At 44.0% G+C, this 70,800-nt stretch overlaps 4 protein-coding genes and 1 long non-coding RNA gene across 8 annotated transcripts in view; 4 read left to right on the plus strand and 1 right to left on the minus strand.

Moving 5' to 3' along the window:
• The first annotated feature begins 16,623 nt into the window (after positions 1–16,623).
• Positions 16,624–25,294, plus strand: xpc (xeroderma pigmentosum, complementation group C). 2 transcript variants are annotated; one of them, XM_071371363.1, is made up of 14 exons: positions 16,624–17,067; positions 19,614–19,880; positions 20,032–20,122; positions 20,294–20,378; positions 20,558–20,715; positions 20,911–21,031; positions 21,298–21,387; positions 21,477–22,277; positions 22,356–22,516; positions 22,792–22,873; positions 23,031–23,162; positions 23,300–23,469; positions 23,575–23,666; positions 23,920–25,294. In XM_071371363.1, the coding sequence occupies exons 1-14, from the start codon at positions 16,965–16,967 to the stop codon at positions 24,252–24,254; spliced, it is 2,688 nt and encodes an 895-aa protein (XP_071227464.1). In that variant the 5' UTR covers positions 16,624–16,964; the 3' UTR covers positions 24,255–25,294. The 2 variants fall into 2 exon arrangements, with proteins under 2 accessions (XP_071227464.1, XP_071227465.1); XM_071371364.1 differs by having other exon boundaries at positions 23,575–23,678; positions 23,922–24,086.
• A 4,425-nt stretch (positions 25,295–29,719) lies between these two features.
• LOC139557047 (E3 ubiquitin-protein ligase ARIH2-like) lies at positions 29,720–39,367 on the plus strand. Its single transcript, XM_071371365.1, has 15 exons — positions 29,720–29,852; positions 31,110–31,545; positions 31,929–31,996; positions 32,114–32,186; positions 32,376–32,517; positions 32,802–32,923; positions 33,754–33,863; positions 34,009–34,126; positions 34,248–34,298; positions 34,457–34,478; positions 34,646–34,797; positions 36,625–36,768; positions 37,012–37,080; positions 38,538–38,654; positions 38,871–39,367. Exons 2-15 carry the CDS (start codon positions 31,291–31,293, stop codon positions 38,940–38,942), a joined length of 1,515 nt encoding a protein of 504 aa, XP_071227466.1. The 5' UTR covers positions 29,720–29,852; positions 31,110–31,290; the 3' UTR covers positions 38,943–39,367.
• Positions 39,368–41,048: 1,681 nt separating this feature from the next.
• On the plus strand, positions 41,049–52,736 carry LOC139557048 (inosine-5'-monophosphate dehydrogenase 2-like). Of its 3 annotated transcripts, XM_071371369.1 has the most exons (15): positions 41,049–41,166; positions 42,965–43,013; positions 43,161–43,243; positions 43,315–43,416; positions 44,033–44,107; positions 44,593–44,799; positions 44,954–45,041; positions 45,172–45,371; positions 45,831–45,921; positions 46,139–46,234; positions 50,558–50,701; positions 51,304–51,448; positions 51,753–51,896; positions 52,023–52,106; positions 52,418–52,736. In XM_071371369.1, exons 4-15 carry the CDS (start codon positions 43,348–43,350, stop codon positions 52,437–52,439), a joined length of 1,365 nt encoding a protein of 454 aa, XP_071227470.1. In that variant the 5' UTR covers positions 41,049–41,166; positions 42,965–43,013; positions 43,161–43,243; positions 43,315–43,347; the 3' UTR covers positions 52,440–52,736. The 3 variants fall into 3 exon arrangements, with proteins under 3 accessions (XP_071227470.1, XP_071227468.1, XP_071227467.1); XM_071371367.1 differs by lacking the exon at positions 43,161–43,243 and having other exon boundaries at positions 41,050–41,166; XM_071371366.1 differs by lacking the exon at positions 43,161–43,243 and having other exon boundaries at positions 41,054–41,502.
• LOC139557049 (uncharacterized) lies at positions 52,420–56,805 on the minus strand. Its single transcript, XR_011671325.1, has 2 exons — positions 56,422–56,805; positions 52,420–53,491 (listed from the first exon to the last, which is right to left on the minus strand). It is a non-coding gene; the product is annotated as an uncharacterized lncRNA (long non-coding RNA).
• Positions 56,806–65,588: 8,783 nt separating this feature from the next.
• LOC139557050 (DALR anticodon-binding domain-containing protein 3-like) overlaps positions 65,589–70,800 on the plus strand; it is a 16,283-nt gene continuing 11,071 nt past the window's right edge. The window contains exons 1-5 of the mRNA XM_071371370.1: positions 65,589–65,985; positions 67,111–67,415; positions 67,605–67,912; positions 68,535–68,593; positions 68,893–68,994. Of these exons, the coding sequence (XP_071227471.1) occupies positions 65,755–65,985; positions 67,111–67,415; positions 67,605–67,912; positions 68,535–68,593; positions 68,893–68,994 (1,005 nt within the window). The 5' untranslated portion in view covers positions 65,589–65,754. The remainder of the gene's footprint in view (positions 65,986–67,110; positions 67,416–67,604; positions 67,913–68,534; positions 68,594–68,892; positions 68,995–70,800) is intronic.

Consider the following 70,800-nt stretch of genomic DNA (forward strand, 5'->3'; position numbering starts at 1 on the left):
GGGGTGTGTGTGTTTGTGTGTGAGGGTGGGTGTGTGTGTTTCTGTGTAAGTTTAACCATCTGAATCATTATTGACTCTGAATGTGATGGAAATGCAGTGGGGAAAGTGACTAAATGTTCTTGCTTGAACTTCACATTTTGTGCTTGAGTGAGCGTGTCTGTTCAGTGGTCTGGGAAGCAGGAACGAGTCGGTGTGTGTGTGTGTGTGTGTGTGTGTGTGTGTGTGTGTGTGTGTGTGTGTGTGTGTGTGTGTGTGTGTGTGTGTGTGTGTGTGTGTGTGTGTGTGTGTGTGTGTGTGTGTGTGTGTGTGTGTGTGTGTGTGTGTCTGCGTTTCTGGTGGGAGGGAAGATGAACTGTCAATGGGAGGTGATGCTGACATCCTGCTATTTGGACCAAGCATCAGGGGCACAGTAAGTGAACTGAACGGGGAGTACACACACACACACACACACACACACTGCTTCACCCTGCTTCACCCTGCTCCACCCCCCCCCCCCCCCTCCCTTCAGTGTGGGATGGCACCAGCGGTGTGGCAGTTGTCACCCCCCCCCCCCCCCCCCCACACACACACAGAGGTGTAGACATTCACAACTCTCTCCAACTGTACCAGTGGGGTCCTCCTCTCATTATCCCCCTCTGTGTGCAAACACATTCCAGTAGCCGCTGACCCGCGCTCGCCGGGTTACCATAGCGACCACTGCCTCTCCATAGCGACCGTTACTTCCCTAAAGCACACACAGCTCGGGGCCTCGTCTCCAGGTGACCTGTTTAGCCTCTCCTTCTCCACTCCTCCACTAACTACCTCTGTCGTTCACACTCTCTTCTCTCCCTTTCTTTTCACACCCTCTCTGTCTATTATTTGCCCTATTCATCTGTGGTTGGTGAGGTCCACGGATTTTCAAATTTCCTCAATCTGTGGTTTTACAACACCTTAAACAAAATAGCAATTGGAAATCAACTCTCTCCAATTGGTTGCTGTGAACTAATTCCATTCACAATCAAAACAATTTTTATTACACAACTGCACTACAGATAATGGGGTCTGATCTGATGATGAGATCAGATGTTCATCCACACTCAGGCTCCAGCATTTCCCGGGAGCCTCTCGTCTCACAGCCGAACAAGGCTTCGGGTCTCTGGGTGGTCACAGGTAGAGAAAGGCCTTGTAATGTACACCTCATTAGGCACTCTCCCCTTTTCTTTCTCCCTATTCACCAACAAACTAGAACGGTCCAAACACACCAAGACAGTCGTGAAGAGGGTAGGACAAAGCCTATTCCCCCTCAGGAAATTAAAAAGATTTGGCATGGGTCCTCAGATCCTCAAAAGGTTTGACAGCTGCAACATCGAGAGAATCCTGACCCGGTTGCATCACTGCCTGGTATGGCAACTGCTTGGCCTCCGACCGCAAGGCACTACAGAGGGTTGTGCGTACGGCCCAGTACATCACTGGGGCTAAGCTGCCTGCCATCCAGGACCTCTACACCAGGCGGTGTCAGAGGAAGGCCCTAAAAATTGTCAAAGACCCCAGCCACCCCAGTCATAGACTGTTCTCTCTACTACCGCATGGCAAGCGGTACCGGACTGCCAAGTCTAGAACAAAAAAGGCTTCTCAACAGTTTTTACCCCCAAGCCATGACTCCTGAACAGGTAATAAAATGGCTACCCGGACTATTTACAGTGTGTGCCCCCCCAACCCCTCTTTTACGCTATCATATATGCATAGTCACTTTAAATATACATTCATCTACATACTACCTCAATTGGCCAAACCAACCAGTGCCGCCGCACATTGGCTAACTGGGCTATCTGCATTGTGTCCCGCCACCAACCACCCGCCAACCCCTGTTTTACGCTACTGCTACTCTCTGTTTATCATATATGCATAGTCACTTTAACTATACATTCGTGTACATACTACGTCAATCAGCCCGACTAACCGGTGCCTGTATGTAGCCTCGCTACTGTTATAGCATCGCTACTGTTATTTTTCACTGTCTTTTTACTGTTGTTTTTATTTCTTTACCTACCTATTGTTCACCTAATACCTTTTTTGCACTGTTGGTTAGAACCTGTAAGTACGCATTTCACTGTAAGGTTGTATTCGGCGCATGTGACAAATAAACTTTGATTTGATTTATTCATCACCATTGAAATGATCCCTGTCGTTCATTCTACCCCATAGCCGCCTGCCCATTCCCATTCCATTGCTGATAGGCCCTTGGAATTGAGAGATCTGCAGTCAAATTCATATTCTTTCCTTTCCATCCTTTTTTTGTTGTTGAGGTCAGCGCTCGCTGTTGGTGTGAGAGACTGATTGTAGCCTTTACAAAAATAAAACGCACCCCACCCTTCCTCCCCCCTCTGACAGGACTGTCAGTCTCCTGGTGTGGTCTGACCTTTCTCCTGAAAGACTAACTGAGGAGAACAGAGAGGGAGAGAGAATGTGTATGTAAATGAATGAATTATAACGTACTGCGACGGAAGGCATTCGACGTGTGTGGGTGTGTGCGCGCGCGCCCGTGTGTATGTCAGAAAGTGAATGTGGATTGTTTATGGTGACTGGGGATGGGGGTGATGGTAAATAAAGATATAAACTGCATTCCATCTCCCTGCTGTAGCCATGACAACCTCACAGCAGGAATAGCTGTCTGTCTTACTGTGCTGACATGACTTTAGAGGGGAGCACTGTTCAACCCCCCCCCTTCCTCCCCCTTACACACACACACACACACACACACACACACACACACACACACACACACACACACACACACACACACACACACACACACACACACACACACACACACACACACACACACACAAAATCACGCATGTACCCATGCACACACACAATCCTACACCCCTGAGAGCACAGCTTTTTTCGGTCTTAAGACTGGCCATAAGACTGATAAAACTAGAGTGGGCTGGGGAGGTGGGGGAGTGGAGTAGGGACTTGCCTTCGCCTCAGAGGGACCCTGGTCTTTTAAAATAAACTCTAACCTGGATATAAATACATATCTCCTCAGTCTTCACTGTCAGCAGCCCAAAGCAGAGGCAGATTGTGACCAAGCACAGACTCTCTCTCTTAGGCCCTGTATCCATTCTCTTCCACAGGAAACAGGAAGTCCCAGGCTGCGTCCCAAATGGCACCCTGTTCCCTAACTAGTGCAAGTAGTGCACTGTAAAGGGAATAGGGTGCCATTTGGGATTACACCCATTCAAGCCAGAAAAAAAACAGCGCTTGGAATTGATTTTTGTCTGGATACGGTGGATCAAACACAACTTTCAAAATGATTAGCATTTCATTCAGCTCCAAAACACCCTGAGGAGAACCGGCGTCAATAAAACACCTTGAGAAATGATATGAACGGAGAAAATAGATTGTGGAATTAGAGTTGTAGGCTAGTGTGTGTGTGTGTGTGTGTGTGCGCGCGCTTGTGTGTGTGTGTAATAGTGTACGAGAGGGGGGTTCTCTGTCAGAGGTCTTCTGTCACACTTGGTAATGATCAAAGTGCTCTTCTGGACCCCTACTGAGCATACTCTCACTCAGTCATCTGGAGTAGAACTGCTCGTCCATGCAGCTCAACACATTTATACCACAACACACACCTCCTTCTCTACTACTCTACACAGGTACGGTTGTCCTACAGTTGCTGGTGCTTCTGCTAAAGATAAACTGTGATCTTTCACTTTACAAAATCTGATGTTCCAAGTGTGGGTTGATCGTGAGCGTTCGTTGTGGCGCCAGTACATGTGTGTAGGCCTGTTTGTGAGAGGCCAGCCACAGCGTTTAGGAGACTGTGTGGGTATGACAATGGGTTGTGTAGGCTGTGTGTGTGTGTGTGTGTGTGTGTGTGTGTGTGTGTGTGTGTGTGTGTGTGTGTGTGTGTGTGTGTGTGTGTGTGTGTGTGTGTGTGTGTGTGTGTGTGTGTGTGTGTGTGTGTGTGTGTGTGTGTGTGTGTGTGTGTGTGTGTGTGTGTGTTATATGTACTACATGTGTGTGTGGATACGTGTGTGTATCTGTGTGCTATTCAGTCAGTACTCTGCTGCTGATTCGGGAGTTCCAGAAGCCCCCGTTGGGTTGGAGGTACAGAGCCGGGCAGGAGGGAGCCACGGATGGGTAATGGCCCGCCTTTGTGTTACAAATCCCGGGGGAATCCGGCGCCCATTGTGGCTCCCCGCTCGTGTGCCAAGCAGAGAGCTGAGAGGGGATTTGTAATAGAAGCTCTGCACAGTAGACGAGATGACTCGCATGTTTTAAAAAAACTCTGTTTCTGTTTTTGTTTCCCTAGTTCAGCATTTCCCAAACTCGGTCCTTGCCCCGGTCATCTGAATTGTTCAAAAGTTTTTAAAACAATTCTAATCAATGCAACAGTTGGACAATGGATGAAGCTACTCCAAGCTTTTTAAATGTTTTATAATCCATCAGATTATGGACTAAATTATAGAACAGAAAACATTTTAATGGCACGGACAAACAATGAATGGAGTTCAGGGATTTAGGTGGGAATTCAGGTATTAAATGTATTGTATAATGTCCCTTTTTTTCAGGTTATTATTTATACATTTTTTATTGAAGAAAATGATACGTTTCTCTTTGCATAAATACACCAGTTGTATTTGCATATATGACTAAATTAACATAAAGGGGTGGAACAGGGCTAGAACCACCAAACACCTGCTCTGTCTACCCTACCTGCACTCACCTGCTCTGTTTACCCTACCTGCACTCACCTGCTCTGTCTACCCTACCTGCACTCACCTGCTCCGTCTACCCTACCTGCACTCACCTGCTCTGTCTACCCTACCTGCACTCACCTGCTCTGTCTACCCTACCTGCACTCACCTGCTCCGTCTACCCTACCTGCACTCACCTGCTCCGTCTACCCTACCTGCACTCACCTGCTCTGTTTACCCTACCTGCACTCACCTGCTCTGTCTACCCTACCTGCACTCACCTGCTCTGTTTACCCTACCTGCACTCACCTGCTCTGTCTACCCTAACTGCACTCACCTGCTCTGTTTACCCTACCTGCACTCACCTGCTCTGTCTACCATACCTGCACTCACCTGCTCTGTCTACCATACCTGCACTCACCTGCTCTGTCTACCCTACCTGCACTCACCTGCTCTGTCTACCCTACCTGCACTCACCTGCTTTGTCTACCCTACCTGCACTCACCTGCTCTGTTACCCTACTTGCACTCACTTGCTCTGTTTACCCTACCTGCACTCACCTGCTCTGTCTACCCTACCTGCACTCACCTGCTTTGTATACCCTACCTGCACTCACCTGCTCTGTCTACCCTACCTGCACTCACCTGCTCTGTTTACCCTACCTGCACTCACCTGCTCTGTCTACCCTACCTGCACTCACCTGCTCTGTCTACCCTACCTGCACTCACCTGCTCTGTCACCCTACCTGCACTCACCTGCTCTGTTTACCCTACCTGCACTCACCTGCTCTGTCTACCCTACCTGCACTCACCTGCTCTGTCTACCCTACCTGCACTCACCTGCTCTGTTTACCCTACCTGCACTCACCTGCTTTGTATACCCTACCTGCACTCACCTGCTCTGTTTACCCTACCTGCACTCACCTGCTCTGTTTACCCTACCTGCACTCACCTGCTCTGTTTACCCTACCTGCACTCACCTGCTCTGTTTACCCTACCTGCACTCACCTGCTCTGTCTACCCTACCTGCACTCACCTGATCTGTCTACCCTACCTGCACTCACCTGCTCTGTCTACCATACCTGCACTCACCTGCTCTGTCTACTGTTACTGTGAGTGCAAGTAGGGTAAACTGTTACCCTACCTGCACTCACTTGCTCTGTTTACCCTACCTGCACTCACCTGCTCTGTTTACCCTACTTGCACTCACCTGTGCTGTCTAGACTGCCTCATTAACTACTGTTGTTATCACGATCTCTTGCATAATTCAGCAAGTGTGACAACAGCATGATGCCCTCGGATTAGAAATCAACACGCTTGGCTCTAGATTATGCCAATCTAAACATACTTTACATTGTTTGCAAGATCAGACACAATATCATGATAATCACAGTGTTCATTCTCGGAAGTTGCTTTCATTTCTGCGCGTCTAATTTGTAAACATTTCCACTGTATTCAATTGTTGCTTTTTTTAATTCCACAAAAAAAACACCCATCAAAATAAAGTTCTTTCTTCTCTTTCGTTGTGATGTAAGTGTCGATGGAGTGGTAAGGCAAAAGTAGCCGACTGTAGATTGAAGTCGTCAGTAAAGTCAGGGGAGGTACATGTGCACAGACAGCAAATCGGACATCTTCTGCTCTTTCTAGGAAACGCAACAACGGCAGGCATGGAATGAAGTGTATGCTATCGAAATTCCACTTCTCCCACACGAAGCTGAACATGTCCAAATAATGAATATCCTGATGATAATGAAATTAGATACCAGCTCAAGCTCTTTTTAACATTTACAGTGCCTTCAGACAATATTCATACCCCTTGACTTATTTCACATTTTGTTGTGCTGCAGCCTGAATTCAACATAGATTAAATATACTGTATGCTTTGTCTCACCCATCTACACACAATACCCCATAATGACAAAGTGAGGACATGTTTTTAGACATGTTTGCAAATTTCTTGAAAATGAAATACAGAAATATCTCATTTACATAAGTATTTACACCCCCGAGTCACTACTTTGGAGAAGCACCTTTGGCAGAGATAACAGCTGTGAGTCTTTCTGGGTAAGTCTTTAAGAGCTTTCCACACCTGGATTGTGCAACATTTGCCCATTATTCTTTTACAAAATTCTTCAAGCTCTGTCATATTGGTTGTTGATCATTGCTAGACAACCATTTTTAGGTCTTTCCAAATATTTTCAAGTAAATGTAGGTCAAAACTGTAACTAGGCCACTCAGGAACATTCACTGTCTTCTTGGTAAGCAACTCCAGTGTAGATTTGGCCTTGTGTTATAGGTTATTTTCCTGTGGAAAGGTGAATTAATCTCCCAGTTTCTGGTGGAAAGCAAACTGAACCAGGTTTGCCACTAGGATTTTGCCTGTGCTTAGCTCCATTCCGTTTCTTTTTTATCCTGAATAACTCCTCAGTCCTTAACGATTACAAGCATACCCATAACATGATGCAACCACCACTATGCTTGAAAATATGGAGAGTGGTACTCAGTGATGTGTTGTGTTGGATTTGCACCAAACATAACATACCACAACACTTTTGTATTCAGGACAAAAACAGTGAATTGCTTTGCCACATTTTTTGCAGTATTACTTTAGTGCCTTGTTGCAAACAGGATGCATGTTTTGGAATATTTTGAATCTGTACAGGCTTTCTTCTTTTCCCTCTGTCGATTAGGTTAATATTGTGGAGTAACTACAATGTTGTTGATCCATCCTCAGTTTTCTCCTACCAACACTGTAACTGTTTAAAAGTCACCATTTGCCTCATGTTGAAATCCCTGAACTGTTTCCTTCCTCTCTAGCAACTGAGTTAGGCATGACGCCTGTATCTTTGTCGTGACTGTGTGTATTGATACACCATCCAATGTGTAATTAATAACTGCACCATGCTCAAAGAGATATTCAATGTCTGCAAATGTTTGCCATCTACCAGTAGGTGCCCTTCTTTGCGAGGCACTGAAAAACCTACCAGGTCTTTGCGGTTGAATCTGTGTTTGAAATTTACTGCTCGACTGAATACTTATGTAAATAAGGTATTTCTGTATTTTATTTCTGTTAACCTTGTTTTCGCTTTGTCATTATGGGGTTTTGTGTGTAGATTGATGAGATTTTTGCATTTATTTTTTATCCATTTGAGAAAAAGGCTGTAACCTAACAAAATGTGGAAAAAGTCAAAGGGTCTGAATACTTTCCGAATGCACTGTATATTAGTGTTTTATTTTTTTCATGAATTAAAAAAAAGTTTTTAAAAACATTCTTCCACTTTGACATTACAGGGTAGTGTGTGTGGATCGTTGACAAAGAAGAACAATTAAATCAATTTTAATCACACTTTGTACCACAGCAAAAAGTCAAGGTGTGTGAATACCTTCTGAAGGCACTGTAATTGTATGTCTGGGGTTCAGCGATTCAAAAATCTGGTTAAACACTATTATTGCACACAGAGTGAGTCCATGCAACTTATTATGTGACTTGTTAGGCACATTTTTACTCCTGAACTCATTTAGGCTTGCCATAACAAAGGGTTTCATACTTATTGACTCAAGACATTTCAGCTTTTTATTCTTTAATTAATTTATAAAAATAAAAAAAACATAATTCCACTTTGACATTATGGAATATTGTGTGTAGGCCAGTGACAAACAAATCTAAATTGTATCCATTATAAATTCAGGCTGTAACTTTAAAAAAGGTGGAAAAAGTCAAGGGGTGTGAATACTTTCTGAAGGCACTGTAAAAGACTTGTTTTTTATATTCTTGATGGTTTTCTCAAAATATAACCAGGTAGTGAGTGCATAGGCTACTGCAATGAGAACATATAGGTGTTTTTGCAGCCTAATGGATATGCTCTGTTGTTTGCCATTACTTCATGCCCTTGTACTCATGATCATTTATGATTGTGCAACATGGAATTGTAACAGATGTGATTAAATGGAGTCCACAAAGATTCTTACTGTACGGTCATAAATTGCATGTAAGTATCTCTATAGCCTGCATTGCATTTCTTTCATTCTTAACCTTCATGTTGCTTTTGTCAGTAACCATGTAAAGAACAGAATTTGATTCAATTACATGAAGGACAAACACTAACTGTACAGAAAAGTATTAGACTATACATATACAGTACCAGTCAAAAGTTTGGACACACCTACTCATTCAAGGATTTTTCTTTATTTGTACTATTTTCTACATTGTAGAATAATAGTGAAGACATCAAAACCACGAAATAACACATATGGAATCATGCAGTAACCAGAAAAGTGTTAAACAATTCAAAATATATTTTAGATTTTAGATTCTTCAAAGTAGACACCATTTGCCTTGATGACAGCTTTGCACACGCTTGGCATTCTCTCAACCAACTTCATCTGGAATGCTTTTCCAAAAGTCTTGAAGGAGTTCCCGCATATGCTTTGCACTTGTTGGCTGCTTTTCCTTCACTCTACTGTCCAACTCATCCCAAACCATCTCAATTGGGTTGAGGTCGGGTGATTGTGAAGGCCAGGTCATCTGATGCAGCACACCATCACTCTCCTTCTTGGTCAAATAGCCCTTACACAGCCTGGAGGTGTTTTGGGTCATTGTCCTGTTGAAAAACAAATGATAGTCCCACAAAGCACAAACCAGATGGGATGGCGTATCGCTGCAGAATGCTGTGGTAGCCATGCTGGTTAAGTGTGCCTTGAAGCAAGAGTATGAAAGAGTTGTCGCAGGAGTAAAATGAAAGCATCAATCCAGCGAGATTTAAGTGACAAGTGGATTTTGCCCCTCAAACACAGGAAATATTTGGCTGAAAAAGACAGATCCTCAGGTGGGCAGGGCATGGCGTTGCTACCTAGAGAGCCAGGAGTTCAGGTGTGAGACTGGGGGAGCAGGTGGCAACTTCCAGTACAGGATGAATGGGCTATTGCCCTCTTCAGGAAAGAACATCACATTCCTTCTCTCGCTGACTCAGGCAAGCAATTCTGCAAACTGCTATAGATGGGCACGCTACCAATGCTTTACAGAGCCTTTGATTCCCATGCCATGTCTATGAGGGCAGATTATAATACAGCCTTTTGATGGAGTCTGATCAGCTCCCATGAATAACAATTACTGACAGACTGTTAGGAATACCCACGTTGGTCTTGTTTTATCACAACCACTTCAGACGAAATGCTCGTGGCTCTTCCTAGAGTCATGTAATCGATTTAGGAGTATCGATGTATTTTTGTTGTTACATTATCGCAGGATGTCTATACTGTCTCAGACCTCAACATGTGCAAAGGCACAACATGAAGCCTCGGGCAGTAGGTGACATCATTTGACATTTGCCCAAAATGGCCACGGTGAGCCAATGCACGGAGAAGAAGCCTGTGGCTGCATGGCTGCTGTGTTTCGGGCTTGCTTCCTGAGAGTGTCCCCCCCTTCCTCTGCCCTGCGTGATGTGGGCACAGATGAAGGAGAAGTGTTGCTCCGAGAAACAGGGGAGCAGGGAGACACACAGGAATGCAGCTCCAGTGGAGCCTCAAGGAGAGGAGGAGGGGGGGGGCAATTAATTTTGGGCTTCTTTTTTTCCCCACTTTCTCCTTCAGTCTCAGGCTACAGTTCTGTTGTTAAGACAACCAGAAGGAATGGCTGGCAACTGGTTGGTTTGTAACGCCTGTCTGTCCTCAAAAAGGGCTAGAGTAACAGGACACCACCACACATTCAAACACACAAACAAACAGGGGTACATTACACACACACACACACACACCCCTCATCATGGACACGCTAACTGTTTCTGTCAATCTCACTACTTTATCATGCCTAGAAAGAAAGTGCTTTTTGGGGGTATTTGAATGAGTGAAAATAGCTATTCAGCTGCTATGACCCTTTATTAACACGCGTAGGGCTTCACAAAGCCCCTCGAATGGAGGCGGTCTTGTGCTCAGGTATGATGTCCCCTTTCATTCTCCGTGCTCGCCACCCATTGGCTCCCCGGCGCTGGTGGGCTTTTGTTCTCCTCCTCCCAACTCTCCCTCTCTCTGTCTGAGCGAGTGAATGGAAATACGCACAGATGTGTGGCGCTGTTCAAACTTCGCCTGCGTCGTCGCGCAACTGCCCAGTTAGACTGTATGTGTTGTCCTCTAACTGGGACGGTGGTTGAAAGATGCGATAGCCTATCCACCTGCTGATGCAACTCTAGCCGGCGGTCTATTGCAGTGGTTCACCGGTGACCAGTCCAAGGGTAGTAGGCGTTCTCCAGGCGCAGACTGCGGCGGGGAAAGCAGCGGTTCTTTTCAGGATGGGAAACTCGGATCTCCAGCGTACTGGCATGGATGATGCAGCTCAGTGAGCCCATATTCCCTTCACTGCCGTATCTAATCTCAAATGCGGTCTAACAATTCCAGTGGCTGAAGGACTTTTTTTTAGATGAAGGTTAGGGTATGAGGTCTGCCGTTTATCACTATATTTTACCTGTTTTCAACTGCTCGTCATGGCTATGGAAATCTCTGCCGGTAGGCTATGACTAATTTGTTCAGGATTAATTTTATAATTCTATATAGCCTACCATTTAGGCATATTTACACACACGTTGAGTTATAAAAGCTGAACTGATGTGTGATGTTGCTGATCTTGAAAATAAATACATTTTGTCGTTTGTTTCGTAAATAATTCTGAGCATGTGTATGGGATTCAATGACCATAGTCGATATTTATTTTATTTAAAGACCAATATCATGATGATTCCACTTTGATTTCATAATCCTCATAAGAGCCTAATTGTTGATCTGGTTCAATGGTGAATGAATGCCATTGCATTTTCTCTTGAGAAAGTGAGCTGAGGGTAACGGGAACACAAGAGGCACTCACAGACAGCGAGTTGAAACATTTCACTTGCAAACGGCAAGACATCTCCGAGAACGCGACGACGGAGGACAGGACAACAGGTGCCTCTGCTCACCTCGGCGGACACAGAACTGGCATTACGCAGCGGGGTCACAGTGAGAGTAGACGCCGTTTCCTCTTACCTGCTGTGAAAATGGGAAGGGTTAGTCATGTTTGTGCTGTTGATGAAAATATTGAAAATGGTGGTAAAGCAAGGAGTGGGGGAAAACTCTGAGCCCGCTCTGAGGTGGATCCATCCACACCTGTACCTTTCCTTACCCCTAGGGGCAACGCTGCTCCATACTTGCTAGAGTAGTGTAGTTATGACACCACTCCAGTATGAGTGTAAATAGTTAATGTAGCCTATGTGTAAGTTATGAGTATGGGTAGCTTATAGTCTGCTCGGAGTGCCCACTGCACTGTATGGCTTTTTATTCCTATCTGACTGCGTTGAGGGTTCATATAGGGATGGAAGCCATGCAGTGCGCTGGGCTCATATCACGCTGGACCACAGAAGAGGACCACGGAGACAATCCCCCACTGTTCATCCCCCCTCTCCCCATGATCCTAGTGATCTGTCTCCCACTGCAGCGAGACTGTCTGGAGCTTGTGGCTCTCTTATCAGTTCACAGACAGCTCCCTGAAGCGTTATAATACATCGAGGCTCCAGCACCACCCAGATGTATGTCCACAACAAGATACCTACCTACCTGTTACCTTTCCCCATGCCGTCAATGTTTCTATATCCCCCCTACGCAGCTTGTTCTGGTCTAATCTCGCATGTTGATTTTGAAAGATCATTTGGGTTTGGGCATGGTACAACCACAACAATTTGAGTCACTGATACTTTTTGTAAATAAATTACATTTTTTTTAAAGACTAAAACATGTCATAGTGTGAGATAGAGAGAGAGGGTGAAATGAGGAGAGGGTGGTGCATATAGTTGTATATAACAAGTGTCAAGAGTGATGCCCCTTCATATGCCCTCACACACACACACATATATATATATATATATATATATACGTTCTGTACCATCACTCATTCTTATATCTTTATGTACATATTCTTCATCCCTTTACACTTGTGTGTATAAGGTAGCTGTTGTGAAATTGATAGGTTAGATTACTCGTAGGTTATTACTGCACGGTCGGAACTAGAAGCACAAGCATTTCGCTACACTCGCATTAACATCTGCTAACCATGTGTATGTGACAAATAAAATTTGATTTGATATATGCTGGGAGTCAACCAGTTTATCTGGCCTTTGGATGTTCCTGTTGCAGACCATAGAACAAAAAAAACCTTCCTGCCACATTGTACAATACTGCCACCCTGAGTAAAGCACAGTGCACTGCATTTTACACTCAGTTTTTCTCATCAGCGTTCCTTAAATAACCCCTACATATTACAATGGAGTGCACTAGGGGGCCGATTCATTTTTAGGAAATGTACACCTTTCCTACGCATTTTAGGAAATATACGCCTTTTTTTACACACTCCTTTCCTATCCAATTCTCAGTAGGTGGTATTCAGACTTAACATATGGAGGCACATACAGTTGAAGTCGGAAGTTTACATACACCTTAGCCAAATACATTTAAACTCAGTTTTTCTAAATTCTTGACATTCAATCCTAGTAAAAACTCCCTGTTTTAGGTCAGTTAGGATCACCACTTTATTTTAATAATGTGAAATGTCAGAATAATCGTAGAGAGAATAAGTTATTTCAGCTTTAATTTCTTTCATCACATTCCCAGTGAGTCAGAAGTTTACATACACTCAATTAGTATTTGGTAGCATTGCCTTTAAATTGTTTAACTTGGGTCAAACGTTTCGGGTAGCCTTCCACAAGCTTCCCACAATAAGTTGGGTGAATGTTGGCCCATTCCTCCTGAAAGAGCTGGTGTAACTGAGTCATGTTTGTAGGCCTCCTTGCTCGCACGTGCTTTTTCAGTTCTGCCCACAAATTTTCTATGGGATTGAAGTCAGGGCTTTGTGATGGCCACTCCAATACCTTGACTTTGTTATCCTTAAGCCATTTTGCCACAACTTTGGAAGTATGCGTGGGGTCATTGTCCATTTGGAAGACCCATTTGCGACCAATTTTTAAATTCCTGATGTCTTGAGATGTTGCTTCAATATATCCACATCATTTTCCTCCCTCATGATGCCATCTATTTTGTGAAGTGCACCAGTCCCTCTTGCAGCAAAGCACCCCAACACCATGATGCTGCCACCCCTGTGCTTCACGGTTGGGTTGGTGTTCTTTGGCTTGCAAGCCTCCCCCTTTTTCCTCCAAACATAACGATGGTCATTATGGCAAAAAAGTTATATCTTTGTTTCATCAGACCAGAGGACATTTCTCCAAAAAGTATGATCTTTGTCCCCATGTGCAGTTGCAAGCCGTAGTCTGGCTTTTTTATGGCGGTTTTGGAGCAGTGGCTTCTTCCTTGCTGAGCGGCCTTTCAGGTTATGTCCATATAGGACTCGTTTTACTGTGGATATAGATACTTTTGTACCTGTTTCCTCCAGCATCTTCACAAGGTCCTTTGCTGTTGTTCTGGGATTGATTTGCACTTTTCGCACCAAAGTACGTTCATCTCTAGCAGACAGAACGCGTCTCCTTCCTGAGCGGTATGACGGCTGTGTGGTCCCATGGTGTTTATACTTGCGTACTATTGTTCGTACAGATGAACGTGGTACCTTCAGGATGAACCAGACTTGTGGAGGTCTACAATTTTTTTCTGAGGTCTTGGCTGATTTCTTTTGATTTTCCCATGATGTCAAGCAAAGAGGCACTGAGTTTGAAGGTAGCCCTTGAAATACATCCACAGGTACACCTCCAATTGACCCAAATTATGTCAATTAGCCTATCAGAAGCTTCTAAAGCCATGACATAATTTTCTAGAATTTTCCAAGCTGTTTGAAGGCACAGTCAACTTGACGTATTTGACTTATACAGTGAATTATAGGTGAAATAATCTGTCTGTAAACAATTGTTGGAAAAAGTAGATGTCCTAACCGAATTGCCAAAACTATAGTTTGTTAACAAGAAATTTGTGGAGTGGTTGAAAAACGAGTTTTAATGACTCCAACCTAAGTGTATGTAAACTTCCGACTTCAACTGTAACACGATTTGCGTGCGTGGCTCAGTTGCGTGCACTAAATAAATGTAATCAGAGAGGAAGAGGCAAAGCGAGAAGGATAACTGGGCCCAAAATCTGTCTTCTCCAGCAGGTGGCGTTTTATAAATATATTTTTTTACTCACCACGTCTTTTTTTCAATAATCATGTTTCCATCCACAGTTTTCATGAAAGTAAAGTCATACCAGATAAACAAAAATCACGACAGGATGTTTCTGTACACCTTGTTGTCAGGAACAAGTTAGTTTGGTGGGAACACCACTAGAGGGAAAATGGCATATTTTCTTTATGTAGATATAAGGATATTTGCATGAATTGGATGGAAACCTAGCTAGTGTAGAGAATTTGGTCAACAAGAAACGCAATGGCTTTTTTGTTACTCGAGGCTTATTTGATCGAATATAAGTTTTATAATGCTTAGGTTGTTAACTGATTATAAGTAGGACACGTGACATCTCGCCATCTTTGAGAAAAAAACCCACTTTATATCGGAGAATGGTCCCACCTGATCTTGCCTCCTCCTGGCTGCCTTATTCTCATTGTTAAAGCGTCCACTTGAATATATGGTCTATATAATGGATAATCTGTGATTTAATTCAACCCCAGAAAACACACTCCCTGGATGGCCTACCAATTTGATCAGGGCGTTTTTGTTCAATTTGTTTTAATGTTCATTTATCTAAAGCAATCCCTTCAAATACGGTGTACCTTTAATTTGAGTTTGATCGGCGCAAGACTTGAATGTAGACTATGGAGAACGCGTTCAGAGTCTAGAAAGACACCCATGAAAATACAGTATGCATATTTGTCTCTGTTTCAGTACCCATGGGTTCTGGGGTAGATTTAAAAACACTGACTTTACACATTTATGTTTAGGGAATAATCATGAATCTTACTTCAAGGAAAAATATGGCCTTTAAGCACAAACTAAAAAAAGGTGGTTTAATTGATTCTGAAAGTTGACACGTCCAGTTCATCAATGATAACATTGGAAGTAGTAGTGAAGCCTACAATACAACTTTACTATGGAGAATAGTATACAATAATATGATATAATAAATATACCCTAATTGCCAGTTATCCAATTTGGCTTGCATCTCCAAATTGAATCCCTATAAGTTATAAGGCCATACAGGCACAGCATTTCATACTTCACTGTGGGAAAGGGCAGGCCCGTGCACAAACCTTTCAGGGGACAGGTGCGCAAAATGATCAAATATCTTGAAATTCACAATACTTTTGTCATTTAGCAGACACTCTTATCCAGAGCAATTTACAGTAGTGAGTGCATATATTATCATACTGGTCCCCCATGTGAATTGAACCCACAACCCTGGCATTGCAAGCGCCATGCTTGACCAATTGAGCTACACGGACCTTCTGTAACCATACCAAATGTAATATATACTAATTTGAGTGTCCTGGATTTACATTTACTATGTTACGTCTGGTCTATGAGACCCGGCTGCCACTCGCTCCACCTTATTCATGGTTTCCTCAGTTTAAAGGTGGTGGAAATATTAAGGAATTAGTTCAAGGTCAGAATACATTATATCTGTAGCCACAACTCAATTTCTTTAATCACCATCTCAAACGTATACCTTGCTGGCATACTTAAGTTTTTTAATTGAACTTTTATTTAGTCAGTTAAGTCAGTTAAGATCAAATTGTTATTTATAATGACGGCCTACCCCAGCCCAATTGTCGACGCTGTGCCAATTGTGCACCGCCCTATGGGACTCCCAATCACGGCCGGATGTGCTACAGCCTGGATTCGAACCAGGGACTGTAGTGACTCCTCTTGCACTGAGATGCAGTACCGTTGCCCCACTCGGGAGCCCAAATTAAAGGTCGGAATAAGCAGAAAGGTGCATAAAAAGGGAAAAAGTTCCAGGGAATAAAGCGCCTTACTCAGGACTGAATTTCCCCCTAGGTGAACGGGAAAATAATAGGTCTACCTACACACATCTGGAACTTTTGTAGCCTGCAGGCCATCCCTGTTGCTCTCTCGAGAGCGCCAACGATTGGGGAGTACTGATGGCGGGTACAGCGCGGAAGTGGATGCGGATGTGACGTTTTCGGACACCCCTTCATAACACTCTATCACCGCAGGATGTATTATGAAAGGCTCCGTAAAGTTGTGTTGAATAACCACGGTTTCTCCGCCAAATTACACAACCCAAGGTGTGCATGGTAAACTCAGTCATTCACGATTCTGTCTGTAACACTATTTAAAAAGTACACAATTACATTTGGAACGAAGCGAGCATGGCCAAGCGTAAAGAGTCTGCAGACACAGCAGTGAAGACAGACACAAAGAAACCGAAGAAGGTTGCAAAAGGCAAAGCTGGAGAACTAAGAGCCAAAAAAGGTAAATCTAGCCAACTAGTTACAACACCCAGCTAACAACCAGCACTGAGCAAATACTTATAGGAAACACCCGTTGAAGATGTTCTACCTTGCCATTTAGCTAATTTAGGCTACATTGTGACAACATTACATTATCAACGTTTATATACAGGATTCTTTTTTATTTATGTATTTTTTATACGCTATATATAATAGGGGGTACAACAATACCGATTATACAAAGTTAAGACATACACGTCACTGTTTTAAAACGCTTTCTTATTTGAAGAATGTACTATAGAATGATCATGTACTGCTCCATATCCTTCTAAATAAACAAGAGCGTTTTTTTATTAGTACATTGACATTTCTGAATATGACATTTTGCCATTAGCACAATTAACTGTTACATTTTAAGAGGTAAAATTGTTTTTCTTGATCCTTAATAATACATGGATAATTCTGAAGGAGACCTCTGGCCTTATTAACAATTAGGAATTTGTGCGCTGATAACCCAAACTTTTTGCAACAGATATTATTGACAAATGTATTTCAGTAAGTTCAAATCCCTTTGAAAAAAATCACACAGACCTATTATTGTTCTGAGCGAGCAAAGGTTACAGTTGGCACAACTCTTTGCCTTGTCATCCAATTTGTCTTGCCTCCAAATGTTAACCCTGCAAGTTATAAGACCATACAGGCACAGCATTTCATAATTCATATCTCTAAATTCATAACATTTGGAATGCCTCTGTAGCGAAAATTAGCTATTTTTCCAAGGAAGGGTATCTCAAGAAGGTGAGGTCTGGTTACATCTCTAAACAGCATGAGAGTCCCAGATGAATAGCGTGAGACTATGGCGAACTGTAGGTGTAACGAGGGATATGGTAAAGAGAGAACAATTATTCATAATTGAATAACAACCATTCTGCATTACGATGTTGCAGTTGCAGCTCATATCATAACTTCTGCTTCAAATCTGTCACTGATGCGTTTCAATGGGCCAGCATCTGTCAGATTCGTGTTTATTACAGATTGTGTGCAGGTGCATCGTCTTGCATGGTTACCACTGCAGATCCACTGCAGTACTTAATGCAGCTGGTGGCCACACCAGATACTGACTGTTACTTTTGATTTTGATCCCCCCTTTGTTCAGGGACACATTATTACATTTCTGTAAGTCACATGTCTGTGGAACTTGTTCAGTTTATGTCTCAGTTGTTGAATCTTGTTATGTTCATACAAATATTTACACATGTTAAGTTTGCTGAAAATAAATGCAGTTGACAGTGAGAGGACGTTTCTTTTTTTGCTGAGTTTATTTATAAACATGAATATGAAAATAATTGATTTGGCTAATTTTTCTCTAATGTAACCAATCACAGCCTTCCTTTTACTTGTATCATTGCACATCCTGCAAATCTCCAGCAGAAGGCAACCATTTTGAATCCATTTTCACATTCACTCTGGTAATGCTTACAAATTGGATCATAACCCTAAAAGTAGAAGAGATCAAGTGGTGGAAAAAGTACACAATTGTCATACTTGAGTGAAACTATAGATACATTTTTTATAGAAAATGACTCAAGTAAAAGTGAAAGTCACCCTTTAAAATACTACTTGAGTAAAAGTATTTGGGTTTTAAATATACTTAAGAATAAAAAGTCAAAGTATAAATCATTTCAAATTCCTTATATTAAGCAAACCAAAAGGTGCTATTTTCTTGTTTTTTAAAGACATACTTTACAAACGAAGCATTTGTGTTTAGTGAGTCTGCCAGGTTAGAGGCAGTAGGGATGACCAGGGATGTTCTCTTGATAAGTGAGTGAATTGGACAATTTTCCTGTCCTTCTAAGCATTCAAAATGTAACGAGTACATTTGGGTGTCAGGGAAAATGTATGGAGTAAAAAGTACATTCTTTTCTTTAGAAATTTAGTGGGGTAAAAGTTGTCAAACTTAGTAAAAGTACAGATACCAAGAAAAACACTTAAGTAGTACTTTAAAGTATTTTCACTTAAATAATTTACACCACTGCAGAGATCCCACCAAACTTTGATATGCCCATAGAGTATATAATGTTCAACAATATATAGAAAAATTTGCCAAAATAGATTTTATACATTTCCAATATTCATGTTTATATTTTTCTATATTAGAAAAATTTGCCAAATTTGATTTTTTATATTTCCAATATTCATGCTTATATTTTTCTATATTCATAAATTAATTAAAAAAAATAAATAAATTGAAATCAAAATACTTATATTACAGAGCAAGCAAAGCTAAATATGACACCAATGTTTGCTACGTAGTACCTAAAGATGAAACACTATGGAGTCTTAAGGCCAAAATGTCATAAATATGCTCAATTATGCCTTTAGATACAAATGTCAACAGTCCTTCCTCTGAAGCACTATTTTATGGATTACATTTCGTGAAAATCCCCCAAATCGTGGTCTTTTTTTGGTCTGGGTTTCGTGAGGAGTCACTCATCAGTGGATTATTCAAAGTCTTTCTCTACACTTTCATCATCTTATCATGACCCATCTTTCTTTCTACCCTATCAGAGAATGGAGAGGAAACGGAGAAGGTTCCGAGAAAAGCCAAGCACAAATCCCATCTCTCTAAACCTATAGTAGGGGACACAACCGAAAACCACACCAGCAAATACTTCCAGGACAAGACTCCAGTGAAGGAGGAGCCTGCTGATATGAGTCCTGAGAGTGATATCATCCCTCCTTTTATCAGAGCCAGAAAAGACACAGTAAAGCCTGTGAAAAAAGAAGAAGAAGATGAGGACAGCGAGGAGGATGAAGACTGGGAGGAAGTGGAAGGTGATAAAGGAATGAACGCTAGTTTTGATTGTATTGTACAATGTTTGTAGAATATATCTGTGTAGATTAATGTTCTGTTTTGTATACCTATGATGGCTCTGGTCCTTGCTCTGTGTGTGTCACTATGTGATATTGCTTTCTGAGCCCTTAGGTCCAGTGGAACCAGAAGAGCCAGCCCTGCCCTCACAGCCCGTGGAGATAGAGATTGAGACCCCAGACATCATCCACAAAAGGCAGAAAAGGTTAGAGATAGTGGCAAGATGGCATGTGGTCTGTGTCTTTGTGTGTACTCCTTTGGAAAAGCAAGTGCTGCATCCTAGATGACACAGTCAGACTGTAGGAGAATTAGCTCGTTTTAGTCCAAGATGGAAATATGAACCATCCATCAATTTACCATGACAACCTGACTCCAGGGAGAAGAGGAAGGCGGAGTTTGAGACCTATTTGCGACGCATGATGAACCGCTTCAACAAAGACGTGGTGGAGGACACACACAAGGTGAGCACACACACACACGTGTACCGTAAGGACCTCCACATGGCTTAGCTCACAGACTGTCATGATACTGCTGATGGGGGAATCACAGAATGGCTGTGGTCCATTTTTTCCGCCCTAACATGTTCTCTTCTCATTCGAACCCTTGTTACGATACCGATGTATAAACATCTCTCCCATAGGTCCACCTCATGTGTCTTTTAGCCAACGGGATGTTCCGGAACCGGTTGTGTAGTACACCGGACCTGCTGGCCATCAGCCTGTCTCTGCTGCCCACCCACTTTGCCATGGTGGCCAAGGAACGCATTGACACCAACTACGTCTCTGGCCTGCTCAAGTGGTGAGGAGGGCCTTCGATTTGTATTTGTGTGCGTGTGACTTTAACTGTGTGAATCTTTTCTTCTTCTGCTTATTCCTTGTAGCATGCTGAACTATGTTTACCCTTCTTGACACCTGACTAATTCAATCATCCCTGGCTATGTTGTTAAGTTTACGTCTTGTTCTTTGTAATTGATCCGGGTTGATTTTTGTCCAGGTTTGGGGCGACGTTCACGCTTAACCCGGAGCTTCCCTGTGAGGAGAGGCCCGACCCACAGGGCCTGCTGGAGAGGAGGCTGGGAAGCCTCACCGCTAGAGACCACCAGGAAATGACACATGTTTGTTCATGTTCCTCTGTTGCACCAAAAAAATAATTTGCAAATGGATTATGTTTTTGAGAGACGGCCACATTTTCCATAAAGTTTTAAATCAACGGTTAAAAAGTTCGGGCTCTTATGGTATGACATGTTCTCTCTAGAGAGAAATTGGGCCTAACTCAGTTTGCATTGATGGTACTTAACCGAAGCCTGTTTTAAATCAAGTGTTTCCGTTGTCTTACCTGCATGACGTAACCTTGACCTCTGTCCCCTGTGTTTTCCTCCAGCTGTTCCTATTGATGCTGAGGTCGTTACAGCTCTTCTGTCGACTGGTGCTCTCTCTGCAGCCCCTGTCACTGAAGCCCCCGTCAGCCAAGGTCCAGCATTGGCTTTGCGTGTACACACTTTTAAGGAGAAGTTCACGGGCTCTGTGTGTGTCCTTACCTGGTCCAACTCTCTTTTTCAGAGTAAGGCCAAGAACTCAGGCAGCCCGCCGAGGAAGAGTCCATCGCAAAAGAAACCTCCAGAAGAGAGCCCCTCAGAGCCCAAGGTATCCACAGGGTCCAAGAGACCGGCAGGGGGGAAGGCCGAGAGAGGAGGGAAGAAGGCAAAAAAGAAAGAGGCAGGGGAGACGGGAAAGGCTGTGTCGGTGGGACAGAAACCCAAGAACTCCAAGCGCCGGAGCATAGCCTCGAAGGTGAGCTACAAAGAGGAGAGTAGTGAAGGGGAGGGGCCAAGTGATGGGGAGGAGTTCCAGCTGACCAATGAGGAAGACAGTGAGGACTCTGAGGGAGGAGCCAGAGCCAAGAAAGTAAAAGGAGGTAAGAGCAAGGGCAAGAGTACAGCTCCACAGAAAACAAGTAGTGGAGGCAAGAAGAAAGTGAAGAGTGAAGAGGAGGATGACGATTGGGAGGGAAACGAAGAGGAGGGGGAGGAAGAGCAGGGGATGAAGCGGGGCAAGAGGAAGGAGGGGAAGGGTGCAGACGAGTGGCTGGAGGTGTACCTGGAGAAGACTGGGTGCTGGGTCTGTGTGGAAGTGCTGCAGGGCGTGGGGCAGCCTCAACTGTGCTCCAAGCAGGCCACCCATCCCATGACCTACGTGGTAGCCGTGGACGGGGACGGTCACCTGAAGGATCTGGGCAGCAAGTACGACCCCACCTGGATGACCTCCACCAGAAAGCGCCGGGTGGACGAGGAGTGGTGGGAGGTGACGCTAGAGCCATTCCTCGGCCCCGAATCCGAGAGGGACGTCCAGGAGGATAAAGAGGTGAGAATGAGATGCAAATTTACACGCCTTCATTTGTACAGCTTCTCATTTACACACTCCCCTCTCTCTGTGCTCTAGCTCCAGTTGAAGTTGCTGGACAAGCCATTGCCCACGTCGATAGCAGAGTTCAAAAACCACCCGCTGTACGCCCTGAAGAGACATCTACTGAAATATGAAGCTCTCTACCCCTCCACAGCAGCCATCCTCGGGTACTGCAGGGGAGAGCCTGTCTATTCCAGGTAAGCAGCACACATAACCGGGATATTACACATTTGAGATTTTTCATAACTGATTTTGAATGCAAAGAAGCAGATAGAGAGGGCTGTTTAAAAGTATCATTTTGTTTCGAAGTAGAGTTCATGGAAATGTTGCTCTTTTTTGGGGGCGGGTCATGTAAATGCGTTACTATGGTATGCACACTCATTGTTTGGTATCCAAAACAAATGTATCTTCTTTGATTGTGAAAAGCCATGAGAAATACAGTAGTACTTATTTGCATCTGGGGTCTCCACAGGGACTGTATTCACACGCTACACTCCCGAGACACCTGGCTGAAGGAGGCGCGCACCGTCCGTCTAGGAGAGGAGCCCTGCAAGGTGAGCAGGGTCGTGTTCTTTAGGGCACACCGTAGCAAAACTCACTTACACACACTTTCTCTCACACTCACTCTCTCTCTCTCACAGACAAGCTCTCTCTCTCTCACACACACACTCTCTCTCCCATACACCTTCTCTCAACCTCTCTCTCTCTCAGATGGTGAGAGGGTTTTCCAATCGCTCTCGGAAAGTCAGGGTGGCGTCAGAGCAGAAGGACAAAGATGACCTGGCTCTGTTTGGTGAATGGCAGACAGAGGAGTACCAGCCCCCAGTAGCTGTGGATGGCAGGGTATGATTACTTTCTAGTGTGTGTGTGTGTGTGTGTGTGTGTGTGTGTGTGTGTGTGTGTGTGTGTGTGTGCGCGCATGCACATGTATGTTGCATTTTTATAAACAATTGAGTTAAGTATATGTTTGTTTTCTCCAGGTGCCTCGTAACGACTTCGGCAACGTTTACCTGTTCAAGCCCTGCATGCAGCCAGTTGGCTGTGTCCACCTGCGTCTGCCTAACCTCCAGAGAGTGGCTAAGAAGCTGGACATGGACTGTGCCGCTGCTGTCACTGGCTTTGACTTTCACGGTGGCTACTCTCATGCTGTGTAGGTTTTCCGTTGTGTGTGTGTGCGCCGATGTATGGTTGTGTAATTGTTTGTGATATGTGTGCTGGTTGTTACGTAGTTTGTTTCTGTGTGTTTCTTTTCTAGAACGGACGGCTACATTGTGTGTGAGGAGCATGAGGAGATCCTGAGAGCAGCCTGGGTGGAAGACCGAGAGATCCAGAGACAAAAGGAGAAAGAGGGGAGTTGTGGTGTGTCTCAATGTGTTTGTGAAAAGCCTCTGTTTTGTCATTTCGCTCAAAGAACATCTTTTTTCAACTGCCACTGTGTATTGTACAGTTGTATTGAATTTAATAAATACGTATTTCCTGCAATTACTCATGTCTTTATGGAGAAGGTTTGTTTTTAACTACGGTGTATTACAGGCATTATCTTGTTTGTTAGGTTAGTGCTTCTCATATTTTGTTCACATATGTCTTGTGTGTGTTTTCCAGAAGCGGGAAAAGAGGGCAGTGGCTAACTGGACTCTGCTGGTGAAGAGCCTGCTGATCAGGGAGAGACTACAGCGTCGCTATGGGAAGAAAGGCCCAACCCCCGTAGGAGGCCTGGACCAACTGAAGAGCCAGGATAGGGAAGGGGTAGAGGGTCTATCGTCTGAAGAGGAAGGGGAAGGTGGGCCGAACACGGCTTCTGCCGCACTGGCACAGGCCTGGCCCCAGAACAGACAGGGGGAGCAGGACAGTGGCACGGGGGGATCCTCCAAAACTACATCCAAACGGCAGAAAAAGGGCCAGGAAAAGCACCTTTTCCCCTTTGAGAAAGTATGAGATCATCCAATCCAACTCTCTCTGGCGCCCATCCAGTCGTGTTCTTCATGTCGCCAGAACAGATCAGAAGTAGGTCAGGCCGACAGGCATCTGTTCCTGGTTCCTGCTGTGCTACAGGAGATGTAGGTCATTGTAATCCATGTGGACCAAAACAACAAAGCAGCCTGGTGTTGGTGTGGCACACGGGCATGCCTGAAGTGTCCCCACTCGCGCCAGCAAATAGCCCGCTTTTCGCGTGGCGCCCGACTGGTAAGACGCTTGAGAATTGCTGTTACGCTGCTAGCAAGGCAGAGGTCCTGGGTTTGAGCCTCTGTGTAAACCCGACTCGGGAGGAAGTGGTACTCTCTAAGCTAGCAGCGTGACCACCTTTACACTGCAACAGACTCTAACCTGCACCGCTGCAGTTGTTTCACACTCTCATATCTCTTATCGCTCTTGTCTCTCTAAACACTCATATCTCTACGTGTGTGTGTGTGTGTGTGTGCGTGTGCGTGCGTGCGTGCTTGGGAGCTCAGTTGTCTGTCTCTACTGTGTATTAATAGACTGTTTTTTTTTATCCAAAGTATTTTTCTAAGAATTGTTATAAAAATGTAAAAAATGTATCCGAATTGTTGTTATATTACAGCGTTGATGTGATGTTAAAAGAATGGAAATAAATAGCAGATATTTTGGGACTCGTTAGTTTGATCCAAATAGTAGTGTTGACTCAGGCATTTGTATCATCCTCAAGCTGCCCAAACTACAAACTCAGACATTCACAACAAGATCAGTTTCATCATCACAATGTCTCATAGCAACGGTATGTTTTATCCTTGAGGCAATGGAGCCAATCACTGATTGTCAGAGACAAGGAGGGAGTTATTTTACGCTGGCTTGGGTTGAACCGGGCAATGGCCCATCATGTCATCGGGTGAAAGCGGGGAGGGAGGAGAGCTCTTCTCAAATCGCACGGTAATCTGCACCGCTCGGTCATGTTGTCAGCATGGTGCATTGTCTAGAAACATCTCTTTTTACATCAAATAAATGTTTGAAATGTCAAACTCGTTTTCATTTTCATTTGTTCTATGAGATAATATCACAACGAACCTTTATTGTGCGTTATTACATAAATGCTTCAAAATTCACAAAATGTGACAGCTGAAGAAGACTACCACAGACCTTATTTTCAGCGTTTATTCTAAACAAAAACTCCATTCGTTTGGGTTTGTTCAACGAACCATGGCGGAGTTTGCGCCTACAAAAGATGTCATTACTATTGCTTTCTATTACTACATCTGCTTAATTACGTCACTTTTGTTTTGAGCCGACTTCGCAGTCGGACAGAGTGGGGCTATTGGCTCACGCCCGGTTCCAAATCGAATGCAGTCAACTTTCACCCGGTGCAAATCACGCCTACACGGGAGCCCGGGCGAGATTAATTGAACCCCCTCAAGGATTACTGCAGGTCAGAGATTCCCAACACGAGCCAAGTTCCAGTGTCTGTGACGCCCGCCGTTTGCTGCAATGCACACCCAGAGGAGAGCGTGGTGAAACGAGCCACAATGTCCTGATGAGTTTTGATGCGGTCTTTACCCGACAAAGTCAAGTTAGGATATGTCAGTTATCTGTGCGAGCTTTTGTCCTGAACCCATTAGGGTGCTTTAGGTGCCAAGCTTATCGTCATGTTGCAGCAGTATGTAGGAGGGAGATTCCTAGATGTGAGAAGTGTGCAGGAGGACATGAGATAAAGGAATGTGTAGTATAGGTGGAAAAAGTGGTGCTTGAGATCAGAACTGTCCGGTGAGAGAAAGGCAGGTTGCCAGCATCAGAGTAGGACAGAGGGTGTAGTATGCTGAGGCAGGGAAGAGAGTAGTAGAGGAAGATGGGTCCAGGGGGAGGGATCCTAAGAAGAACCCTGTGAGTGGGATGAGGCCAATAAAGAGTGATAAGAATAACGTGCTTCAATAAGGTTGGCTTCTTAGCCTACTGCAGAAATGGAACGTAAATCACTGAAAATAGATGTGGTGGCAGCTGCAGAGAATTACTTGGGTGTACAAAATTTTACTGCAGAAGAGTTAGGTGTGTTTGAATGATAGTGTCCCGTCCTCCCAGGCTGTCGGCCTTGTGTAAGAACAGATAGGTGGGGTGCGTCACCTGAGTAGGTTGAGTCTCCTGTCCGGGTTGGCGCCCCCCTCGGGTATGTGTCGTGGGGGAGAACTCCGTGGGCTATACTCGGCCTTGTCTCAGGGTAGTAAGTTGGTGGTTGAAGATATTTCTAGTGGTGTGGGGGCTGTGCTTTGGCAAAGTGGGTGGGGTTATATCCTGCCTGGTTGGGCCTGTCTGGGGGTATAGTCGGACGGGGCCTGCCGACCCCTGTCTCAGCCTCTAGTAATTATGCTGCAATAGTTTATGTTTCGGGGGGCTAGGGTCAGTCTGTTGTATCTGGAGTATTTCTCCTGTCTTATCCGGTGTCCTGTGTGAATTTTAAGTATGGTCCCTCTAATTCTCTTTCTCTCTTTGTCTTCTCTTGGAGGACCTGAACCCTAGGACCATGCCTCAGGCCCCTGGCCTGATGACTCCTTGCTGTCCCCAGTCCACCTGGTCGTGCTGCTGCTCCAGTTTGAACTGTTCTGCCTGTTGCTATGGAACCCTGACCTGTTCACCGGACGTGCTACCTTGTCCCAGACCTGCTGTTTTCGACTCTCTCTCTATACCGCACCTGCTGTCTCTAACTCTGAATGGTTGGCTATGAAAAGCCAACTGATATTTACTCCTGAGGTGCTGACCTGTTGCACCCTCTACAACCACTGTGATTATTATTATCTGACCCTGCTGGTCATCTATGAAAGTTTGAACATCTTGGCCATGTTCTCTTATTATCTCCACCCGGCACAGCCAGAAGAGGACTGTCCACCCCTCAGGTTCCTCTAGGTTTTTTTCTAGGTTCCTGCCTTTCTAGGGAGTTTTTCCTAGCCACCGTGCTTCTACATCTGCATTGCTTGCTGTTTGGGGTTTTAGGCTGGGTTTCTGTATAGCACTGTGTGACATCGGCTGATGTAAAAAGGGCTTTATAAATACATTTGATTGATAGGGCCAAGTAGTCGAATAGTGGTGAGGTTTTAATGGGTGTGGGGTTAGATGGTAGGGCAATTTTTTTCTTCCCCTTTCCCGCGTCCTTTTCCCTTCCCTTTTGTGTCACAAAGTGTAATGAATTCATCCTCCACAACAGTAGACGGTAAACACAGGGTGATCAGCTTCTATCTCCAGGCAATCAGACGGTTAAATAGCCATAACCTTAGAGGCTGCTGCCCTATATACATAGTCATGGAATCACTGGTCACTTTAATAATGGAACACTAGTCATTTTAATAATGTTTACATACTGTACTGCTTTACTCATTTCATATGTATATACTGTATTTTGGTCATTGCCACTTTGACTTTGCTCATCCTAATATTTATATACAGTACCAGTCAAAAGTTTGGACACCTACTTATTCCAGGGTTTTTGTTTATTTTGACTATTTTCTACATTGTAGAATAATAGTAAAGACATCAAAACTATGAAATAACACATGGAATCATGTAGTAGCCAAAAAAGTGTTACAAAAACTTAATTATATTTTATATTTGAGATTCTTCAAAGTAGCCACCCTTTGCCTTCATAACAGCTTTGCACACGCGTGGCATTCTCTCAACCAGCTTCACCTGGAATGCTTTTCCAACAGTCTTGAAGGAGTTCCCATATGCTGAGCACTTGTTGGCTGCTTTTCCTTCACTCTGCGGTCCAACTCATCACAAACCATCTCAATTGAGTTGAGGTCGGGTAATTGTGGAGGCCAGGTCATGTGACGCAGCTCTCCTTCTTGTTCAAATAGCCCTTACACCGCCTGGAGGTGTGTTGGGAAATTGTTTTGTTGAAAAACAAATGATAGTTCCACAAAGCGCAAACCAGATGGAATGGCAAATCATATTTCTCTTTGCTTATTTGAGCTGTTCTTGCCATAATATGGACTTGGTCTTTTATGAAATAGGGCTATCTTCTGTATACCAACCATACATTGTCACAACACAACTGATTGGCTCAAATGCATTCAGAAGGAAAAAAATTCCACAAATTAACTTTAACAAGGCACACCTGTTAATTGAAATGCATTCCAGGTGACTACCTCATGAAGCTGGTTGAGAGAATGCCAAGAGTGTGCAAAGCTGTCATCAAGGCAAAGGGTGGCTACTTTGAAGAATCTGAAATATAAAACATATTTTGATTTGTTTAACACTTTTTTTGGTTCCTACATGATTCCATGTGTGTTATTTCATAATTTTGATGTCTTCACTCTTATTCTACAATGTAGAAAATAGTAAAAATAAAGAAAAATCCTTGAATGAGTAGGTGTTTCACAACTTTTGACTGGTACTGTATTTCTTAATTACATTTTACTTTAGATGTGTCTTTATTGTTGTGAATTGTTAGATACTACTGCACTTTGGAGCTAGGAACACAAGCATTTCACTACACCCGCAATAACATTGCTAAATATGTGTATGTGACCAAAAGAAGAGAAATAGGCAGAATATGGAGGCCGTAACCGGCCTCACACTCCAGTACAGTAGGTGGCGGTGTATGCAACGTTCAGTTGGTTGCAATCCGGCAATACAAATTGTAAGAGGAAGAACACGATCCAAGGACAGACAGTCACTGAGCCATAGCCAAGAATGCACCCTCGGGATTACACATGCATCAGAGCTATAAATATATTCCCAGCCACTCAGAGAAAATAGTCACGGGAGAGTGTTGTTGATTTCTTCCATAAATTCTTTAAACCCGACTGATCTTATGTCATTGTTTAACACTTGTAGGCTATGTATTTTTCCATTTCATTACTTTTGTTCATGTACTGTTGATGCAGTGTCTGGCCAGAGCCAGTTCTTAAAACCTTGATTCATTGTGTCTCTGGATTCCTACTAATTGTTAGAAGAATTTCTTGGTATTAGAGATGGGCAAATAATTAAAATGTAGATTATTTGTAAATTCCCTAGAAACTTCTATTACACTGGGCAGATTCGATTATGCTAAAACGCGGGGCACCGGTCAATGGCCCGTGATGTGAACGGGCAAAAGTGGTGAGGGAGGAGCGCCTTTCTCAAATGAACAGTAATCTGCGGCGCTCGGTCATGTTGTCAACCTGGCAGCATGGTGTATTGTCCAGAAACGTATATTTTCCATAAAAGATATGCTTGAATTTTCATTGGGAAGGTAGATAAAGCGTTTTTTGCATGTGAAAATACAGAATCCTACTCATTACACAGTAGGTTATGAACGGGGCACATGGCTCATGCGCCCGGTTCCAAAACGAATGCGATCAACTTTAACCCGGTGTAAAACATGTCTAACCCGGTGCCCGAGCCTGATTAATCGACTCCCCTTGGTTTGGGTCCCCGCCTTGAATAATATAACTGTCCAATGGGTGTCATCAATGGAGACACGGAAGTGACGCAATTTTTGAATATTAATTTACTTTCTGTCTTCCACTTAACTGGCGAGTTTTTCAGAATTGGTCCTGGTACTTAAAACCACTTTTGGCTTCATTTACAAGGCGACACAACTCGGCCTGGAAGGTAAGTAAAGACTTCAGTACTTGGTGGGAAGGGTTATTCCAACGATAAGTTAAGTTAGTTTGTTAACGATCCACAGACGGCCTTGTTTACATGCCAATCCCCGGGTTAGCGTGTGTGAGATGCGGCGGCTAGGGGGATCAGTGACTCGTTATCAGTTGTGGTGAATTCCGGGGTGGAACAATGGCACCGCTGTTTTTCTACGTTGCCAATGTCTAGGATAGCGTATTTCATTGATTATTAAAATAATTATTTGTTGAACTGCTATTGTGTGTTAACCTCTACTTTATTGCTAGCTATGTTGTTAACTAACGTTAGCTCTCCGAACGTTAACGCTGGGAAATTGGCTTTGCAAACCCAACTACGAGCCAGTCATGTTTGTGTATTCGGCCAGAACCCACTTCATTTGATGTATTACACTGTAAACACCGAACTACGTCTATGATATCTTGTATGCATAAGTGCCTATTTATAGCATGGAGGGAATGCAAACAAGCGTCTAGCACTGGGAGCCAGGTCGATATTGCAAGTCACATATCAAACCCCTGGCTGCCTACTGCGGTGATCCATGGCTTTATGTTCAATATTCATGCCACAAAGTCCATCACAAACCGTAGAACAGGAGCAGACATCCGAACTAGACCGACAATCGCCACACCGCCCACTACGTGGAGATATTTTGGGGGGGAATGCAAGAAGTCACTATAGGTGGCTGAAAATTCACGTTTTTCTTATTAGGACTAGATAGTATGTCACGCGGCTGCTCCTATGCCTACTGTCCTACCGCCTTGTCAGTAGGGGAAAACATCGTCATGTAATCCTTTAAACCGCTGCATTAAGCCGCTTCCCGTGCTTTGTATCCCACACGTGTTATCATATTGTTTGTCATATGTACAACTAGAAGAAAGGAAAGTCCCAGGGGTAATAGGAGATATTTGTGCTTTCCCGGTCTTTCTGAACACTTGGTTGGACAAGTTTTGGTGTATCTCTGATCAGTGAATTGCACAAGTGGCTGGGTATTTGGAGACTCTTCTGTCTTGTGCAGAGAGAGACCTTGACTTTATGGAGCACTGTAGTTCCATTGACCTGAGTTCAGGCGAATGAACATCACACCATGTCCCTGGCCCGTTCTTCTTTATCATACAACTTGTCCATATAAATATCCACAAACTCACCATTGTCAAGTTTGTTTTCCTTGCGCTGAACCATTTTATTTTCCCCCCCTCCCGCTTATCCTCAAGTTCTTTTGTCTCCTTTCAGAGCATCCACCTCGACGGTTCCTCATGAAAGACGGGGAGTGTAGCTTCTTCTGCTTCTTCCGCTGCTGCTGAGAGGTGTTGGGCTAGTTTGTGGAGCAGTTTTCTCTGGGAGCTGTAGTTCCCCAGGTGGTTCCGACAGCCAGAGAGCCAGTCCCAGAGAGTGAGGGCGTCTCTGCCGGTGAATGTCTGTGGACATGAACAGCCAGGCCTACGACAGCAATGAGGATGACCTCGGGGTCAACTCTGAGGATGATGACGGGGGTGACGACGACGACCAGGGGGACATAGCCGACTACTATGACGGCGTGGCAGGAGACATGGAGCAGCAGGGGGCCGACTCGTTCGACCCAGAGGAGTACCAGTTCACCTGCCTCACCTACAGGGAGAGCCAGAAGGTGCTCTGCGACGAGGTCAATAGTATCGCCGCCATCCTGAAGGTTTGTGTTGGGCTAGTCTTAGGGGTAATTGAGGTGGTTAATGGTAAAATCTACATCTAGGGTCAATTACCATACCCTAAATCTTAACCGTAACTAGTAGGGGTGTGAAAATATCTGAGTTGGGATAGGGGCCAAGCATTCATTCTCATGGGGGGATGTGTGTTAACCTAAATTGAATGGTGAACCGTAATATCAGACCATATCTGTGGCACGGTCATATGATATCTAGTTATGAGGTGCCTATTGTTCCAGTCTCAGTAGTTATCAGTTTAAAGAAGTAATCAATGAAAGTACTTAAGGAGAAGGGTCTGCTGCTTCCTCCTGAGAACAGCTGTATTCATAAGCTTGATCCTCCTCATGCTCTCTGTCCTCTCTTTGGACAGGTTTTACCTGCTGTAGCCAAACTGGTCCTTGTGCACTTTCACTGGCAAGTGTCACAAATACTGGACAGGTAAACTCTAGTTCAGTCCTACTCACTCGTATTTTCATACACTATGCAAATATTCTGATAAATAGGTTCGAATATGATTTCTGGTGCCCTGGTTTTGCCTTTTTTTTTTTTTTTTAGATACAAGTCAAGCTCATCTCAGTTGCTGTCTGATGCCCAGGTCCAGCCCAGCAGCACCTGCAGATCAGTTCCTGTAAGTACTAAGAGTACTCTCTTTCTATGGAGTGTTTGTAATGTATTTGGGTGAAGTTCAAAGTGGTGTCTGGAAAGGTACATGGACTCTATGTTCTAGTTGTGTAGGTGGGCTGAACTGTCACTGACCAGATTTGGCCCTTGGGCCACCATTTGACTATCATGTGTGTTGATTTCTTTCGGTCCCCAGGCGCCTCAGTCCCTCCAGTGTGGGGTGTGTCTGCAGCTGGTTCGGAGGGACACCTTGCTCGCGCTGCCGTGTCAGCACTCCTTCTGCAAAGGATGCTGGGAGCAGCATTGCACTGTACTCGTCAAAGATGGGGTGGGAGTGGGTAAGCAGTGCTGCTAGGGCTGATGCGACCTGTCAGTGTGTTCAGAAGTCAGCAGCTTGTTTCTTTGTAGATAGTGACATGATGGGCTTTGAAGATGAACCCCGGTGAGAGAATTGATAGCCTTGCAATCATATTCCGATGTCTGTGTACCTTGGATATTTTCATATTAAATTTGTCTCGTATTTGAAATCCATGTGTTTCTCCAGGATTTATTTTTATTTTTTGTGCTCAGGATGTATGCATGAGATTAAAATATTTTAAATGGCCTGTCTTTCTGTGTGCAGGTATCTCCTGTATGGCTCAGGACTGTTCCCTCCAAATGCCAGAAGACTTTGTCCTCCCACTGCTGCCTGGTGAGGAGCTGAAGGACAAATATAGACGCTACCTCTTCAGGGACTATGTGGAGGTACGAGTCTCAGCCTGTCCTTCTGGTGGTCTGTCTGGCTGCTTGTCGGCGCTCTTTCTATTGGTCTGTCCCTCTTTGCCTTTCTGTTTCTCCCTGCTGCTTTTGTTCTTGAACAGCAAATGGTGAAAAATTGCACTGCCAGCATACTGTTAATAAAAGGAAACTATCGTCCTCTTAATTTCGGTCTTTCAGCCAGTGTGTGCTTATTTGTCAGGACCTGTCTAGCTATTGAAGGTCTCTGTAGCTGTCGGTAAGGCCCGGTCTCTTGGCTGGTTTACAGTGGGTCTAACTACATATCTGTAGACAGTGACGTCATGAAAAAATATAAACGCAAAGTTTGCATGATTTCAGCAGCCTGGATGGTCCAAATGGCATACCTGCTCTATTTTAATATCAATCAACCATCTGTTAAAATATTGTTTTTAGGAGATGTCAGTCCAGCAAGCCAGGCAACCAAAATGAGCTACCGAGCAGTATTTTGGTTTGCTAGCTTGTTAACATTTTGACTGTAGCTGACTTTTGCTCATTAAAGTGAACGCGTTACAAAATCATTATGTACAAGGCAATGGGGTGATAAAAACAGCCTGTTTACATTTGTGAATGTGACAATTAAAGCAGTGCATTCTTTGAGAGAAATGTAGAACTCCTAGAAGCTGTCAAAGGTGAGCCTTTTTCAAGTCTCTGCGACAAGGAAACCGACAGGCGCATCAGAGGTCTTCTGAGTCCGACTGAGCATAAATTAAGTTTAGTTCTGACCCAGGACACTTGGCGCATTTGAGTGGTCCACAGACATGTCGATAGACGGGACTAAACAATCCTCCTCTCTTCAGAGCCACTTCCAGTTGCAGCTGTGTCCAGGGGCAGACTGCCCCATCGTCATCCAAGTGCAGGAGCCACGGGCCCGCAGAGTACAGTGCAGCCGCTGCAATGAGGTCTTCTGGTAAGACAGGCGCCAGCATATACAACTCTTATACACAGATCAGTACACAAGTTGTTAGATTCATGTGTATCATGTCAGATAAACATACGGTCATATCACTTGACTCCCTGCGGATGCCCTCAACTATTTCTCTCTACTGTCTCAGTTTCAAATGCCGGGCCATGTACCACGCCCCAACAGACTGCCCGACTGTCCGAAGGTGGCTGACCAAATGTGCAGACGATTCCGAGACGGCCAACTACATCAGTGCGCACACTAAAGATGTGAGACGCGCCACACCTCGCGCACACACAATGAAATTAGGTGTGGTTTTCCAATATTCTCCTTTACTTTTGTCTGTAATGTCGAATGGCTTTTTAATATATTTTTCTATTTTTTCCCTAGTGTCCCAAGTGCAATATCTGCATTGAGAAGAATGGAGGCTGCAATCACATGGTGAGTGTTAATGGAATCGGCGTCATCTGAGTTGTGCCGACGATCAGCACATTGTTGTTTGCGTTAGTTTTCTTTACATCTCTGGAGCTTTTCTGTGAATGTCTACTTTCACTACAGGTTCTTTTTAAGTGTCTGACATTGTGTTTCCTCTGTTTCAGCTATGCTCCAAGTGCAAACACGGTGTGTAGCTCAGTTATGTTTTCTTACAGCTTAACACCAAATGCGCCTTTTTACCCATCAATTTCCCCCCCAACGTTCTGCTGATTTAACGGGCTCAAGCCGTATGCAACCCATTTGACATTGAGCTCGCCTTGTTTTTCCCGTTAATGTCATCTGTATGTGTGTAGACTTCTGCTGGATGTGTCTGGGGGACTGGAAGACCCATGGCAGTGAGTACTATGAGTGCAGTCGCTATAAGGAGAACCCAGACATCGTCAACCAGAGCCAGCAGGCACAGGCCAGAGAGGCCCTCAAGAAATACCTCTTCTACTTTGAGAGGGTGAGATGAATATGAAACACTAACACGCTACCATCACTGATGGGTACATAACTTCTGCTCGCACTTGAGTATTGTATGGAAATCAGTGAACCTTTCTGAAGTAAGCTGTGCGTCACGTGACTAGGTGACATGAAAAACATCCATCAAACACCTACAGTGGGGAGAACAAGTATTTGATACACTGCTGATTTTGCAGGTTTTCCTACTTACAAAGCATGTAGAGGTCTGTAATTTTTATCATAGGTACACTTCAACTGTGAGACGGAATCTAAAACAAAAATCCAGAAAATCACATTGTATGATTTTTAAGTAATTAACTTGCATGACATAAGTATTTGATACATCAGAAAAGCAGAACTTAATATTTGGTACCGAAACCTTTGTTTGCAATTACAGAGATCATACGTTTCCTGTAGTTCTTGACCAGGTTTGCACACACTGCAGCAGGGCTTTTGGCCCACTCCTCCATACAGACCTTCTCCAGATCCTTCAGGTTTCGGGGCTGTCGCTGGGCAATACGGACTTTCAGCTCCCTCCAAAGATTTTCTATTGGGTTCAGGTCTGGAGACTGGCTAGGCCACTCCAGGACCTTGAGATGCTTCTTACGGAACCACTCCTTAGTTGCCCTGGCTGTGTGTTTCGGGTCGTTGTAATGCTGGAAGACCCAGCCACGACCCATCTTCAATGCTCTTACTGAGGGAAGGAGGTTGTTGGCCAAGATCTCGCGATACATGGCCCCATCCATCCTCCCTTCAATACGGTGCAGGTGTCCCCTTTGCAGAAAAGCATCCCCAAAGAATGATGTTTCCACCTCCATGCTTCACTGTTGGGATGGTGTTCTTGGGGTTGTACTCATCCTTCTTCCAAACACGGCAAGTGGAGTTTAGACCAAAAAGCTCTATTTTTGTCTCATCAGACCACATGACCTTCTCCCATTCCTCCTCTGGATCATCCAGATAGTCATTGGCAAACTTCAGACGGGCCTGGACATGCACAGCCTTGTGCAGGTCTAAAATGTTATCCCTGATGTCCTTACACAGCTCTCTGGCCTTGGCCATTGTGGAGAGGTTGGAGTCTGTTTTGAGTGTGTGGACAGGTGTCTTTAATACAGTTAACGAGTTCAAACAGGTGCAGTTAATACAGGTAATGAGTGGAGAACAGGAGGGCTTAAAGAAAAACTAACAGGTCTGTGAGAGCTGGAATTCTTACTGGTTGGTAGGTAATCAAATACGTATGTCATGCAATAAAATGCAAATTAATTACTTAAAAATCATACAATGTGATTTTCTGGATTTTGTTTTAGATTCCGTCTCACAGTTGAAGTGTACCTATGATAAAAATTACAGACCTCTACATGCTTTGTAAGTAGGAAAACCTGCAAAATCGGCAGTGTATCATACTTGTTCTCCCCACTGTATGCGTTAACAGAGTAACGGTGTCAATCAGGTGGTTTGTCTACCTCTGAGCATTACACAGCTTTCAGCACACGTGATGTCAACCAGCGCCATACATTAAAAAATAAATGGACAATCATTATATTAATACATACGGTGTACTTTCAAGGATAGTACACATGTTCCTCAGTCACGCATACTTCCACAGAAGTAGGCTGCACGTTATCTCTGGTACTTCTAGGTACTTTTAGATTATGGCAACTGTCTCACATTGGTGTCAAATACCGCTCATGTTCAACAACTCTTGAGTGTTCGAAGCCAAGACACCATGTCAAATGAACACAGATCTTTGTCAGAATCACCCGGAAGTGTGTTTCTTGAATGTGTCTGTTCTGACTCTTTCTCCAGTCCTGACTGTGTTTGTGTTCTTCAGTGGGAGAACCACAATAAGAGTCTCCAGCTGGAGGCTCAGACGTACCAGCGGATCCAGGAGAAGATCCAAGAGCGGGTGATGAACAACCTTGGCACCTGGATAGACTGGCAGTACATGCAGAACGCTGCTAAGCTCTTGGCCAAGGTACTATGGTCACACGCAAAAAAGCAAATGCACACATTAACACAAGCATCTATAGGGCTTTTCACACAACTTTATTGTTACTGAGAGGTGCCAAACCGAGTGTGTAAATCTGATCCGGCACAGTTTGGTTCCGCTCGGCATAATGGTGTGAAAGGGTTATCTGTAGTTATTTGACCCACTGCACTACACTGCTCCTTGAACCAATAGCAAGTCGTGCTGATCTCTAATCTGCCTGTCCCACAGTGTCGCTACACTCTGCAGTATACTTACCCCTACGCCTACTACATGGAGTCTGGTCCGCGTAAAAAACTGGTGAGTGTCTGTCTAGTATAAGCTACCACGTTCTGTCAGTGGTGGGGGGGGAAAGGACCCAACTGTCTTGGGTAAAAGTAAAGATGCCTGAATAAAAAATGACTCGCGTGAAAGCCACCCAGGACAAAATACTTCTTTGGTAAAGTTTTACCACTATTTTGGTTTTCAATATACTTAAGGATTGAAAGTAAATGTAATTGCTACGATATATACTTCAGTATCAAAAGTAAACATCTTTTCAAATTCCTTGTATTAAGCAAACCAGATGGCACCATTGTTTTCTTTATGGAAAGCCAGGGGTACACCAACACTCAGACATTTACAAATGAAGCATGTGTGTTTAGTGAGTCTGCCAGATCGGAGGCAGTAGGGATGACCAGGGATGTTCTCTTGATAAGCGTGTCAATTGGACCGTTTTCCTGTCCTGCTAAGCATTCAAAATGTAATTAGTGCTTTTGGGTGTCAGGGGAAAATGTATTGAGTAAAAAGTACAAGTATTTTTACATCACCAAACAAAATAATAACTATTTTTATTTAAGTACTTTACACTACTGCATTCCATTAATATACACTGAACAAAAATATAAACGCAACATGTAAAGTGTTTTATGAGCTGAAATAAAAGATCCCAGATTGTCCATACGCACAAAGCTTATTTCTCATTTTGTGCACAAATTAGTTTGAATCCTTGTAAGTGAGCATTTCTCCTTTGCCAACATAATCATCCACCTGACCGGTGTGGCATATCAAGACGTTGATTCAATGGCATGATCATTACACAGGTCTTGTGCTGGGGACAAAAGGCCACTCTAAAACATGCAGATGTTTTGAGGAGTGTACAATTTGCATGCTGACTGCAGGAATGCCCACCAGAGCTGTTGCCAGAATTGAATGGTAATTTCTCTACCATAAGCCGCCCCAATGTCATCTACGAGAATTTGACAGTACGTCCAACCGGCCTCGCAACCGCAGACAACGTGTATGGTGTTGTGTGGGTGAGCGGTTTGCTTATGTCGACGTTGTGATGAGTGCCCCATGATGGCAGTGGGGTTATGGCATGGGCAGGCATAAGCTACTGACAACAAACAGATGCATATCTGTATTCCCAGTCATGTGAAATCCATAGATTGGGGCCTAATGAATGTATTATAGTTGACAGATTTTCTCAGCCATGGCTCTGCACACCCAGTTAAATTTGTAACAAATAAGTTTTCAGTCTTTTATACAGGGTGACATTTTCCATGAGCAACGTGTGAAGTTGCAAAGCACATTTATGCTGCTAATAAGATATTTGCGAGGGGGTTATTGAGTGAACGATTCTTTGACGCTTGCAGTCCGCAAAGATGCCATTGAATCAAATTGATGAGAACCATTCATTTGCGGGGAGGGTGTTGCTAATTTAAACACGCTGTCTATAATGAACAAGTAGCCTAATAAATGCATTTTGTTCTATTCAGTTTGAATACCAGCAGGCCCAGCTGGAAGCGGAGATTGAGAACCTGTCCTGGAAGGTGGAGCGAGCAGACAGCTACGAGAGCGTGAGCGAGGGGGAGCTGAATGCTAATGACAGAGGGGTAAGGAACAGGGGGAAGATGTGAATGAAAAGGGAGTGTATATGGATATTTTAAAGTTTCCAGATTAAGACTTCCATTGGCTGGGAACACAGGGGAGTTGCCGGTTAATGACACGCCTTGGGAAATCAGAAGGACCCCCGAAATATGTACGTCCCTAGGCACTGTGTTTGTTTTAGACTCTGAAGAATTGAACTTCTTCCACTCGCTCTCTTTCAGGATCTGGAGAATCAGATGCACATTGCTGAGCAGAGGAGACGCACGCTGCTGAAGGATTTCCACGACACCTGAAGTCTCCAGACGACTGCAAAGCACCAGCAGCTCCCTAACTCATTCGCCCCCTCCCTCCTTCACTTTCCATCCCTTTGTCTACGGCTCCTCACACTCATCCCTCCCTCGTTAAGCGCTCTCTTTGTGTCTGCTACAGGGTCCCAGAATGGCGTGACTGTATTCCCCCCCCCTCCCATTTAGATGTCAAGAACGCCACATTCAAACACACTACACATGAAATGAGAAAGCATGCGCGCACACACGTGAACACAAACATGCTTTAACACTCCGCCCAAAAAAACAACCCTTAATTCTCCCACACGATCCCACCATCCCTCTACCTGTTTTTTTCTTTTTCTTCTCACATTGTTCACCTTTTTCTGCAAATTGATAGTTCGTAAAAAAAAAAAAAAACATTAAAAAGAAATAAATGCTGTAATTTTCAACGGTTGTACATTAATACAGATAGTTACTGAGTTTGTAAACCAGATGTCATTTTCTTTTCTTTTGTGTTCATTATCACACATGAACGACAATGCCCGTGAGAGCAGAAAGGAACTGGCACCCATGCTAGGTTCACCGGCTATGTGGTTGTCAATGGGTTGACCCAGATCTTCCAGTCAGACCTTTTATCAGTTCACCTTCATGCTCAATCAGTATACACACTAAACTTTAGGACTTTCATGCTGCTCAGATACAGGTCAGACTTCGTTAGCCAGGCAGCCCAATTCTGGTATCCCCCCCACACTAATTGGTCTTTTGACCACATCCGAGCTTTTCTTATTGGCCAAAGACCATTTAGTTAAAAAAATTAAGATCAGAATGGGGCTGCCTGTCTAAATGCAGCCATACTGAACACTTCAGGCATGTTACTGTTGTGACAACCTCTGGCCTTTCAACACACAGTAAGGCCTTCACAATGCATTATTTTGACACCGCCTCTAAACGAGCTGCAGTGTAGTCGTTGCTTATTCAGGTCAGTCTGCTAGGCCCAAATATAGGCAGCATGGTGTGCCAAGCTATATTAATAACAGCTGTAATGCTGTCGCTCCTTTTATGTGTGCCACTTTACTAGTGGGCGGTCCAAAGACTTAAATAGGGGATGACAGAAATCAACACCTGCAAGATTTTTCCAGCATAGGGGAGAGTTAGTACCTGTCCCGGAAATGACGCGTGACTTTATGGCAGCAGCATATCACCTTGCATCCCACTGCTGGTTTACCTTGGAAGCAGAGTTGGTCCCTGGATGGGAGACCAGAAGCTGCTGGAAGTGGGGTTGGAGATTCAGTAGGAGGCACTCTCCTCTGGTTAAGTAAAAAATCCCAAGGCAGTGATTGGGGACATTGCCCTGTGTTGGGTGCTGTCTTTCTGATAATGTTAAATGGGTGTCCTGACTGGTCACTAAAGATCCCATGCCACTTATCCTAAGAGTATGGGTGTTAACTCTGGTGTCCTGGCTAAATTCCCATTCTGGCCTTCAAACCGTCATGGCCTCAATCATCCTAATCTTCCAACTGGGTCATTAATCTCCCCTGTCATTTTTCTCCCGGTCATTGCCGAAAATGAGTGTTCTCAGTCAACTTAACTGTTAAAATAAAGGTTGTCACTCCACCCACCTGCTGGTTTCAATCAGCAATAACACGAAGGACTTTCAAGACGATCAGAAACGAATAGGCCACAACAGCCTCAACCGCTCTCATAAGATAGAGTAACACAACACAGGTTCATCTCCTAACTGGCCAGCAGCATAAACCACAGATCACGTTCTTCACTAAAACCTACAAACATCAAAACTGGTCGGACCTGACCAACTTACGGGCCCAAAAGGGTAGAGCTGACCTTCCTCAAATATGAACATGGAATGAGCCATGGCAAAATGTGTAGAATAGCAGGAATTTTGCTCATAAACTGCAAGTTACATGCAGCTCTCAGGAACTTGATTTGCTCACGAAAATAAATACACATTATAGGGGGTCCTAACCCAGGGGCTCATAATATTTTGGGGTCCCTGACATTAAAAAGTTCGAAAACCCTTGAACCAGAGCGCAGAATCTAGAACATCTCCATAGTATCCATCCCACTCCAGCGCGGTAGATGGCGGTAATGCACCTAATATTGGTTTCACACCGCCATAAAACCCCGAAGAAGAAAAAGGTTGTCAGACGAAAACGTGTGGGACCAGAGGTATCTCCAGACAGGACAGGAGCTTGATAACGTTGAAGGCCGAAGATTAGAGGGCAGTTCGGTAAATGTTCTACAGTCGTGAATGCATTACATGTCATTTTTATAACCAGGAAAGGGTCTTCTTGACAAGAGACAGAGCGCACGGTCGCACCACGCCACAGCTGACTGACAGATCGCCGATCGTAACTGACGTTCGGAGTGGAGCGAAGAAACGAAGAAAGTTATCGGTCTCTTGGGCCGTTGTCTGTTTAGCACCAACGTGACTAATAAAACACTAACGTAGATACATAAATTGTATAATGGCGGACTACCTGATCAGTGGACAGACTGGTTACGTGCCCGATGATGGACTCTGCGGGCAGCAACTCTTCAACTGCGGGGACGGCCTTACCTACAAGTAATTATTGACGTTTGGCAGTCACATGGCTGCTTGTTGAAATCCATCGCAATTCGCTTTAGTTAACTTGGATAACCTTTGTAGCTAGCTAGTAACCAGCCGTATATTTCGTCGTTGACAAATTAGCTACACTATTATTTGTGCAAGCAGGGGCTTTGGGTGCTTTGAGTCATTGCATTAAATGCAATTATTTCTACATGGCCATGAGTCTACCGACTCAGGTTTCCCGGCTCAACTCAGGCTTTCAAATGACAGCGAGTTAAGTAACAATTTTATTTTGGGGATCGACTCAAATCGACCAAAAATAATATCTGAAAGAAGTATATGCATATGAGGTTCTGGATAGGCCTGGCTATCTTCAGCTATGCAAGCCTGTGATTTGAACGTTCCTCTATCATCCAGAGGGTGTATTCATGAATAATAAGCCTACTTTCAGTGTCTGTTATGAAACATACACACACGACAATAACTCGTGTTTGCAGTCGGTAGACTAGTTTTCCAGCAGTTGAATTAGGAATACCAGGCATGACATTCCTTGTGACGATGTAGCTAATTATGACAACCCGAAGGCACCTCCATGTCAAGATATTATAGAATATGACTGTATTGGCATGACCAATAAGTAGTTGTTAGGCAGAAGTATAGTTAATTTGCCACAGTACCTCATCCAAGGAGAGTTTATACACGTCTTTGGCCTCATCTCTTGTCTACTCTTCAGTGAAGTTACCATCATATCTCATTCTGCGCATTCCATGCTTAATATAGGCCAAGTAGTCTCCTCCTAGAAACATGGGCCTACTTAGTACTGGTATACTTCAAAGTGAAGGCGCTTGTGCAACCGGCTGTTTCAAAATCTCAACCAGTTAGTACCAGACAGACGGTGTGCTTGGAAACATATGATTGTAATAATATATGCCATTTAGCAGACTATTTTATCCAAAGTGACTTAGTCATACTTGCATCACTTCTCGGGACCTTCAGGAACGTGTTGACAGTCAGCGCTAACGTGTAACAACACAGGACACGGTTTGCCTGCTCGTCACATGCATCAGATATCAGTTAGTCCCACGTCAAGTTCCGGATAGCTCAAATTGCTCAGATGATCAAACGCTGAACTTTTGCAGTCCCACTCAAGTGCTGTCGAAAGATATCGTAGAATTTGATATGCCCACTGTCAGTGAATTTTTTAAATAATAATAATAATAAAAAAATAATAACAATTGGAAAGAAAATTACTTTATTAACCAGCTGAAGAAGGAAATTCACATTTGGCCGCCCCACGTGTGATATTGTAACACCTTACTGTACATTCTGAGACACAAATGTGTGAAATTGCATATGTGTGTGAGAATCATTGTTAGATTGTATGCAGCATGTGAAGCCTGTCTCTTCTCTCTCTCTCTCTCTCTTTCTCTTTCTCTTTCTCTTTCTCTTTTCTCTCTTTCTCTTTTCTCTCTCACAGTGACTTCCTGATTCTCCCAGGGTACATTGACTTCACATCGGAACAGGTGGTGAGTGGAACCATTAGGGCTTCTGACCCTCCATGACCTGGTGTCATATTCATTAGTGCACGCCATAGCAAAACATTTTGCAATGTTTCTTATTGGATAAGTTCAGGTCGTCCCTTTTCAGTCCGTTTTCTTCCGTTTGTTGCCTAGTGAATACGACCGAAGATTCCATTTAAGATTACAAGGAAGACCTTCCCATTGTAATCTTGATTGGCAACCGAGCGCCGTGAAAGGTGTGTTTGTGTCTACGACAGGTGTTCGTTACAAGTAGTAACTTGTAGTAACTGGTTTGTGTCCTCTGCAGGATTTGACTTCAGCCCTGACGAAGCAGATCACCATGAAAACGCCTTTTGTATCCTCCCCCATGGACACCGTCACAGAGTCAGCGCTGGCCATTGCCATGGCAGTAAGTCTGCTGTAAACATACACACTTTAGCATGGTGACATAATGGAAGGTTATAGTTCAAAGTCGACTCAGCAAAACACGAAGTGAACAGCAGTGTTAGGCTAACTGTCGTTAAAAAAAAAAAAAACACGATGATCGATAATCGTGACGACAATCTTCTTCGCAGTTGTTGGCACAGTTACCAAGGAAGCAACAAGGAATACAAAAAAACGTATTTGCTGTCTCAGACCGATCACATGATGACATGAGATCACAAAGCAACAAACCCCCCCCCCCCCCACCCTATAAAACAGCTGATAGCAGAAACATCAACAGCTATTGGAAAACAACCAGTACCTTCTCCCAGGGTATGTTGAAGTGACTACAACAGCTGCAATTATGTGTCACTTAAAATAGTAACCTAAGATGGTTGTTTTGTAAAGCCCCCTCCCCCCCAGAGGCAAACATTGCAGTGGAAACATCACATAGTCTTCACTGCAAAACAAATGCCAAGAATTCACTTGAAACTAGTTGTTCTGCATAAATCCTTACATTCTCTCTCACAAACACACACACACACACACACACACAGACACACAAACTGGCAAGTAAACATGTTCTTCTAATCGTCTTACAGCTCACAGGGGGAATAGGCTTCATCCACCACAACTGCACTCCAGAGTTCCAGGCCAACGAGGTCCGCAAGGTCAAGGTGATGACCCCTACTACACGTTCTCTCTCTTTCACTCTTCGTCTCCCTTCATATTTCTCTTCTTTTGTTTTGTTACATGTGTATTTTTGTGTGTGCGTGTCTCTGCTACTCATGTTATTGTCTGCTGTCTTTTGGTTTGGTCGTCCTGCCAACCTAGTTGGAACTGTTTCACTGTAGTGTTCCCGCTAGAACAGGAAGCAATCATTTTCTCTCTCTTCTCCTATTTCATTTTTCATCTATCGCTCATGCGCTCTGGTATGCTTTTTAAATACCCTGTAGATTTGCTGAGCCTAATAGATACCCTTACCCTCTCTCCCCATGTCCCTCTTTCCCCTCCCCCACTTGTTCTTCCGCCTGCTACCCAATTCCTTTCTCTCGACTCCCTCCACTCTCTGCCCTCCGCTCCCCCCCATCCCTCAATCCCTGCTCCCTCTTTTCCCCCTCTTCTCCCGCCTCTTTCCTTTCCTGCCCTCTCTCTCTCCCAGCGGTACGAGCAGGGTTTTATCACAGACCCGGTGGTGATGAGTCCTACAGACCGCGTGGCAGACGTGTTCCAGGCCAAGGCACGCCACGGCTTCTGCGGCATCCCCATCACAGACAGCGGCCACATGGGCGGGCACCTCGTTGGCATCATCTCCTCGCGGGACATTGACTTCCTGAAGGAGGAGGAGCACATGCTGCCACTCAACGAGGTAGTTGTGGCTCAACGCGTATTACGGTGTTTACCCAGTTGGTATTTGTACATCCTGTATAATTGTGTTTAGTTGACTTCCCTGCCACTCTCTAACTCGCGTCCGAAGGTACATGCTAATCTTCTTTTGTTTTCTCCTTCCTTCACCACTACAGGTGATGACAAAGCTTGAGGACCTTGTCGTAGCTCCAGCTGGAGTGACACTGAAAGAGGCCAATGAGATCCTGCAGAGGAGTAAGAAAGGTGAGGAGGCGGGACCTGGGGAGAAGGTTCACCGTTAAAATAAAAAAATGAACGAGACTGTCATATAGCCTACGTCAACATGCCCCGTGTGTCCGAAAGGCCCCGTTATAAATGCCATGTCTCTGTGTAGGTAAGCTGCCCATAGTGAACAAGGAGGGCTGCCTGGTGTCCATCATCGCCAGGACAGACCTGAAGAAGAACAGGGACTTCCCCCTGGCCTCTAAAGACTCACGCAAACAGCTGCTGTGTGGGGCAGCCATCGGGACGCACAACGACGACAAGTACAGACTGGACCTGCTGGTGCAGAGCGGCGTAGATGTGGTCGTACTAGTGGGTTCCTGGTTCTTCTACCGCGTCTACTTGTTATTCTCTTCATGGATACTTTCTCCATCTTTTTCTTCAGTCTGTTCTTTAAAGGGGCAGTCTGCTGTTCAAACAATAACAAAGCGGACAACCCTGCCACTATTTTGGTAAAAAGCGGAGGGATGGCGTTGGAGAAATGTAACCTTTCTCAAGACGGAGCTATGGATACAAGGACTGACCATACATGATACCCAAATTATAGTTTTAACCATGTTTTGTGGCTAGACAGTGTTTGTTTACAATTGCAATGTTTACAAACAAAGGAGTACGATCATTAAGTATGACCAATGATGTGTATGGGTTACGATAGTTGAATAAGTTATATTATTCAAGAATCAATATGTATGTGTATATATAATTAATTAAGTCTAAAGATCGCTGTAGCAATCACAGATTGCCCCTTTAATGTTGCTCTCGTTCATTCAGGACTCCTCTCAAGGGAACTCGATCTTCCAAATCAACATGATTAAGTACATCAAAGAGAAATACCCACAGCTTCAGGTCATTGGAGGCAATGGTGAGTGTTACACACAAATATATATATATACACACACACACACACACACACACACACACACACACACACACACACACACACACACACACACACACACACACACACACACAGAAAGAGCGAGCAAGAAATGCTGCGTTCTCAGAACTGCCCTCATTTCATGATTGCACTGCACCTGCCTGTGACATTGTTGCGCTCTGTCTCCCCCTGTCTGTCTCAGTGGTAACTGCAGCCCAGGCCAAGAACCTGATCGACGCCGGGGTGGACGGCCTGCGAGTGGGCATGGGCAGTGGCTCCATCTGCATCACACAGGAAGGTGAGTCCGACCAATGGCAGACTGCCTAGCTCCCGCTCACCCGCAGCAGCTGTAACCCAATCGGGAGCCTCCAATCTGGCCACCTTTCCGCTAACGACTGAAATCGCCCTTTCGCCAACTGTAGAATTCTGTACAAAGGGTCCCATCCATAACAGGGTTCGTTCTAGGTTCTTTCCTTCTCCCTCACTGGCTGTAGAGAATGCTGAAGGGTTTTGCAGAATCAATTTGTGCTGCCATATTACATTCTAATACAGGCAATTTAACTGAATAAGACCACCTGTGGAGGACTGGAGTGTGGAACATCCTCAAACTTCAGCCAAACCGTTTCAGATCAAAACTCTGAAACCTGACAATAACAATGGACTTTCTCACGGAGGCAGGTCCTTTAGAAATCACGCGCAACTCCCCCATCAATTGTCAGTCTTACCCTCTATTTTCTGTTTCTCTTTCACCTCATCCTCCCCTCTCTCAATCATGCTATTCTATCTCTATCTTTCATGATCTGTTTTTTTTGGTTTCTTATTTTCGATCTATCTCTTCCTTTATCATCTCCTTGTCTCTGTATCCGTTTTGTTGTTTTCTTTTTGTTCCCCTCTCTTACCCACCACCTCCATTTCATGTTTCGTTGTGTGGACCTCTGCTCTATTGGTTTCACACGGCCTGTGATGTCTGTCTCTCTAGCGCCTCTCAGTGTTGCTCCTGGTATAAATCTCCACAGCCCCAAAACCCCAACTACTGTAACGGGATACTGCAGTAAGTCCCTCCCACCAGGCCCCCCTACCCTGCGCAGGGCATTTTCTCTCTAATTGGCTCCACTACCACACTGTGCCCGCCTACCCCCCGTCACAGCCTGTCTGCATTGGTTGGTTAACGGCTCTGCATCAGTAGAAGTAGTAGCTAAGCTGGTTTTGGGGGTTTTGGATGCTTGTCCTTTTGTCCTTGACTAATCTGTCAGCGTGACATCACACCGCCCCTTGTCTCGACATCCTCGTCGTTTTAAAACTTACAGTACATTTGAAATCAAATAGAATTGTATTCATCACATGCTTCGTAAACAACAGGTGCAGACTAACAGTGAAAGGCTTACTTGCGGGCCCTTACCAACAACGCAGAGAAAGAAAATAGAGAAATAATTTTTACGTTTAACACGTAATAATAATAATAAATATACAATGAGTAACAATAACTTGGCTATATACACGGGGTACCAGTACTGAGTCAATGTGCAGGGGTACGAGGTAATTGAGGTAGATATGCACATATAGTGTAACTAGGAATAAAGTGACCGATTTTAATAAACAGTAGCGGCAGCATATTTGAGTAGTCACCGTTACTGCAAAAAGGATCAATGTAGATGGTCCGGGTAACTATTTAACTAACTGTTTAGTAGTCTTACGGCTTGGGGGTAGAAGGTGGATGCATATGAGGAAGTGTATTTTAGTAGTGCGGTTCACCTTCCCTCTGAAACAAGCTGAACCTGAACAGATTTCAATGTCTTTAGCAATACCAGTTACTACAGGTTGTTACTACATTTTCACCATCTTTCAATTTCCTGTTAAATGTCTTTCTCTGTTGAGAATCATTAACCTGTGTGTGTGTGTGTGTGTCCCATGGATTGGATTTAACCACATTTTCCCTGTCAGCTAGACATCAACATATGGTCATGTTTTCATATAGGAGTGGGGAGGGAGCCCTTAGCTCCAGATTAGACTGGCTGTTGTAACGCGTTAAGGAATCTACGTACAGTATGTCATTGCTTCTTACACCCCATTCACATGTAACAGTCATTGACTTAACAACACTGTAACTTATACTGTAAACCCGACCTGTAACTTAGGATTTACTATCTGTTTGTTCATAATAGTATTGTTCCTTTGGAGAGGGTATAAGATGCATGTCTTCAAATGCTTTCTGGTAGTGCTGCTTTGCAATTTAATCAATTCGTATTCAGTATTTATGGTAATTATTTACTCAATTTCATTCCAGTCCCAGTTAGCTCATGGATATGCATATCAATCACAAAAAAAAAGGTGAGCGCGAAGCTAAAATAATATTTTCCACTTTCTCAACTTCCTCCTTTGATGTGGGCTTCAGACATAGTAATTAACTCATTTTAGAGTAAGAGTTCGTCAAAACGTTCTCGGCCGAACTGACGGCTGGTAACAGGATTCATTGAAACGTGGGCTCCCGAGTGGCGCAGCGGTCTAAGGCACTGCATATCAGTGCTAGAGGCGTCACTATAGTACCTGGTTCGAATCCCGGCTGTATCACATCCGGCCGTGATTGGGAGTCCCATAGGGCGGAGCATAATTGGCCCAGCGTCATTAGGGTTTGGCCGGGGTAGGCCGTCATTGTAAATAAGAATTGGTTCTTAACTGACTTGACTAGTTAAATAAAGGTTAAATGTAAAAAATACATAAAATGTTTAACTGTCACACAAAACGTTAAGGAGGAAAAGAGGCCAATCTGCTAATTCTCATATTTAGTGTTGAGGGAAAAAAGCCTGCATAATAATCAATCAATCTAGTGTATTTATTAAGCCCTTTTTACACAAGCCGATGTCACACAGTGCTATACAGAAACCCAGCCTAAAACCACAACCAGCAATCAATGCAGATGTAGAAGCACGGTGGCTAGGAAAAACTCCCTAGGAAGGCAGGAACCTAGGAAGAAACCTAGAGGAGCCTGAGGGGTGGACAGTCCTCTTCTGGCTGTGCCAGGTGGAGATTATAACAGTACATGGCCAAGATGTTCAAACGCTCATAGATGACCAGCAGGGTCAAATAATAATAATAATCACAGTGGTTGTCGAGGGTGCAACAGGTCAGCACCTCAGGAGTAAATGTCAGTTGGCTTTTCATAGCCGATCATTCAGAGTTAGAGACAGAGAGTTAGAGACAGAGAGTTAGAGACAGAGAGTTAGAGACAGAGAGTTAGAGACCAGTGTTCCATAGCCACAGGCAGAACAGTTGAAACTGGAGCAGCAGCAGGTGGACTGGGGACAGCAAGGAGTCATCAGGCCAGATAGTCCTGGGGCATGGTCCTAGGGCTCAGGTCCTCCGAGAGAAGAGAGAAAGAAAGAGAGGGAGAGTAAAAAAGAGAGAAAAGGGAGAGAGAGAATTAGAGGGAGCATACTTAAATTCACACAGGACACTGGATAAGACAGGAGAAATACTCCAGATATAACAGACTGACCCTAGCCCCCCGCCACAAACTACTGCAGCATAAATACTGGAGGCTGAGACCGGAGGGGTCGGGAGACACTGTGGCCCCGTCCGACGATACCGGACAAGGCCAAACAGGCAGGATATAACCCCACCCACTTTGCCAAAGCACAGCCCCCACACCACTAGAGAGATATCTTCAACCACCAACTTACTACCCTGAGACAAGGCTGAGTATAGCCCACGAAGTTCTCCCCCACGGCACGAACCCCTCCTAGGGACGGCATGGAAGAGCACCAGTAAGCCAGTGACTCAGCCCCTGTAATAGGGTTAGAGGCAGAGAATGCCAGTGGAGGGAGGGGAACCGGCCAGGCAGAGACAGCAAGGGCGGTTCGTCGCTCCGGTGCCTTTCCGTTCACCTTCACACTCCTGGGCCAGACTACACTCAATCATAGGACCTACTGAAGAGATGCTTCCTGAAGAGATGCTTCCTGAAGAGATGCTTCCTGAAGAGATGCTTGTGCTTCCTGGATTCAAAACATATAAACTCAAACCCTTTCTAAGGCTTCCTCGCTTTCAGTTGTTTTTCTTTTCATTTGATGAATGTTATTTTCCCAAATAAACATCACGTTTCTCTAATGTAGCCTAATATTGTGTGTGTGTTTGGTGTACTACTTGTTGAATCATGTTTTGTGAATGGGAAATCCTATCTTACTAAATGCCAAAAGGTCTTTCCTGTCCCGTCAGCTTGCTGTGTAATCAGTTTCATAATGATTACGTTTATCAGGGAAAAACAGACGATAAAATCCAATTCATTATGAGATGATCCACTCAAGCAAGCCAAAACCATGTTTAATACACAGCAAATCAACAAAAATAAAATAATACTGATATGATTAATTCACTTGATAAACCAGGAAATTACAACATAAAATGGCAGGCGAGGACAGACTGTCTGCTGTGTGAGGATGCCTAATGTCTAGTCTGTCTCTGATGGGGGGCTACATATGAAGGGTTGGCTGGATATGCCCCACCATGACTTGTCAGCCTCAATTGAACCAAGTGACACAAAGTAGGCCTCAAGCAGTCATGAGCATTGTCACTACGTGTGTGTGTGTGTTCTTTGTTCACGCCTGTCCTCCTTCCCTTGTTGTCTCAGTGTTGGCGTGTGGGCGTCCCCAGGCCACCGCCGTGTACAAGGTGTCTGAGTACGCCCGTCGATTTGGGGTGCCAGTCATCGCCGATGGAGGCATCCAGACCGTGGGGCACATCGCCAAAGCCCTGGCACTTGGGGCATCTACAGGTGTGTCTCAGGCTCAATTCAAATACCCATACACACACCAACTCTCATTAGTCAATAATATAGCATTAGCCATTACACATAGCATTAGCCATTACACATAGCATTAGCCATTATGGCAGATAGCCAAGTGGTTAGAGCATTGAGCCAGTAACCGAAGGGTTGCTGGATCGAATCCCCGAGCTGACAAGGTAAAAATCTGTCGTTCTGCCCCTGAGCAAGGCAGTTAACCCACTGTTCCCCGGGCGCTGAAGACGTGGATGTCGATTAAGGCAGCCCCCCGCACCTCTGATTCAGAGGGCTTGGGTTAAATGCGGAAGACACATTTCAGTTGAATGCTTTCAGTTGTACAACTGACTAGATATCCCCCTTTCCCTTACACATAGCATTAGCCACAATTAGCATTAGCCGTTACACATAGCATTAGCCGTTACACATAGCATTAGCCACAATTAGCATTAGCCGTTACACATAGCATTAACCATTACTTTTAGCACTTACAGGCTCACATTTAGAGACTGATATAATAATGTACTAACACACAAAAATCCATCTCAAAGCATGAAAGGTACATTCTCTCATCTCTCCTCCCCTTGTCTCTCCAGTGATGATGGGCTCTCTCCTGGCTGCCACCAGCGAGGCTCCAGGTGAATACTTCTTCTCTGACGGCATCAGGCTGAAGAAATACCGAGGCATGGGCTCATTGGATGCCATGGACAAGAACCTGGGCTCCCAGACCAGATACTTCAGGTACGGAGTCATAGTTATACTAATGCACTAGTAATACAAATCTTTATTTTCCCTAAGATTGTATTCATTAGGCACCAAACGAAATAAAACAGACAAACAGGGAGGCACTACCTGAACTTGTCCAATAAGAAGCGCTTGTTGCTTCCCTTTGCAACATGTTTCGCTACGGTGTGCGCTAATCAATTGCTACGACCCAGGGGCAACTAGCTCTGCAGCAGGCAGTCACTCAAAAGACAAATAACACATAGCTGACCCGTCCTCTTTCTCTCTCTCTCTACCCGTTTCCTCCTCCGTCTTTCTGCAGTGAGTGTGACAAGATCAAGGTGGCTCAGGGTGTGTCGGGGGCAGTCCAGGATAAGGGCTCTATCCATAAGTTTATTCCCTACCTGCTGGCTGGGATCCAACACTCCTGTCAAGACATCGGATCCAAGAGCCTCACCCAGCTCAGGTACACGTACACACACACGCGCACACACACACGTCTGAATGTTTGTCAAAGTGCACCTACTTTGATACCGGCACATGTGTGTGAGCTCGGGGGCTCCGTGTAACACTATTTGTCTTTCCCGTGCAGAGCCATGATGTATTCTGGGGATCTGAAGTTTGAGAGGAGGACGACATCGGCTCAGATGGAGGGAGGAGTCCACAGCCTGCACAGGTACTTACTGATGTGATCTAACTAGGCAGTGTTGACGAGCCTACGGTGCTGTCACAGAAGCTAACATTGCAATATATTCTTTGCTTGGTGAGCGGATTTTCTTAAGATCTCAGTTTCACATACCGCCTGCAAGCTCCTAGATTTAAAATGGTTCCCCTTTCCAAACAAATCTCACTTCAACCTGTTTATAGGTCTTTCCGATCTCAGCATGATTCAACATGTTGGTAATTCGTTACCAGGTCATTAATCTGTTAAACCTGCTCTTTTTTTCTCCCTGTCTTTTTCTCCCTGACTGTCTTTTCTCCCTGCAGTTATGAGAAGTGCCTGTTCTAAAGACGAGAACAACAGTAGTGGGCTGCAGACTTGTGTTCCTCAAGCGTACGCACATGAAAGCACACCCAACTACTTGACAACCCCCCTCACACACACACTAACACAAATGTCAATTATGCCTAAACCATCAGTCTTCCCCATCTGTTGTTCCCTATCTATGCTGAGGGAGAGCAGAGCATGTCTGTCTTGTCTATCCGTCAGTATTGTGATGGAGTGTTTTGGTGTTGTCAGATGCCTTCCATGTCCTATTGACGTGAATAAAGGTGAATAAGTCAAATAAAATGTTTTTTTTCCACACGTTTTTTTGTTATTGTGGTCATTTGAATGGTCGTGTATCATGTGTAGAGATACAGACCTGGTTTGAAATATATGGGTATTTGTAATTTAAAAAATAAATAACAATTCTGTGTCTTTTAGTATTTTCAAATAATATGTCAGAAATGAAATTCTTCAATTTTGATAATGTTCTATAAATATCCTACTATTTGAAACTATTTTCCAAATACATTATTTCAAGTACTTGTAGAACCAAACAGACCTGAGTTCAAATGCATGGGAGTATTTCAGTATTTGTATTTATAAATGCACTTCTGTGTATATTTGAATCCATGCCAATACCTTCCAAGTGTATTTAAACATTCCAATATCAACTACATGTATTTTCAAAGAAAAATAAATACAAATAATTACTTTGAAATGTCTTTGAACTCGGGTCTAATGGGAAATGCCATCTAAGTTGTATGGAGTAAGGTGAGAGTTGGGGATGGAAAACCTCTTAATTTAACAGATACAATATAATATGTAGTGTAAATAAATAGTGTTGTATTTCATTCTGTGATTTAGAGTTTATAACCTACCTGTCTGATAGACACACAGAACCATGATCCTCTTTTGGAGAGGACAATGAGGTCTCTGGGGGGGGGGATCAGGTATACCTCCAAATCCACCGGACTTTCCAGGCCACGCACCAGTGGACACACACCTGCCCCACACATGCACACCTGTCCCACCGATCAGACAGACTGGTGTCTTCAATTAGCAACTCCACAAGGCTGAAGAAGGGAATCATCAAACTTACTTTAACCTTGACTACTGTAACAGCTATTTGTATTGTATCGGTTGAAAAAGTAATATACTTTACAGTACCAGTCAAAAGTTTGGACACAGCTACTCATTCCAGGGTTTTTCTTTATTACTACTATTTTCTACATTGTAGAATAATAGTGAAGACATCAAAACTATGAAATAACACATGGAATCATGTAGTAACCAAAAAAGTGTTAAACAAATCAAAATATATTTTATATTTGAGATTCTTCAAAGTAGCCACCCTTTGCCTTGATGAAAGCTTTGCACACTATTGGCATTCTCTCAACCAGCTTCATGAGGTAGTCATCTGGAATGTATTTCAATTAACAGGTGGCCTTGTTAAAAGTTCATTTGTGGAATTTCTTTCCTTCTTAATGCGTATACAGAAGACAGCCCTATTTGGTAAAAGACCAAGTCCATATTATGGCAAGAACAGCTCAAATAAGGAAAAGGAAACGACAGTCCATCATTACTTTAAGACATGAAGGTCAGTCAAAATGGAACATATCAAGAACTTTGAATGTTTCTTCAAGTGCAGTCGCAAAAACTATCAAGCGCTATGATGAAAATGGTTCTCATGAGGACCGCCACAGGAAAGGAAGACCCAGAGTTACCTCTGCGGCAGAGAATAAGTTCATTAGAGTTACCAGCCTCAGAAATTGCAGCCCAAATAAATGCTTCTCTGAGTTCAAGTAACAGACACATCTCAACATCTACTGTTCAGAGGAGACTCCGTGAATCAGGCCTTCATGGTCAAATTGCTGAAAAGAAACCACTACTATAGGACACAAATAAGAAGAGACTTGCTTGGGCCAAGAAAGATGAACAATGAACATTAGACCGGTGGAAATCTGTCCTTTGGTCTGATGAGTCCAAATTTGAGATTTGGACTCAACCACTGTGTCTTTGTGAGACGCAGAGTAGGTGAACGGATGATCTCCACATGTGTGGTTCCCACCATGAAGCATGGAGGAGGAGGTGTGATGGTGTGGGGGTGCTTTGCTGGTGACAGTGTGATTTATTTCGAATTCAAGGCACACTTAACCAGTATGGCTACCACAGCATTCTGCAGCGATATGCAATCCCATCTGGTTTTTCAACAGGACAATGACCCAACACACCTCCAGGCTGTGTACATGCTATTTGAACAAGAAGGATAGTGATGGAGTGCTGCATCAGATGACCTGGCCTCCACAATCACCCGACCTCAACCCAATTGAGATGGTTTGGGATGAGTTGGACCTGCAGAGTGAAGGAAAAGCAGCCAACAATTGCTCAGCATATGTGGGAACTCCTTCGAGACTGTTGGAAAAGCATTCCAGGAGAAGCTGGTTGAGAGGATGCCAAGAGTGGGCAAAGCTGTCATCAAGGCAAATGGCGGCTACTTTGAATAATCAAAAATATATTTTGATTAGTTTAACCCTTTTTTGGTTACTACATGATTCCATATGTGGGCATATTGGCTGTATCACTGCCTGGTACGGCAACTGCTCCCCCCATAACCGTAAGGCTCTCCAGAGGGTAGTGAGGTCTGCACAACACATCACCGGGGGCAAACTACCTGTCCTCCAGGACACATACACCACCCGATGTCACAGGAAGGCCAAAAAGATCATCAAGGACAACAACCACCCGAGCCACTGCCTGTTCACCCGCTATCATCCAGAAGGCAAGGTCAGTACAGGTGCATCAAAGCAGGGACCGAGAGACTGAAAAACAGCTTCTATCTCAAGGCCATCAGACTGTTAAACAGCCATCACTAACATTGAGTGGCTGCTGCCAACATACTGACTCAACTCCAGCCACTGGAAAAATGTATGTAATAAATGTAGCACTAGCCACTTTAAACAATGCCACTTCATATAATGTTTACATACCCTACATTACTCATCTCATATGTATATACTGTACTCTATACCATCTACTGCATCTTGCCATCTTGATGTAATGTATCACTAGCCACTTTAAACAATGCCACTTTTAAATGTTTACATACCCTACATTACTCATCTCATATGTATATACTGTACTCTATACCATCTACTGCATCTTGCCATCTTGATGTAATGTATCACTAGCCACTTTATATAATGTTTACATACCCTACATTACTCATCTCATATGTATATACTGTACTCTATACCATCCACTGCATCTTGCCTATGCCGTTCTATACCATCACTCATTCATATATTTTTTCATGTATATATTCTTATTCATTCCTTGACACTTGTGTGTGTATAAGGTAATTGTTGTGAAATTGTTAGGTTAGATTACTCGTTGAAAATTACTGCATTGTCGGAACTAGAAGCACAAGCATTTCGCTACACTCGCATTAACATCTGCTAACCATGTGTATGTGACAAATACGATTTCTGGTGTTATTTCATAGTTTTGATGTCTTCACTATTATTATAGAATGTAGAAAATAGTAAAAATAAAGAAAAACACTTGAATGAGTAGGTGTGTCCAAACTTTTGACTGGTACTGTATATCAACTGTAAAAATCAGTTGAAAGTGGCAGGAGGTAATGGTACAGTAGTAAAGCAATCAGAGATTGTAAGTGTTGTTGTGACAGCAAAAGGGGGAGGGACGGAGCGAAGGAGGAGTTATGGTCAGTTGTTCTGCAGAAGTGAAAGTGAAATCGAGTCTTTGTGTATTTAGGAGGAAGTGAAGACTCATAAATAGAGGAGTGCAGACAGCAGGGTGACAGCCGAGTTGGAGCAAGCTGATGGCAACCTGAGCAAAACATATACGGTAACTTTCTTTTCAGAAAAGGGGGACTCGTCATGTCATTTTATGGGGGGGCTGTACTTTGTTTCCATTTATTTAACCATCTGTTTTTGTCCTCATTCACCTCATTCAACCCTTTCTCACTATATATGTAGCTTACCTTCAAAATACCCCTCTCGGGAGTTCTCTTGTTTTGAGTTACCGTTTTTCTGTTCCTTTCTGTTTGCGTTCTCTTCTTCTAATGATCAGATAAACACTAGCTTTCCCCTCAAACCTGAGGAGTAGGTGACTTCAATTAATAAGTGAAAGTATGCCTCTGATGACTCATTAATAGGCTTTCTGCCCTCTCTTTTTCTCTCTCTCTCCCCCTCTCGCTCTCTCTCTCTCTCCCTCTGTCTCTCTCTCACTCTCTGTCTGTCCCTTTTAACTATTCTCTGGGTGTCTTCCAGTAAATTTGTAGCAGAGCCTATGTGAGATTTAAAGTAAAATGACGGAAGAAATAAAGTTCCACAGCCAACCGATCTTTTCCTTATATCTCCCATAAACCTTTGCTTTTATAACTCTCTTCATCTGCTCCTCCTTCAATGGACTGTGACCTCCTGTGCCGTTTGTCTCTCTCTCTCTATATATATATTTATAGCTCTCTCTTCCTCTATCTCTTTCTCTTCCTCTATCTCTCTCTTCCTCTATCTCTGGCTCTTTATCTCTCTCTCTCTCTCTCTCTCTCCCTCTCTCTCTCTCTCCAGACATAGTTTTTTCAAGATGTGAATGGAACAGGATAGACCAATTTCTTTTCTCCACCCCAAGAAATTGTGAAATGGGAACGGGATCCTCAAATAGTGACGTTGGCGGGTAGGATGGTAACGGAACCCATAATGCAGCTGTGTCTATGAACAGCACCTGGATGTGGGTTCCGTCTCCATCCCGTTTTGCAATATCCAACAATCTGACTGTTTCTAGTGCTGTCAGAGGGAGAACAATACTTCATGGTGTACTTGACTCAGTGAGTGTCTTTCAGCGTGGTGTGGCTTAAGTTGACACTTCAAGAACTAACAGGTGATGTTCTTCAATGACACGTTTTCTCCCGGATTGCCAAACACACTATAAGGCACCGGGAATTTCGTGTCAGCAAAGAATGGCACCAGCTTCTATCTAGGACTTGAGCAGCTTGGTGCTATTTATTTTTGATAATGTTGTATATACAGTGTAGTTTGTAAATTGATTCATCGTCAGAGAGTGTTTCTGCATTGTCGCCCTGTTCTTGTGTCCTAAATTCAAAATGGATTTTATTAACAGAATCAACTTTTTACATTGTCTGGGAACACTGCTAAATAAAATGTCCATGGATATGTTTGTGCCGTCAGTTTACATTACACGGACCGTTTACATTGCGGTTAGTTTACATTTGCAGTTACCGAATCAAATCTTATTGGTCACATGCCCCGAATATAACATTTGTAGATTTTACAGTGAAATGCTTAATTACGAGCCCATTCCCAAACAGTGCAGAGTTAAAAAGTAATACAAATACTCCCCCCCAAAAAATAAGGAAATAGTAACACAATTAATACAATAACGAGGCTTTATACAGGGAGTACCAGTACCCAGTCAATGTGCAGGGATAGAAGGTAATTAAGGTAATACAGTATGTACATGTAGGTAGGGGTAACAGTGACTAGGCAAACAGGATATATATTAAACAGAGTAGCAGCAGCGTATGTAAAGTGTGTCTATGTGTGAGTGTTATGTGTTGCGTCAATATGCATGTGTGTGTGTGTTGGAGTGTGAGTGTAGTATATGTGAGTGTGTGTGTAGGGTCTAGTGAGTGTGCATGGAGCCAGTACAAGGGAGTCAGTGCCAAACAATTAAGATATATAAATAATAAAGGGCATCAATGTGAATAGTCCGGGTAACCATTTGATGAACTGTCCAGCAGTCTTATGGCTTGGGTGTAGAAGCTGTTCAGGAGCCTTTAGGACCTAGACTTGGTGCTCCGGTACCGCTTTCCGTGCAGTAGCAGAAAGAACAGTCTATGACTTTGGTGGCTGGTGTCTTTGGCAATTTCTCTGGCCTCCCTCGGTCACTGCATGCTATAGAGGTCCTGGATGGCAAGGAGTTCAGCCCCGGTGATTTTGTATTTGTATTTATTAAGGATCCCCATTAGCTGAGCAGCTACTCTTCCTGGGGTCCAGCAACATTAAGGCAGTTATATACAATTTAAAATATTACATGACATTTCATTTCATAACCCTTTACCCAATACATTTAGTGTGTTCCCTCAGGCCAATACTGCACTATCACATATTTACAATAAAACATCCACGTGTGTGTAGAGTGCGTGTCTTTTCATGTGTATGTGTGTTTGTGCCTGTGTGTGTCTCTCCTCACAGTCCTTGCTGTTCCATAAGGTGAATTTTTATCTGTTTTTTTTAAATTTGATTCTACTCCTTGCTTCAGTTACTTGATGTGGAATAGAGTTCCATGTAGTCATGGCTCTATGCAGTACCGTGCGCCTCCCATAGTCTGTTACTGCATAGAGCCAACTTGGGGACTGTGAAGAGACCTCTTGTGGCATGTCTTGTGGGGGTATGAATGGGTGTCTGAGCTGGTGTGCTAGTAGTTTAAACAGAAGTCAATCGCTCCTCCACTTTAAGCAATGAGAGATTTACCTGCATATTATTAATGTTAGCTCACCGTGTACATTTAAGTGCCAGCCGTGCTGCCCTGTTCTGAGCCAATTGCCACACCTGTCACACCTGAACAGTAGTCCAGGTGCGACAAAACTTTATTAGTAAAGTTATTAGTAAAGATTGAAAAAAGTAAGGGGCCTGTACTGGGTCGTACGCACTACCCTCTGTAGCCTCTGTTGCGCCTTGAGTTCGAATGCTGAGCAGTTGACATACCAAGCGGTGATGCAGCCAGTCAAGATGCTCTCAATGGTGCAGCTGTATAACTTTTTGAGGATCTGAGGGCCCATGCCAAATCTTTTCAGCACCCTGAGGGGGAAGAGGCGTTGTTCGTGCCCTCTTCACGACTGAGCTGGTGTGTTTAGACCATGATACATGTATGTCCTTAGTGACGCGGACACCGAGGAACTTGAAGGTCTCGACCCGCATAGCAGGCATAGTCAACTTCTAATTCTACTTAGTTCGACTACGCTGAGACTTCGTGAACATCTGTAGGCTACTGCTCAAATTAGCCTGACTGTAGGCCTGTTGGCTAATGAGCCTGAACCAGCCCTGTGTTCCTAGTCCGGCAACCTTCATATATACAGTCATTTTCTGGCACCCACCATGAGAACAGAATGATTTATTATGACCAGTTGAGTTTCTATACCAAAAAGGCTTTCTATGGCATAGTGAGAATTCATTCAGATAGAGCTCTGAAAGAGATCATGACATTATTGAAAAAGTAGGAAAGGCATTTAATAAACTGTCATGGCAATGTTGTTATACCATCTACCAAGTTCACCACTTACTTCTTAAACACTGGACCTAGCACCTTTTCAACATGAGAACAATGTTTTGTCATTGACTACACTTAGATGCAACAACTAGAACTTCTAGCACCTATATATTGAGGGAAGAGTTAATTGAGAGCTGCACATGTTTTATTTTATGTATAATTTTATGTCCTGCTTTGTATGTACTACCAACATGAGTTTCCAATGGTATCTAAGGCTTAGAAAGAGAGCTACGTTCCTCCCAGACCAAGGCATTCAGCTCCATGTGCCTTTTGGTCACTGGACGGGGCTCCAAGAAAACGGTTCGAGCCAACACGACTCCTGGTTTTCACAAGAGCACCACTCTGCGTGAACGTCTTGCACGATACCAGGGTAAACGTCCTGATCATACTCCGCGGTGTGGAGGGTCACCTGCTTGTGAGAATCACCAAAGTGAACTGCCTGGATTTCACTGGTGTATTTACACAGGTAAAGGAAGATGGCGCCGGAAGAAATGGCAGCCGTTTTACAGGCGCCTAACCAATTCTGCTATTATGTGTTTGTTTTTGTACATATTGTTTCTGCCACCGTATCTTACGGCAAAAAAGAGCTTCTGGATATCAGGACAGCGATCACTCACCTTGGATTAGACTAAGATTTTTTCTTCAACAATCAGGACGCACAGGATGTACTTCAGATACACGACAAGGCCAACATCCTCGTCATTGGCAGGAGAAAGAGACGCAGGTATAGAGGACACTCCGCTGACGGCGAGTGGGAAATCTGCCTAAACCATCAATATTACTTACCAACGTACAATCATTGGACAATAAATTAGACGAGGTACAATCACGAATATCCTACCAACGGGACATCAAAAACTGTAATATCTTATGTTTCACCGAATCTTGGCTGAATGACGTCATGAATAACATTCAGCTGGCGGGATATACGCTGCACTGTTTGCTTATAGATAGAACAGAACACTCCAGTAAGACTGGGGGGGGGGGGGGGGGTCTGTGTATGTTTGTAAACAACAGCTGGTGCACAAAATAGAGTATAGAGTAGAGAAATAGAGTAGAGTATCTCATGATAAGCTGTAGACTACACTATTTACCAAGAGAGTTTTCATCTATATTTTTTGTAGCTATTTATTTACCACCACAGACAGATGCTAGCACTAAGACCGCACTCAGTCAGCTGTATAAGGAAATAAGCAAACAGGAAAACGCCCACCCAGGGGCGGCACTCCTAGTGGCCGGGGACTTTAATGCTAATTTCTATCAGCATGTTAAATGTGCAACCAGAGGGGGAAAAAACTCTAGACCACCTTTACACCACACACAGAGATGCATACAAAGCTCTCCCTCGCCGCCCATTTGGCAAATCTGACCATAATTCCATCCTCCTGATTCCTGCTTACAAGCAAAAATTAAAGCAGGAAGCACCAGTGACTAGATCAATAAAAAAGTGGTCAGATGACGCAGATGCTAAGCTACAGGACTGTTTTGCTAGCACAGACTGGAATATGTTCCGGAAGTCCTCCGATGGCATTGAGGAGTACACCACATCAGTCACTGGCTTCATCAATATGTGCATCGATGATGTCGTCCCCACAGTGTCTGTACATACATACCCCAACCAGAAACCATGGATTACAGGCAACATCCGCACTGAGCTAAAGGGTAAAGCTGCCGCCTTCAAGGAGAGGGACTCTAATCCGGACGCTTATAAGAAATTCCGCTACTCCCTCAGACGAACCATCAAACAGGCAAAGCGCCAATACAGGACTAAGATTTAATTGTACTACATCGGCTCCGATGCTCGTCAGATGTGGCAGGACCTGCAAACAATTACAGACTACAAAGGGAAGAACAGCCGCAAGCTGCCCAGTTACATGAGCCTACCAGATGAGCTAAATCACTTCTATGCTCGCTTTGAGGCAAGCAATACTGAGGCATGCATGAAAGCATCAGCTGTTCTGGACGACTATGGGATCACTCTCTCCGTAGCCGATGTGTGTAAGACCTTTAAACAGGTCAACATTCACAAGGCCGCTGGGCCAGACGGATTACAAGGACGGGTGCTCTGGGCATGTGCTGACCAACTGGCAGGTGTCTTCACTGACATTTTAAACATGTCCCTGATTGAGTCTGTACTACCAACATGTTTCAAGCAGACCACCATAGTCCCTGTGCCCAAGAATACTAAGGTAACCTGCCTAAATGAATACAGACCCGTAGCACTCACGTCCGTAGCCATGAAGTGCTTTGAAAGGCTGGTCATGGCTCACATTAACACCATTATTCCAGAAACCCTAGACTCACTCCAATTTGCATACCGCTCAAACAGATCCACAGATGATGCAATCTCTATTACACTCCACACTGCCCTTTCCCATCTGGACAAAATGCTATTCATTGACTATATCTCAGCGTTCAACACCATAGTGCCCTCAAAGCTCATCAATAAGCTAAGGACCCTGGGACTACACACCTCCCTCTGCAACTGGATCCTGGACTTCCTGATGGGCCGCCCCCAGGTGGTAAGGGTAGGTAACAACACATCTGCCACGCTGATCCTCAACACTGGAGCCCCTCAGGGGTGCGTGCTCAGTCCCGTCCTGTACTCCCTGTTCACCCACGACTGCATGGCCAGGCACAACTCCAACACCATCATTAAGTTTGCAGACGACACAACAGTGTCGCCTGATCACTGACAACAATGAGACAGCGGATAGGGAGGAGGTCAGAGACCTGGCCGGGTGGTGCCAGAATAACAACCTATCCCTCCACATAATGAAGACAAAGGAGATGATTGTGGACTACAGGAAAAGGAGGACCGAGCACGCCCCCATTCTCATCGACGGGGCTGCAGTGGAGCAGGTTGAGAGCTTCAAGTTCCTTGGTGTCCACATCACCAACAAACTAGAATAGTCCAAACACACCAAGACAGTCGTGAAGAGGGCACGACAAAGCCTATTCCCCCTCAGGAAACTGAAAAGATTTAGCATGGGTCCTCAGATCCTTAAAAGGTTCTACAGCTACAACATCGAGAGCATCCTGACTGGTTGCATCACTGCCTGGTACGGCAACTGCTCAGCCTCCGACTGCAAGGTTCTACAGACGGTAGTGCGTACGGCCCAGTACATCACTGGGGCCAAGCTGCCTGCCATCCAGGACCTCAATACCAGGCGTGTCAGAGGAAGGCCCTAAAAATTGTCAAAGATTCCAGCTACCCCAGTCATAGACAGTTCTCACTGCTACCGCATGGCAAGCGGTACCAGAGCGCCAAGTCTAGGACCAAAAGGCTTCTCAACAGCTTTTACCCCCAAGCCAGACTCCTGAACAGCTAATCAAATGGCTACCCGGACTATGCATTGTGTCCCACCACTTTACTTACTTATGTGTCTTTACTTATCTATTGTTAACCTAATACCTATTTTTTACTTAAAAACTGCACTGTTGGTTAAGGGCTTGTAAGTAAGCATTTCACTGTAAGGTCTACACCTGTTGTATTCGGCGCACGTGACAAATAACTTTGATTTGAGGTAGTTCTCTGCAAAGTCAATATGCACAATGATATCCTCTTTCCCCAGATTCTCTTTTAATTATTTCAGTTTGGAGTATTGGTGTTGAATGTTGTACACGTGTTTCACATAATTCTCTTTCAATCCTTTGGAGAAGTCCTCCAGTACAATCTGCAGTGTGCCACCTATCTTTTATTTTACTGTCAAATGTACAGTGAACTTCTCCATGTTTCCCTCTTTGCTTTTCTTCTCTCTCTCCAGCTTTGTTTTTCCACTCAAACCACCATGTCTGCATCAAAGTCAGATGTTTTAAGCTCTTTTGCTTGGCAAAGGAAGCACTCTCTGTACATGCACTATTTCTTCAGGTTCTCACAGCACAAAGACTCAATAAGGTTCTCAATGTTACTGCAGTTGATCACTTTGTGATGCTGTAGTTAGTCCACCATGTACTGGAGGTTGGCGTGGGTTTTGCAGAGGCATGTGTCCCTATCCTGGACTGCTGGCTTGACAACCCAAAAAGGACACATTTTGCAGAATTCATAGTAGGAAATGTGAATCTCTGAATATTCCCTCTTAAACTTCTGATAAAGGTTCTGAATTGTGCCATTCAAGAAGCACTTCTGCTTTTCCTTCTTGTTCCTCGTTATTTTGTCATTTTTCCATGTTGTTGCTCTTCTGTTGTCATCACGTTCATAGAATCTAGGGGTTTTCTCTTCTGTGGCTATGCTAATTCCGTTACACTGATTTTTCCTGGAGTATTGAAGACTTGATGGCCTGTTTTCATTTGTCCTCATTGCTTTTGGTGAAAAACTAAATTTTCTGTTTGCGGCATTGACCAGGCCATACTTTCTCAGAATGTTGCCACTGAGCATTTTTGAAGCCACTTGTTTGTCCTTGGCAATGGTAAATGTGTTGATACTTTTGCTTTACCTCTGCAATGATGGCATATTGACACAATAAAATCCTTCTCAAGTTCTTTGGAGTTTCCTTCATTTGCTGTTAAGGCTTTGTGGAATCTTGTCTCACCAGTTTCTTCATCAGTTGATCATACCTTTTTTTGCATTTCTCAGCTTTCCGCAAACATGATCAAGTTTGACATTTGCCATGTAAAGATCTTTGTATGTTTTTGAGCGACTTCTTCCAACATTTTTCCTTCCAGCAAGTATTCGACTACTCATTTATGTTGCAGACAATGAGTAAGGGGTATCAGGGCTTGCATCAGTGTCAAGTAAATTAGGGGCAGGTATGTTGGCCTCATGTTCTGGCTGCAAGTCATCTGGTGACTGAGGTGGTGTGTTGCCTGATAGGTAGGTCTCCATTGCAACTGTTCTCTTTAAAGTCTGTCTTCTTTTCCGTTGGTTGCATTTCCATTGCCTTCTCTTGTTTCTTTGTTCTGCTTTGTAAGCTCAGAGATAGATTTCACTTCTCCCTTCTCTTTTTATTTCCAGTATTTCTCCCTGTCTTTTTGCAGATATTCCTGGTATCGTATAGGATAATTTTTATTTTGCTTCTATATGTCTGTAATTTCTAAAATATACTTAAGTATCAAAAGTAAAGTATAAATAATTTCAAATTCCTTATATGAAGCAAACCAGATGGCACCATTTTCCAGTTTTTTAAATGTACGGTTAGCCAGGGTTACGCTCCAACACTCAGACATAATTTACAAACAAAGCTTGTGTTTAGTGAGTCCTCTTGATCAGAGGCAGAAGAGATGACCAGCCATGTGATACACTGTCACAATATGTTTCCATGGTAACTAAATTAACATTCTCTTGAAAAAACTTTATTAATGAGGAATTTGTCCTCAGTTGTGGAAATGACACCACTACCTAAAGGCAGGTATATTTTGTTTAAAAACAATATAAAGAGTATACTCACAATACATATTGATATAGATTTAATTTAATCTTTCTCTAGTAGATAACATTAATAATTAATTACACATTATATAATGTTTTCTCATAGAAAAATATAGTAGAAGCGCAAAAGTCTGGGTCAGGGTCAAGGGCAAAACAGTGAACTTGAGGTATAAAATGCATCTGATAAGTAGCTGAAATACTTGATAGAGAGGTGTGAAAAAAAGTATGGGGTGATTGTAGTGTGAACATAACAAATAAAGAATAACAATTATAATAATTTAAATTAAATAAATCACTGCGAGGACATAGAAGTGCCCGTAGTTGCAGAATCACCATTAAATGACCAACATTGTTGATGAAAGTTAATTTACTATGAATTTCATAGACTGTGCTAAACAGCCAACATTGCCACACACAATATGGCGCCGTAAACTCGCGCTTTTGCCCTGCTTCACAAGGAAACGGGACTCAGGGAAACAACATTTGCACTCTACAGTTCCGCATTGTGGTTATCATGCAGTCATTCACAGCCAATACGAGATCGATCGACTAGAGCCGAGGAACACAATTTTGTCTATTTGAAAAGTTAGCTGTCATAAACACAAATGATTACTATACCGTTTAGCTCAGTTGAAGTGATGATTAGGTTGTGAGTTAGTGATGGAGAACATTGATGAGACACCGTTTCGGATCACCCGTACCGTCCAAGCTCTGGGCTTCGCACTACGGGGAGAGCCTGAAAATGTTCCCGATGCCGGTCAGGGTAGCGGGGACAGAATCTCGAGTGAGCCGGAGAAGCTTTGGTTTAAAGAAAGCAGCTCTAAGAATCTCCAAAACAGGGACTTCTTGTCACCCACTACGGTGCTGAATACGCTTTATGCAGACGGACAGGTCGGTGTGCTAGATAGCTAGCTTCTTAATATTATTATTTAATTCATTTGAACCCCATTATATTTTTCCTTTAAATTGTTTGCAGTTGGGTGCACTGGTTATAACGCATGGGTTGACAGACAGACACACGCACAGTTGACAGCACACGCTTTTCTTTTTGACAGGTTGAAGAGTCTTGAGAGATGTGGAGGCTAATTATTTTACCCCGACCTATCTTCAACATCCACTTTATGATTGTGAACCAAATGGAATTAATACATTTTCATATTTGAGACCGTTGACATTGTCCTCATCGACATAACATTTAAACCCTGCGGCAAAAATTATTAACCCATGACTGGCAAATCTAATGTGGGTCACTCACAGCAAAATGTGGCACCGTGTTTTTATATGGGGTCTATCATCTCGCGAGACGATGTTAGCATGGCATCGCCAAGGCGTTGCGAGGTCACAGACACAAAGTGATAAATCCCGCCTATTTGTACAATTTCTCTTCTTAAAGTGTGATTTTCAACCTAACCTTAACCACACTGCTAATGTTATGCCTAACTTTAAATTAAGATCTAAAAGTACATTTTAGTTTTCATACATTTTTATGATATAGACAATTTTGGCTTTGTGGCTGTGGTAACTAGTGGAAACCCGTTGCTGACGCATGCCAGATCTGGATAGGTATTTTATGTATCAGAAAACCACATCATATGTTATAGCAATCTGTCAGTCGATGATGTGGAACTCAACCATTGGTTGATGCATGGTTTGAGAGGGGATCGTGACCAAAGTAGTTGCATGGTTGCGTTCTCTGCTCAGACGTTGCATGCGTGCCCGACGTCATCGACTGTGCCGTCGGGCACCAGATTGCTATATCATATGATGTGGTTAGCTGATACGTAAATTACCTATCCAGGCATTGTAAGATCTGGCATGTGTCAGCAACGTCTGAGCAGGGGAACACGAACAGACTCATGCAGTAGGCAAATTAGGTCTATCCCACTGAAGGCAGAAGGCTACTACTACTGCAGTATTGTTTTTGACTGTGTGATTGATAGTGTATATGTCTTAGAATTTGAGAAGAACTGTCTGCAATCCATGGACAGTATGTAAGTGTGATGTGTTTGTGTCTAGGTTCCCCCAGTAGTGATGGGTAGAGTGCTGTCTCTGAAAGGGTGTGGGGTTCTCCCTGTGGCTGGTGGGGAGGTCATGGGAGAGGGGCTGAGGGTGCGGGTCGACCGGATTGCTGCGTTTCAGAAGGTCCTGAGTGGAGTGTCGGCGTACCTGAAGCCTCCTAGCCAGAGACAGGGGGGTGTGGTGCTCAACTGCCCAGCCCTTCACCCCAAACCCAATTTACCCTCCCCCGACACACTCACGCTGGGGCAACTACGCACCGTGCTGCTGACTGACCACTTAGGGGCGCTACTGAGGAGACAGGGGTGAGTTAGGACATGGTTTGATAACTCATCTGGCATTATGTCACTGTCCAGTACATTGTATGTATCCGCGTTGTGTATGTTCATGCAGTATGTGCCGGCTTAGTTAAATATGTGTTATACTGAGTATAGAGGGTTTTGCATTCTCACCATATCATATATCAGTGTTGGTAACTTCCCTGTTTTTCTCAGGTTTACTGTGTCCTGCTGCCCTGTGCTGCCTGAAGATAGCAACATCATCGTCTTCCTCCGAATACTTGGCGTCGATTGGCCGTCAGTGCCGGTCAGCTGGACCAATGACGAGAGAGAGGAGAAGATGTTGGAGGCTTTACAGAATTCCCCATACAAAGAAAGAGAGGAGACAGATGGAGGAAGGAGAGAGAGTGAAGGAAAGAAGATGGAGGGAGAGAAGGAGTGGGGGACGCTCAGGGTGAACTTGAAGAGGGTGTTTCAGGAGGAGCAGCTGCCAGGGTATGACCCCAGCCTTGGTACCTGTACAGGTGAGACATGAAGGATCTTTGACCTAGGTTAGGACCTGGGGATTGGTTGTAAACGTGTTAACCTGAAATTAACACATTCATTGGCAAAGACAGAAGGTTTGGGTCAAATTGGTCTGTAAGGCGTCTAGGTGTAGCAGGTAAGGCGGAGTCAGGCTCAGGACACAGAGATGAGTAATTCACGTAACTTTACTCAAAACAACAAATATTCCAAGAAGGAAAATAATCAAGCTCACAAAATACAGACCAACGAACAAACACGCACAAAACCATGGGGGAACCCGAGGGTTAAATAAGGAACATATAATTATGGGAATGGAAACCAGGTGTGTATAATGAAGACAAAAAAAATGGAAAATGAAAAGTGGATCGGTGGCGGCTAGAAAACCGGTGACGTCGACCGCCGAACGCCGCCTGAACAAGGAGAGGGACCAACTTCGGCGGAAGTCGTGGCATGATCAATACAATGGAATTATCTCATATGGAACTAAGTCTATAATATGACGCCTTTAGATATGAAAATTACTGTAATGTAGCCGAGGTAAATAAAACCTCCATAGCTTAACAGTCCATTATAGATTTGACTTAAGGACTGTCTAACATAATTCATGTGATTTATCCTCAGTGCATAGAGACAGTGTGTCTCATCTGGCCCAACTGGACAGGGCTACTGCAGACTGCACAGTGAGTCAAGCTTTCTATTCCCCAACGCTTTAAACATCAAGCTTTACCCGTGTACTACTATAGTAATACTATATCTATGGCCGTGTACTACTATAGTAATACTATATCTATGGCCGTGTACTACTATAGTAATACTATATCTATGGCCGTGGACTACTATAGTAATACTATATCTATAGCCGTGTACTACTATAGTAATACTATATCTATGGCCGTGTACTACTATAGTAATACTATATCTATGGCCGTGGACTACTATAACGTCTCATGTTAGGTTTTCACATCTCTTATTGACCTAGGTATCCACAGCAACCGCGGTACATGTCACTTCCTGTCAGGATGAGTTCCGTCAGCAGCAGATAGCGATGCTATGGAGAGCCAGCGGTGCAACAGTGACACAGGTTTGTTTGACAGAACGACACATTAACTAACACATAATGGTGATCTGTGCTTCACCATCACAGCAGGTTGGTGGCACCTTAATTGTGGAGGACGGGCTCGTGGCAATATCTGGAGGGGAATCAATGGAATGGTATCAAATACATCAAACACATGGTTTCTATGTGTTTGATGCATATCCATTTGTTCCGTTCCAGTCATTTTTATAAGCCGTCCTCCCCTCAGCAGCCTCCACTGTTCACCATACTAACCAAAAGAGGTGCACCCAGGGGTGAAAGTAAGCCGATGTGGTCCAGTACAGAGTACCGGCAAAATAAATAGTGCCGAAACAGCTTACCGGTAAAATATGAGACTATCACAATAATTAAAACAAAGATGGAAAGAAAACTAGGCTATTTCACAATCATTTATCATTACCGCCTGTCAGCCGCATGAGAAATTAGCGAATAGTCTTGAAAATGGATGGTATGCGCTTTAAAATGCAGTGTGGTTGGAGATGAACACAAACATTTTGCCAAGGCAGAGATGACTGGCTGCCGAGACTGAGACCCGCTCGGACAACAGTGGACACATCAAACAATTCAGGCTGTGAATTGTGTCCCAAATGACAATCACAGAATGACATGACACTTTTTGGTGTTTTTAGAGACGTCTCGTTCCATTCGTCAAATGGCGGGTGCACAGCGCACTGTTTTTGATGCTGGAATTATGCCGGACGAATGTGCGCAGCTAGCCTACTTTTTCAAGTGAATTGTTTGACAATCAGATGAAAAGGTAATACATTTTTACAGCTAATTGACTTGTCGTTACTGTTACTCCCATGCAAGCACGTGTACGCATAGGATGTCCTGTACTGGGAAGAAATGAAATCTACTTTCTCCACTGGGTGCACCAATACATTTGTCTGACGACTGATCCAAGTACCAAGTGCTTACTCTTGAGGATCAGCCGATGCCTACCAAGTTTCTATCACTCTAAATGTCAAGCTCCTGCCTCCAACCCTGGGAAACTATTCTCCACGTTCTTCTCCCTCCTCAATCCGCCACTTCCCTCCCTCTCTGTGGGCGACTTTATCAACCACTTTGAAAAGAAGGTTGGCGACATCCGCTCCTCATTCACTCAGCCTACTGAGCCCACTGGTCCTACTCACACAGAACTACGCTACGCCTTGACTTCTTTCTCCCTTCTCTCTTCCTGCCACTAGTGATGTCCGGCCACCCGACAACCTGCCCCTCTTGACCCCATCCCCTCGTCCCTTCTCCAGACCATCTCTGGAGACCTTCTCCCATTTCTCACTTCCTTCATGAACTCATCCCTGACTGTTTCCCCATCTGACTTTAAGATGGCCAGAGTCGCTCCCCTCAAGAAGCCAACACTCGACCCCTCTGACGTCGAAAACAACAGACTGGTATCCCTTCTTTCTTTTCTTCCCAAAACACTTGATTGTTCGGTCTCTGACCAACTCTCTTGTTATCTCTCTCAGAACTTCTTGACCCTTAACTAGTCCTTCTTCAAGGCCGCTCGCTCAACTGAGACCGCTCTCCTCTGTGTCTGCTCTGCCAAAGCTGACTCTCTCTCCTCTGTTCTTATCCTCCTAGATCGATCCGTTGCCTTCGACACTGTGAACCAATAGATCCTCCTTCCTGTCTCAGGCTCTGCACACTCCTGGATTGCATCCCACCTGGCAGGTCGCTCTCACCAGGTGGCGTGGATAGGATCTGTGTCTGGATCATTTGCTCTCACTGCTGGTGTCGCCCAGGTCTCGGTTCTAGGCCCCCTCTTTTCTCTTTACCCCAAGCTCTGTCATC

The sequence above is a fragment of the Salvelinus alpinus genome, chromosome 28 (genome assembly GCF_045679555.1).
Source record: "Salvelinus alpinus chromosome 28, SLU_Salpinus.1, whole genome shotgun sequence".
NCBI classification, from domain to species: domain Eukaryota; kingdom Metazoa; phylum Chordata; class Actinopteri; order Salmoniformes; family Salmonidae; genus Salvelinus; species Salvelinus alpinus.

What these genes read in the sequence shown, in the direction of transcription:
- LOC139557048 (XM_071371366.1), top strand. Translation starts at nt 41,405, where the DNA reads ATGGCGGACTACCTGATCAGTGGACAGACTGGTTACGTGCCCGATGAT. An exon ending in ACTTCACATCGGAACAGGTG is followed by an intron (nt 43,014 to 43,314) that starts GTGAGTGGAACC and finishes TGTCCTCTGCAG; the next exon opens with GATTTGACTTCAGCCCTGAC. An exon ending in CGCTGGCCATTGCCATGGCA is followed by an intron (nt 43,417 to 44,032) that starts GTAAGTCTGCTG and finishes ATCGTCTTACAG; the next exon opens with CTCACAGGGGGAATAGGCTT.
- xpc (XM_071371363.1), top strand. Translation starts at nt 16,965, where the DNA reads ATGGCCAAGCGTAAAGAGTCTGCAGACACAGCAGTGAAGACAGACACA. An exon ending in GTCTCTGGCCTGCTCAAGTG is followed by an intron (nt 20,716 to 20,910) that starts GTGAGGAGGGCC and finishes ATTTTTGTCCAG; the next exon opens with GTTTGGGGCGACGTTCACGC. An exon ending in GGAGAGCCTGTCTATTCCAG is followed by an intron (nt 22,517 to 22,791) that starts GTAAGCAGCACA and finishes GGGTCTCCACAG; the next exon opens with GGACTGTATTCACACGCTAC.
- LOC139557047 (XM_071371365.1), top strand. Translation starts at nt 31,291, where the DNA reads ATGTCTGTGGACATGAACAGCCAGGCCTACGACAGCAATGAGGATGAC. An exon ending in ACCTCTTCTACTTTGAGAGG is followed by an intron (nt 34,798 to 36,624) that starts GTGAGATGAATA and finishes TGTGTTCTTCAG; the next exon opens with TGGGAGAACCACAATAAGAG. An exon ending in CTGGTCCGCGTAAAAAACTG is followed by an intron (nt 37,081 to 38,537) that starts GTGAGTGTCTGT and finishes TGTTCTATTCAG; the next exon opens with TTTGAATACCAGCAGGCCCA.